Here is a 72,089-nt window from a genome sequence, read left to right on the forward strand (position 1 = left end):
GTATCCAATACGCGTGACGTACTACGCCTACGTAATGATGGCATACACATAAAGACTGCCGCGGCATCCTCCACCGTATTATCCCCCTTCGACGTTCTCAGGAAGGCGTGCATGAAAACTCATTCAGCGGGAGACGCTGATGTAAACACAGAGAAGGTGTGCAATCCATCCGTGTAGCGCATGGTGATTGAGTGCGACGTCTCTGTCTCTGTGTTAACAACCCTACAAAACCTACAAACGCACAAGAAACATGCGTGTATGGTGCAGCGTGGCTCTCTCACATTAAATGACATGACTGACAACTAGTTGTCCAGTACGGTTTCGTTCACACAAAGCAGGTTTGCCGAAAATGCAGTTGTGAGTCCTGAAAATTTGCGGGTGTCAGTTCGGTTATAGAATGCAATGCGGTTGTCATAAGGTTTAATGATAGTGCCATATTAATCTACTATATATAATGCTGAATATGTATAATGATGCTTTGCTTTGTCAAATGCCATGTCTGATTTCATTTCATCAGTACATTTAGAATCAGAATCAGCTTTATTGCCAAGTATGCTTACACATACAAGGAATTTGTCTTGGTGACAGGAGCTTCCAGTGTACAACAATACAAAAACAATACAAAAACAGCAGCAAGACATAGATAATAATAAAAAATAAAAAATAGTTATACACATACGTACATACACACACAGACACACACATACATACACACATACATATACGTAATGCAATCTAATACAAATCTGTTATCTGTTATGTACAGTGCAAATGTATTTTTTTTTTTGTTTGTTTTTTTTTCTCTCAGAGGAATGAAATGGCAGAAGCGGTTGGATGTGTTGGATAAATATAAAAAAGACTAAACTGTGTATTGCACATAGTTATTGCTCAATGGGGCAATTTAACTGTTCATGAGATGGATAGCCTGAGGGAAAAAACACTGTTCCTGTGCCTGACGGTTCTTGTGCTCAGAGCTCTGAAGCGTCGGCCAGAAGGCAACAGTTCAAAAAGGTAGTGGGCAGGGTGAGTGGGGTCCAGAGTGATTTTTCCAGCCTTTTTCCTCACTCTGGAAGTGTATAGTTCTTGAAGAGGGGGCAGGGGGCAACCAATAATCCTCTCAGCAGTCCGAATTGTCCTTTGTAGTCTTCTGATGTCTGATTTCGTAGCTGAACCAAACCAGACAGTTATTGAAGTGCAGAGGACAGACTCAATGACCACTGAGTAGAACTGTATCAGCAGCGCCTGTGGCAGGTTGAACTTCCTCAGCTGACAAAGAAGTACAACGCTGCTGGGCCTTTTTCACAATGGAGTCAATGTGTGTCTCCCACTTCAGGTCCTGTGAGATGGTAGTGCCCAGGAACTTGAATGACTCCACTGCTGCCACAGTGCTGTTTAGAATGATGAGGGGGGTCAGTGTTGGGGTGTTCCTCCTAAAGTCCACAATCATCTCCACTGTTTTGAGTGTGTTCAGCTCAAGGTTGTTTTGACTGCACCAGACAGCCAGCTGTTCAACCTCCCTTCTGTATGCAGACTCATCGTCATCTCGGACGAGGCCGATGACAGTGGTGTCATCTGCAAACTTCAGGAGCATAACAGAGGGGTCCTTGGCGATGCAGTCATTGGTGTAGAGGGAGAAGAGTAGTGGGGAGAGCACACATCCCTGGGGGGCACCAGTGCTGATTGTACAGGTGCTGGAAGTGAGTTTCCCCCGTCTCACAAGCTGCTGCCTGTCCGTCAGAAAGCTGGTAATCCACTGACAGATAGACATGGGAACAGAGAGTTGGTGTAATTTATTCTGGAGTATAGCTGGGATGATGATGTTGAAAGCTGAACTGAAGTCCACAAAAAGGATCCTTGCATATGTCCCTGGTCTGTCCAGATGTTGCAGGATATGATGCAATCCCATGTTGACTGCATCATCCACAGACCTGTTTGCTCGATAAGCAAATTGAAGGGGATCTAGAAAGGGTACAGTGATGTTCTTCAGGTGGGCCAACACCAGTCTCTCAAATGATTTCATGACCACAGACGTAAGGGTGACAGGTCTGTAGTCGTTAAGTCCTGTGATTTTTTGTTTCTTTGGGACAGGAATGATTGAGCGTTTGAAGCAGCATGGGACTTCACACTGCTCCAGCGATCTACTGAAGATCTGTGTGAAGATGGGGGCCAGCTGGTTAGCACAGGATCAAAGACACGCTGGTGAGACGCCATCTGGGCCTGAAGATTTCCTCGTCTTTTCTTTCTGAAAGATGCGGCTCACATCAGCTTCACAGATCTTAAATGCAGGTTGAGTAGCAGGAGGGGGGTTGCAGGAGGTGTTGGTGTTTGTGTGAAGTGAAGGTCAGAGTGGGTGTGGGGTGTGAGATTGGGCCTTTCAAATCTGCAGTAGAACACATTCAGGTCGTCAGCAGTTGTTGGTCCACCACAGTTGTTTCATGCCACTCTACACTGATGCAGGGTCGTTAGCTGAAAACTTATTTTTCAGCTTCTCAGAGTATCTTCTTTTAGCCACTCTGATATTCTTGTTCAGTGTGTTCCTGGTCTGATTGTACAAGACTTTATCCCCACCCCTGTAAGCATCCTTTTTGGCCTGACGAAGCTGCCTGAGCTCTGCTGTAAACCACGGTTTGTAGGAATGCATATATCCTCACAGAAACTGATATATGATGTAACAGTATCTGTGAGCTCGTCCAGGTCTGTGGCTGCAGCCTCAAAAACACTCCAATCTGTGCAATCGAAGCAGGCTTGTAGTTCCAGCTTCATTGGTCCATCTCTTTACAGTCCTCACTACTGGCTTGGTTGATTTTAATTTCTGCCTGTAGGTTGGAAGAAGATGAACCAGACAGTGATCAGAGAGTCCCAAACCTGCTCTAGGGACAAAGCAATATGCATCCTTTATTGTTGTGTAGCAATGATCCAGTATGTTCCTGTCTCTGGTGGGGCATATAATATGCTGTTTGTATTTGGGCAGTTCACGTGTGAGATTTACTTTGTTAAAATCCCCAAGAATAATAGTAACTGAGTCCGGGTATTGTTGTTCCATGTCTGTGATTTGATCAGTCAGCTGTTGCAGTGGCACATTCAAACACGCGTTTGGCGCAATATACACACTCACCAGAATAAACTATGAAAACTCCCGCGGCGAGTATGGCTTACAGTTAATAAAGAACGCTTCCAAATTAGGACAGCATATCCTCTTTAACGTTGTTACATCTGTACACCAACTTTCTTTGATGTAAAAGCATGTTCCACCGCCTCTCGTTTTCCCTGTTAACTCTGCGATGCAATTTAAGTAAGGATTTAAGTAGGGATATTATTTAACTGGACGAGTATGCGCTTCCATTAAATATGTATTTTTGAAAAGAATATTTAGATGTAATCAGAAACAATATTATTTTAGAAAAATACAGCTTTAATTTAAAATATTTTAAATGCATGTAATTAGTGACAGTGTGTAAGCAGCATGTATCTAACATTATTCCATATATTTTCAGCAAAGCTAATTATTAGCTAATTTAGTGTCACCATTGCCCTGTTCTAGGCTGAATTGTATTCCCAGTGTATCTCTGATGGATGATATAGCTTTTAATAAATGTGCTCAATTTTAAATGCTTTGCATATGTCTTTAAAGTAATAATAATAATAATAATAAAACTTTCAATCTTAACCTTTCTTGATTCAGACTTAGTTTAAAGAATTGTAAAATGAGCCGAACCATGAGCTCAGTATCGTGAACTGAACCGAATCGTGAAATGAGTGAACCGTTACACCCCTAGGTCCGAACTGTATCATTTATACCCACTGCTAATGAGAAGAAAAAAAAGTTAACTGAATTAATGCTCAGGATGCCACTGTTGATTGTGTATTGTATGAAAATCTTTCACAAACTTCCAAGTAGAAAAAAAAGTTGTTATATAATCTTCCCCTCCGACGAAGCTCTGAAATCTCTTATGCGATTGCATCTAGACTGAAAAATAGTGTCGACATGCTGTGCCAGATTTGACGTCATTAACACCAAAACACCACAGGTTCCAGTGTTTGTTGTAAATGGCCGCAATGTGCCAGTTTGACAATGCAGGATGGAAAATGAGATTTGAGAGTTGCAGCGGAGGGGAAGATTATCAGTGAATAATAACCTCAATTTTGGTCTGTTCCTCACAGAAAGCTATTATATGGCTTCAGAAGATTTAGAATATAGCACACGTACAGGGACTACTGTTATGGTTCTTTTGTTGTTTTTTGAAGCTTGACAGCCATGGTTATTATGAACTTTTATTGCTTGGAAAAGAGTGGTGTGAAGATTCTTAAAAAAAAAAAAAAAAAAAAAAAATCAGTGGACTTAGATTGACATCAGGGTGAGTAAACAGTACAATTTTCATTTTTTTGGGTGAACTGTTCCTCTATAAAGCTTTGCTTAATCTTTGTGATCCTAGACTGCCCTCTGCAGGAGATTTATAGAAAATCTCTCACTATCCTTGTGCATCCTACTGTATGTACTGTACATTTAAAACCTATTCTCCTCCACCAGTCATACATATACATGTTCACATGGATAAATGCTAATTGTTTTTTGTTTGAATTTGATCAACTTTATTGATCCCCCTAAGGGAAAATTTGCACGTTACAGCAGCACATCCTAAGTGATAAAAATATAAAAAGAACAAAACCAACAAACAATAGTGCACCAACCTAAGCACTATACCATAAAAAACATTGCACAATAGTCAAGCCAATCATGTGTGATATTGATTATAGTCTTATGGAAGACGGAAGAAAATACTTTCTATAACGCTCTTTTGAGCAGCTTGAATGAATAACCCTTTCACTGAACGTGCTGACCAGAGGCTGCACTGTCTCATGGAAGGGGTGCGAGTTATTATTTATGATAGAAGCCAACTTCTTGACCATCCTTTCCTGTCCTATTTCATCTATGAAGGGCAGAGGACACCCCAGGACAGAACTAGACTTCCTGATCAATTATAAGTCTTTTTTTGTCTCTCCCCAAAATCCCTCCACCCCAACACACCACAGCATGCAAAATGACAGATGCTACAACAGTATCATAAAAAGTCTTTAGCAATACCCGACACACACCAAAGGATCTCAATCGTCTCAGGAGGTGGATACGACTTTGATCCTTGTACAAATAATCTGTAATAATAATATCAGACCAGTCCAGTTTATTATTTAAGTAGACACCCATGTATTTGTATGATTTCACCATCTCAATGTCCACCCCCTGGATGTTTACCGGCAGTGTTTGTTGTGTCTTCCTTTGGAAATCAACTACGATTTCTTTAGTCTTACTTGCATTAAGCTGGAGGCAGTTCAGATGACACCAGTCCACAAAGATCTTGATCAGCCCCCTATATTCACCCTCATTATTTTCAGTGATACGCCCCACAACTGCTGTGACGTCAGAAAAGTTTCAAAGTGTAAGAACATGCATTTCTTGCCTAAATGTACAAAATTGCCACAGTACCCCAACAAAATAGATCCTGTAGCTTATCTGATAGAACTTGGCACTAACAATGCCATGGTGGTATGGGTTTGATTCCAATGGGAGCATGCATGCTTATAAAATATATACATTGAAGGCACTAAGAGCTGCTTTGGACAAAAGCATCTGCTAATTGACAATGTAATCTGCAGATAACACATTATAAACTGTTTTTTTTTTTTTTTTTTTTTAACTGACAGAAATATGCTCATACCTTGAAAAAATGGGTTAATAGCTGAGATGTCTTGAATGTACTTGGGGACTAGGGACATTATTTAACTGGACAAGTATGCACTTCCATAAAATATGTATTTTTGAAAATAATATTTAGATGTAATCAGAGATAATATTATTTTAGAAAAATACATCTTTAATTTAAAATATTTTAAATGCATGTAATCAGTGACAGTGTGTAAGCAGCATGTATCTAACATTATTCCATATATTTTCAGCAAAGCTAATTATTTGCTTATTTGGTGTCACCATTGTTCTAGGCTGAATTTTATTCCCAGTGTATCTCTGATGGATCATATAGCACTTTTAATAACAGTGCTAAATGTTTTATATTTTGCATATGTCTTTAAAGTAATAATAATAACAGTGCCAAATGACTAAATGTAATCTGCAGATAACACATTATAAACTTTATGCTAATACCTTGAAAAAAAATGTGTTTATTTGTTTATTTTTTGAGATGTCTTGAATGTAATTGCATCAACAAACACATACACCCTTGAATGTATCTTTCGATTGCTATTGTACTGGACAAATACCCAGCTCTCTGTTCCCACCTCATCTGTCAGTGGATCACCAGCTTTCTGACAGACAGGCAGCAGCTAGTGAGAATGGAGAAATTTACCTCCAGCACATGTACAATCAGCACTGGCGACCCCCAGGGATGTGTACTCTCCCCACTAATCTTCTCCCTCTACACACACGACTGCACTGCCAAGACCCCCCTGTTAAGCTCCTGAAGATTGCAGACGACACTACTGTCATCGGCCTCATCCAAGATAACAATGAGTCTGCATACAGAAGGGAGGTTGAACAGCTGGCCGTCTGGTGCAGTCAAAACAACCTGGAGCTGAACACACTCACAAAACAGTGGAGATGATAGTGGACTTTAGATAGTGGAACACCCCAGCATTAACCCCGCTCACCATTCTAAACAGCATTGTAGTTGAAGTGGAGTCATTCAGGTTCCTGGGCACTACTATCTCACAGGACCTGATGTGGGAGACCCACAGAGACTCAATTTTGAAAAAGGCCCAGCAGAGGTTGTTCCAGCTGACGAAGTTCAATCTGCCACAGGCGCTGCTGATACAGTTCTATTCAGCAGTCATTGAGTCTGTCCTCTGCACTTCTATAACTGTCTGGTTTGGTTCAGCTACTAAATCAGACATCAAAAGACTTCGAAGGATAGTTCGGATTGCTGAGATTATTACTGGTGCTCCCCTACCCACCCTCTTTAACTGTACACATCCAGAGTAATGAATAGGGATGGTAAAAACACTCTTGACCCATTCACCCAGCACACTTTCTTTTCAAACTGTTGTCTTCTGGCTGGCGCAACAGAGCACTGAGCACCAGAACAGCCAGGCACAGGAACAGTTTTTTCCCTCAGGCCATCCACCTCATGAACAGTTAAAAGTGCCCCCAAATATTTTCCTTTTTGTCAACACAACCATTTGCAATATTCAATCCATCCATCCCTACTTATAGTTCATTTATATTTTTTTACACATCCTACCTGTTCTTCAATATATTACATCACCTGCACATAACTGTATATCTGTATATAAAATATTCGAACAACATTATTGGTCTATTGTATATTTCTCTTTTTATTTATCTGTTATATCTTATTTTTTATTTTTATGTCACTATATGTATATATGTTTAAATGTATATTTTGTTTTTATGTATGTTTATGGTTGAATTCTCTTTGCACTGGAAGCTTCTGTCACCATGACACATTCCTTGTGTGTGTAAGAATACTTGGCAATAAAGCTCATTCTGCAGGGAAATTGTGAATGTGCATTCATTAGGATGACACTAGATGCGGCTGTATGCTCTGTAGTAATTGTTAGAGATACACGAAGAAATCTTGCGGTCCCGTGTGTTTCTGGGATACGACTGGCGGACTGACTGTGGTCTGAATGTCATGGCGACCAACGGCGAGCAACTTTCCCGAGGTTTCGTAACTGATTCCAGCCAGGAATCAAGGACACAGGTTAGGAGATGTGAAAACAATATTTATTAAGAACAGTAGAACTTTAATTTAAGAAATAGTTGAGCTGGAGGTTTGTTTGTGTTGAAAGCTGTTGCGAATGGGTTGCTAAGCTAACATAAGCTAACGAGCCTTTGTCCGCGTGATATACGAAACCACTCCGCCAACCGTGTTTTTTCCCCCGATGCATTGCTATTTTACGCACACATCGTCTAATATGACCCAACCGAACAGATTAATTGTATTGTACCTGAAGTACATGTAGTCAGCACAAGTGCTGGGCACGTTTGCAGAGTTAGCCTTTGTTGGATGCGCGTGCTGAGTTAACCGCGCGCGTGGCCCGTCTCCTCTCTTTTTGAATGAAACATCATATAAACAATCACGCAAGAATATTGAGTATATCGCAATTACTTTTGTTAGAAGTCCATTAAAATGTGCTCACAATTATAATGTGTATTATTGAGCTCATTCGGTAACTTTGTGGCCACGCGAGTTGTTTCATGAGCGCTCTTCGTCATGCTAATCGGTTTGGCTATTATTGCTTACTGCAACATGTACACGTTTGTTTCAGGTTATTATAGTATTTTTTGTTTGTTTGTATGTTCGTGCACGTATGTGTCTGGGTAGTCGTTTGTAAAAAAAATATATATATATATTAAATAATAATTAAAAAAACACGATTTTCGTGGTTGTGTAACTACGTTGTTCCTACGTACTTGTTATTATACAGTACTGGCAGATGAATGGCTCAGTGATGGCTCCATTTTTGTTGCCTTTCTGAAATCTGATATAGATAGTTTATATCCAGCTTAGAGTAGTGACACAATTGGTATAAATATTTTGTTGCACACATGTACCACGGTGACGATAGTTTCCGCCAAAATAGCATTGTTGCCACAGTCATTCTTCATTCATAACAGAATCAAGAAGGGCCTAACAAGATCCCACATTTATGATTTCACTGTAGCAATTGCATTTTGGGGCAGACTGTAATTACCATGGTACATTTTTGAAAGAGTTAGTACTTGGCTGTGATACCATAGCCGGTTGGGTGTCTGTAGGTTTCCCGTACATACATTTACCATGGTAACCATAGTTTCAGCTTTTTACACCTTTTAAATGAGATCCTTTATTAATATAGACTAGCTATAGCACTTTGGGGCAAACTAGTTACCATGGTAAACATTTTGTAAGGATTAGTACTTGACAGTGAGTGTTAGGTTTGCCTTAAGGTGTGGGATGTATTGGATTCATTTTGTTGTCACTTGTCTTCAATAATATCATCATATACACTATACCTAAATCAGTAATATATCAGTATGCGGTCAACAATGTGACCAGATTTCCAGTGTAAAGGCCGGTTCACACACCAAACCCGTTTTTTTTCCCTTCCCGGTAGGAATGGTCGTTCTAAACGGTAGCAATGCATTCCTATGGCGCTATGCACATCGGGTCCAACTAATCGTCCGCCCACAATCAAAAAACATTTGTTATTATTTATTTTTTTCGTACTGCGATGAAAACTGACTGACCAATGAAATAAGAGCTTTTTGTCAGTCGCTGCAGCTGCTCTATCCAGCGTGTTGGTGGCGCTGATAAACTGGCAAACACCGGCAGAATGCCTGATACACACTCCTGAAAATTATAAAATAGTTCCAGTTCATGAACCCTTTGTACTGCAAAAGCTTTGTCTGCTTCTGTTTTTTTTTTGTTTTTTTTGTTTTTTTGTTGTCTTAATGTACATTAAGTGTAATATGATGTTTAGAGTATTAGGCTACATTTGTAAAAATGGTCAAAAGGCTATGTGGCTATGTTGTGCCAATACTTTACAGAGTCGAGATTAAGTTTTTTTTTTTTGACAGTGCCTCACCTGAGTGTGTAAACAACTACGTTTCCATCCAAGGATATTTTGCTAAAAAAGTTTTAGCGCATCAAAATAAAGCTGATGGAAATGCAAATTATCGCTAAAATTACACAAGTGTCGACGTAATATTTTTCAGTTTAACTCTAGCGCATTAACTCTATGTCGATACTTCAAATGACACGAAAAACTGGTTTGGAAACACTTTTTGTTGAGAAAATTGGCATTAACGCAAAAATGTAGTGTCACATGACAGAATTTACCCCAATCATTAGCCTGTGTTAATCATGACGACAAGGTATACATCCTTGATAGACAATTTATTGTATGTGATTATGGATTTATCTTAACGGCATATAGATCCGATGCTGCAAACATGACACTTCCGGGAGTGCCAACACAAATATCTCGTATCATGCACATGGAGAACAAATGAATTTAATCATGGTAGATATCCGTTTATTTATTAAAATTGCTTTTCCACACTATTCAAAATAATAGACGGCAGTCACAGAATTAGCCCACAACACAAAAAACATATTTCTGTGCACAAAGATGTTTTAAATGAAAAATAAATACACAATACTAGGAGAAAAGCATCAGTGTGCTTTTTTAGAACATTAACATATTGCCCAATTCTATAAAATTGTTTAGCTTTTGAAAAAATGCCAGCAAACTTCCCTGAATTAAATTAAATTACCAAATGAAAAAGCATTAAAGATCACCTATTATGTTTTTTAAACATGCCTAATTTTGTTTTAAAGGTCTCATACAATAGATTTACATGCATCCAATGTCAACACTTTAATTTGCTCAATTTAAATTGCAGCATAACCTTTTTTACCCAGTGTCAAAAACGACTCGTTCAATGATCTGTTCCAAAGGATTCATTCTAAACTCCTCCTTTCAAAAAGCCTACTCTGCTCTGATTGGTCAGATGTCCCAGTCTGTTTGGTCTACCACTTAGTGTAGTGTTTGAGGGCGGGTCAAAGCTGTTCGCGAGCAGCCAGTGAAGACGGGTTTTTTGTTACCAAATTATGTAGGTTAGTACAGGAAGTAATTCTGGAATTACTAATGACTCGTTTCAGGTGACTCGTTTCTGTTTTTACACAGAAATGAACACTGAGAAATAAAAATACAATAAATAGCTTAAACATCAGTACTGTTTAATATCAGTCAATTGCTGACCATTAAAATAAAGAATAAATAAAAATAAAATAAATAGCTAAATAAACATCAGTACTGTTTAGTATCAGTCAAATGCTGACCATTAAAATAAAGTTTAAATAAAAATAAAATAAATGGCTAAATAAACATCAGTACTACTGTTTAGTATCAGTCAGATGCTGACTATATATATATATATATATATATATATATATATGTGTATATGTATATGTATTTTTTTGATTTTCCCCCTTTTTCACCCAATTTGGAATGCCCAATTCCCAATGCGCTTTTAAGTCCTCATGGTCACATAGTGATTCGCCTCAATCCGGGTGGCGAGGACGAATCCCAGCTGCCTCCGCATCTGAGATTGCCAACCCATGCATCTTATCAAGTAACTTGTTGAGTGCGTTGCCACGGAGACATAGCGTGTGTGGTGGCTTCACACCATCCACCGCGGTATCCAAGCTCAACTCACCACGCGCCCCACTGAGAATGAACCACATTATGGCAACAACGAGGAGGTTACCCCATGTGACTCTACCCTCCCTAGCAACCGGGCCAATTTGGTTGCTTAGGAGACCTGGCTGGAGTCACTCAGCACACCCTGGGATTCGAACTAGCGAACTCCAGGGGTGGTAGCCAGCGTCTTTTACTGCCGAGTCAAGATAAACGGCAGCAGCAGTGTTACACTGTATTCTGCTATGGAAGTTCAGGGGAAACTTTCAACGGTGGAAAACCAGACTTTTAAATATTACATTTTGTAAATGCAACGACTGGAATAGTTCGGTTGAAGGGGGTACCAAACTGTGAATCCTGAACAAAACAGTTTGGTGAATACATGTTTACACATTAGCTGCCACTCAGCTGACAACAATGAAAGTAGCTACTTGATTAGCTAGTTAGCTATAAGCTCGTTGTCATGGAGAGTAAAAGACGGACGTTGTTTATTTAACTTTCCAGCATTGTGTCTCACCAACTAGGTAATATCATAGCGTGAAATCAACACTCAACAGACACAATCCACCACCGCACCGTTGTCTGCTGAACTGTAAAAAGATGCTCTGATGTTTACCTTTCAATCTGCTACATTACTGACTGCACTGACAAACTATAGCTGGCTAACAGCAAACAGATGAGTGACATGGTTGTCAAGGACAGGGTTAACTTTATATTGAAAAGGGAAAATTATGGGGTCATTGTTTATTAAGTTTATAGAATGTATTTCACAAATTAGTTAGCAACTTACCATGAAGAGAGACATCGCTGAACTCCGCTCTGTCTGCAGAGCCACCTTCAGCTCAGTGTCAGCTCTGTAAACGGTGGATTCGGAGTGCGCTCTGCTGGACAAACTACGTTATGACACCAATTCTAAAGCATTGTTTTCTGCATTATATGTTCAGAAATTTTTTTTATATCGGCGCATATCGGTAAAATATACGCCGATACCGATACATTGGTGAAAGGCTAATATCGATATATCGGTCGGGCACTATTTAGAATCGGTTCTTTCTTTTGGGAGTAAATAACTCCATATGTCGTGCACTTTGATTTTTTAAACTTTGCAGACTTCTTTACATTCACAAACAGCTATATAACACACTACATGAAAGGTAATATTTGAAAAATCGTAATAGGTGCTCTTTAAAAAAAAACAAATTACCAAACTAAAATTGTATTTTTAGACATATATATATATATATGCCTTTTCTTTACACAAACTGAAATTAGCCTTACCCTGTTCTGTAGATGAAAAAAGCCGACTGAATGACATTGTTGTTCTACACCTTTTTTCGAGACTATAAACTGTTGGAACTATTTGTCCAATGCTGAGTTCACTTTCAGAAAATGAGCTTTTGAACATTTTAAAACATTTAAATATTTTAAATCAAACCCTCTTTACCTCGGATCGCATTTGTTTAGCTTCAGAAAATGTAGATTGCATTATGACACATTAATTTTAGATGACAATCAAGTTCAGTTGGTCCTTAAAAGTTGCTGGAGAAATATGCGGGACATTATGCAGTTGTGATGGCAATGCTTTAGATGATTGTTCAGAATAGCCTATTGAATATCAGGTATGTATCATATGTAAACCCTGATATTACACCGCATCAATTTTTCTTTAATAGCTGTGCACACAACATATACACATCGATGGATGGTCCTTATACTAAGACCGAAAGTTTCCCCCGCTACTTGGTGCAGGTTGCCAGCTTGAACAGGGCCATTACTATTCAATTTTGGGTCGGAACCAGTGGGAACCTGCGATAGGCACAACATCAGGACCAGTATTACAGTCCTATCAGAAGGGCAACTGTCCTTCTGATTGCTTTTATTTGTGAAATTAAAATGACATTAAGCTGGCTAATTTTAATGAATTGTCTCAATACTCTCCCCATTGTTTTACGCATTTTCACTTTGTTGATAACAAAATAGCGTGAAAAGTGGATGGAAACTAGGCTAATGACATGAAGCAATGGTCTGAGGTTAGTTATGTTTATAATTAACTACTTTTTGTATGACAGTCAACAACTGCACAAGTTAAGCCTGAAATACATTTTTACTCCAAATAACACTTAATTTGTTGTTCTCTGTCTGGATTGCTCGTTTTGGTGGTTTTTACATTGCATATTGAGACCAGAAACAGGCAGTTAGAATCGTCATGGCGCCGCCCAGTGATTGCTCAGGAAAACTTTGGAAATAGTAATCTCTTACAGCTGGAGGTGCGGGCTGGAGACCGGTATAAATGTTTGTATAACAAATATGTGGTCTGTGTGTGATTCAGAACAAACTGGTTACACGCTCATCTGTGTGCACTAGGGATGCACCGATACCACTTTTTCTCTTTCAGTCCGATTCCAATATCTGAAATCTCAGTATCGACTGATACCCATCCGATACCATTGTTGTTTTTTTCATAATCAGTTTTCTAATTTTCTGAAATAGCTGGAAATTATATGGTTATAATGGTCGTAAATACTTTTGCTGCAAAACGAAGATATTTGGTAATTTAATAATTTTTAACCCATTCCAGGGCTTGACATTAAGCATTGTCATGTGCTTGTCCTCTGGACAAATAAATTGGTCATTCACTTGTCCGAGTAAAAAAGTTACTTGTCTGGAGAGAAAAAAGGACATTTAAGTTACATGCTCAAGTAACATGTCAAAAACATGTATATTTTTCTAAAATAACGATGCCCAACCTAATAGTTTACCTATGCAATCAACTCAATTCTCTGTGACAGAAATGTAAACTGCACTGGGTAGGGGAGGAAGCTATTGTCATATGATAATTATTTTATGTTATGTATGGTAGTCAAATAAAGGAAAGCCTCCATCGCTCATCGTTCTATGGAATGAGACGTACTTTACATCATGTTATTGTGGAAATATATACCATATACAATAAAGGCTCTACATTATCACAATACCAATATTTCAGTAGTTGGTAGTGAAATTTGACGATTCTCAATACCAGCTTTAATACCACAACAAATAATGACATATGTTAATTATGGAAGTATGGTTTCAAGTTCTTAAGTAATTATTGAAGACTAGTAAACAGTCAGTAATAAAATAACAATAAACAGCAATGAATAGAAATAGATAAAAAAAAATAAAAAAAGCATTTTTAAAGTTTTTAACAGCAGTATCAAGTATTCAAGTAAACATTCAGAATGAAATGCAACATAAAACTACTACTGGTCTTCGCTGTATGATTTATGATTTATGAATACATTAATACTTTTTAAAGGTGCTAAAGTTAACCAGTCAAGAGCAATGAGTGTTTTCTCATTTTCTTGTTATGGTGGTTTAATTATTGTAATGACACACTAGACAGCAGCAGATCTATTAGCTTACATTTATATTTACAAGTTAAACATTTTAATACAAATCCATTTTTTTCTCAGCTGTTTACGTTCACTTTAGACATTACTCTGTGTTTACATGAATACGTCACCAAGACGGGCATTTTGGCATAATTTTGAAGTGTATTTGACCGTTCAGGTGCGCATTAGCGCAAGCATTTTCAGCACCCGTGCATGCTCGGCACACAAACAAATGCCACCTGTCAATCAAACAGGGTGCAGCTGTACTAGATCACTAGCAAATTATAAAATTATGTGCTCTGGATTACTTTCAACAGCAGAATAGGAATGTTAACTTTCTAATAAGTGACACAGGCCTAGGCTATCACAAATATAGCTGGTTATTTTTTTTAAAAATTTTAACAAGCCGTTTTAATCAGTCTGCTTGTCCGGTTGGACATTCTCTTACACTTGCCCCTTCAAAAATCTACTTGTCCCAGACAAGCGTTAATGTCGAGCCCTGCATTCTCACTGATGCTTCAAAGTCTCTCACAGATTATTCTTGGAATTGTGACAGAACCTCATCTATGTTAGCCAGATAGATAACTTTTTATAACTTTACCTTGGTGACCTATTTAACTAAGCAGCATTCGCAACAACAATGTTTAAAGGATAGTTCACCCAAAAATGAAAATTCTCACATTATTTACTCACCCTCATGTTATCCCAGGTGTGTATGACTTTCTTTCTTCACCACAACACATTCGAAGAAAAATATCTTAGCTCAGGCCCTTAAAATGAAAGTGAATGGATATAATGAACAGTGCAATAATGCAGAATGGGCCCTATAGGGCAAAAAGTACATCAACCTGCCAAAACACTTTATTTGTGTGTGTGTGTGTGTATGTGTGTGGGGGGGGATGTTGCATTTAATTGAACCTTGTTGAAGTTGTACAGACTTCTGAGAGGCTCCCAGTATGTCATTTGCCTTCAGAATATGGGCTGAAGTGTTAGTTAATTTAATAATGCATTGGATTAGTAAAGTTTATTATTTACATTTTTCTTTACAGAGTGAAAACTGAGGGTCAACACATTTTGTGTCTCCCAATTTGCAGAGCAAGGACAGCAGAATTTTATACCTGAAACTAAGTTTGGGAATCGGTTGTACCAGTTTTTGAAATGGAATGTGCCATGAACACCGGTCCTGGTAAGTTACAGTGTAATGTTTTCCCACTTTATGCAATCATGATTAGCAGTGTGCTTTATCAAGAAGTTATGTGGAAGGTTGCTTATGACAAATCACAGTGAAGAAAAGAATGCTAGAGTTTAACATGTCTTCATATTGTTACTTTTCACAATAGATAATAATTGCTGGATCTGCCCTGTAGCTTGTTTGAGTGTTCCAAATTGCTCTCACAGATGAATGTATTGATGTTCCCGCCATGTTATTTCAGACATAGACTAAGTTTAAAACTTTAAGAACAAATGTTCCTGTTTTATTTCCTTTGAGGAGATAAAGAAGTCTTCATTGTAATTACTTTAATGTTAGACCACAGTTGCTTCACACTGTAGATAGTGTTTGTTCATCTAAATGTTTGTAAATAGTGTGTGATTGCTCCACAGATGATGACCCATCTGATACTGCTGTTCCATATGAAGGCATTACTGTTAAGGATGGCAGTGAAACCCCAAGAAAGAAAAACAAGAAACATAAGAAACACAAAAGTAAGAAGAAACGAAAGAAGCGAAAGGGTGAAAAAGAGAGTAGCTCTGAATCTGGAGTAGAGTCAGATGGAAATTCTCGAACAAAAACTAGGTGAGAGTTTGTTTGGTTGCTTAGCAACACAGTGTGTGACTCATGTTTTTCTTGATGCTGTATTTATTTTCATTTAAAATGTATGCTTTTGTATTACAGCATAAAAAAAGATGGCTCATCAAACATTGAGGCAGATGATTGTGCAAATGCTACAAAAAACTGTACAGAAGGTACATGTATTTACTTTCTCAATGTTACAAAGCTTAACAGTCCACAGTGATGCAGGCACATTGCTATTACAAAAGGATGCACAATTATAAAAAAAAAAACATATTTATTTTTATCCCCTTTTCTCCCAATTTTGGAATGCCTAATTCCCACTACTTTCTAGGTCCTCGTGGTGGCGCGGTTACTCACCTCAATCCGGGTGGCGGAGGTCAAGTCTCAGTTACCTCCGCTTCTGAGACCGTCAATCCGCGCATCTTATCACGTGGCTTGCTGTGCATGACACCGCGGAGACTCGCAGCATGTGGAGCTTATGCTACTCTCCGTGATCCACGCACAACTTACCACATGCCCCATTGAGAGCGAGAACCACATAATCGCGACCACGAGGAGGTTACCCCATGTGACTCTACTCTCCCTAGTATACCATTTGTTTGAATGTAAAACAAGTAAAAGTAATGCATAATCTGAAGACTGAATATATTAAAAACCATAAAAAAATTTCTTGCCAGATCTTAGTGATGGGGAAGTTGATACTAAGGTCAAAAAACAGAAACATCGCGTTGGGAAGAAGAAGAAAAAAAGAAGACGGAAAGAGGATGAAAAGCGAGGGAAAAAATCTTCATCTCGCTCAAGATCAGAGAGTACCTCAGTATCAGGGTCAGAATCGGAACCTGAGTTCAAACAATCACAAAAGTTGAAAGTGGAGTCCTTAAAGTTGGACAGGAAATCACCCATCACTGCAGCTAATGACAAATTTAAAGACTGCATACCCCAACTGGAAGATAAAAAGAGAAATGTGTCTCCTGATCACAGTGAAGCAGAAAGTTTGAAACCTGGAGGGAGAAGAAATGTTTCTTCTGAGAGTGCACATGCACCAATTGCAGATAACGAGACGCATAGTGAGAGGGCAGAATCTATTGACAAAAATGAAAATGTTGGTAAAGCTCAAGAGCTTCCTGATATTATCCCTAAGCAAGAGAATGTTCACAAAGAGCAAGCTGGGCAGAAGGATATCTCAAAGGAAGCAAATGGGAACCTTTCCAGGTCAAGGTCACGATCACTCTCGTACACTAAAGGAACAAAACCTAAACAGAGTCGCTCCAGAACTCCAAAGCAGTCATCTGGTAAATCAGGACATCGTAATAACAGATCCTCTTCAAGGGAGAGGTCTGTGTTTGCCTCTGGTGGGAAAGATCGAGCAAAAACAAGAGGCTCAAGATCTCCATCAGGAAGTAAACCATCCAAAGCAATAAGGAAACCTGGGCGCAGATCTAGGTCACTCTCTGGAAAAAGAGGGTATCGCTCTGACTCAAGATCTCGTACAAGAAATAGAAGATCCAGGACTAGGTCCCCACGTCGTGCTCACAGGTCAAGGTCTAGGTCAGCTGGAAGACAAAAGCGTTCATGCTCGAAACCAAAACAGTCCATTTCTATGCAGAAGTATCTGCGCTCAAGATCACGATCCAGATCTGTACGGAGAGGAAGACGCTCAAGGTCTCGCTCCCACAAAAGGACACCTGTATCTCGTACAAGACGGTCCAGGTCCAGATCTCTCAGAAGAGCAAGGCGAACACGCTCAAGATCCATTGTGATACCAAGGCGATCAAAATCACGCTTAAGGAAAAACAAAAGATCTAGATCAAGATCCTTGGGTAGAAATCAATCAAGTTCGAGAAGCCCAAGACGTCGAAGTAAGTCTCGGTCCCCTCAACGCTCCAGACCCTCTCAATCGAGATCTCCTGCTGTCTGTAAAAGGAGGTCTATATCGAGGAGCCCTCATAGCACAAAGTCAGAATCGGTATCTCCACAGCGACACAAAAGATCTAAGTCACGATCGTTTTCACATAATTCAAAGTCTGAATCCCCTAAATTAAGAAAGACTAAAAAGCAAAAAGATACACGGTCAAGATCAGTTTCACAGAGAGACACATCAAGATCCATTTCCAGGGAACGACAGTCATCCGAATGTTTGTCGCCTGCCAAGAAAGCACATTCTAAATCTCCCACTCCTTCTAAAGAAAAACATTCTGTAAGGGATAAGAGTTCAAAGACTAAATCTGAGACTAAATCGCATGTTCTTGATGCTAGTGTGGAAAGTTTAGATGTAAAAGGAAATGCAGGGTCAAGTGGATGGAAACCTATGTCTATTGAATGTGCATCTGTACAAAAGAAATCAAATGAGGATTTAAAATCATCAGAATGTGACACACAAAGTAAAAAAGTTAAGGACGAGTCTGAAGATCCCTCCGAATGTGAAGGAAGACAAAATCGATCCTGGTCCTCCTCCTCAGAACCAGTGCCTCAGAGTGGTACTGTAGGTTCAGATGAAGATGATTGCTCGGAGAGTTCACGATCACCTTCAAGTACAACAAAAAAAGAATCAAAATCCTCCAATAGAATATCTCCTCTTTTAAGAAAACGCTCCAGATCGGCTTCGTCCACCCAGAAGAGGCGATCTAAATCAAAATCTTTGAGCCCAAAGAGGAGGTCAAAGTCTCCCATAAGAAAACGCAAATCCAGGTCTCCCTCACATAGTTGTAAAAGGAGATCAAAATCACGGTCACCTGTTCGGAAAAGGAGATCACGTTCAAGATCAACAAATCGGAGGGCAAAGTCAAGGTCTAAATCTCACATAAGGACCAAACGTTCAAAATCACCTAAGCGGAAACGGTCAAATTCTAGGTCACCAGCCCGGAAAAAGAGATCCAAGTCGCGTTCCCCTGCTAGAAAGAGAAGATCTCGATCATGGTCAAGAACTCGTCAGTCGCGATCCAGAAGATCACGCTCTGTGTCACGTCGGAGGAGACCAGCATTTCAGGGAAGGTCTTTTGATAGACGTGATAGGTGGAAACGTGAACCAAGCCACTCACCAATTCTGATTCTCCGTAAAAGGAGGTCTACCTCGAGATCTCGGCGCAGTTCTAGCAAGACACCACCACGCCTGACTGACCTAGGTAAATTTGCCTTTTACTCATCTACTTCAAGTATACAATCGTTAGAATGAGTTATAGGTCATTTAACTTCAAACTAATAACAAGAAATATCTGTCCGTATCACATCTTTATTTCTTTTCATTTCCTTTCCTCTCAGATAAAGATCAACTGTTGGAGATTGCAAAGGCTAATGCTGCTGCAATGTGTGCAAAAGCTGGAATGCCCATACCTGAAAGTCTCAAGCCGAAGGCAATCCTACAGCTACCCCTGCCAACACCAGCTCCAACCCCCTTATCTCTGCCTCTACCACTGCCTGTGCCCAATTTACCTATGAATCTGCCCATGGGTATACCAGGCATGCCTGCAATGCCAAACATGACAATGAATGCTGCCATGGCAAGTATGACTGCAGCAACCATGACCGCTGCCCTCTCTAATATGGGTGCCCTGTCAGCTATGCCTGCAATGCCTCCCCTTCCCACCATTACCAACAAGCCCCCTCCCGCACCCACACCTAATCTGGCAAACATTGAGGAGGTGAAGAGGAAAGTGGCTCAGCAGGCTAACAGCATGAGCATCAAAGAGTTCACAGAGGTGAAATTTGGTTGTGAACTTGTACATATATATACATCCAAGATTTAAGATCCAAGTTGCTTAGATTATGCTAGATTTTCATTTCCTGAAGGACATTCCTGTGCTTGCAAGACAGCACAAAAATAGTGATGTTGTATAATGGTAAGCTTAGGTTTTAGGCTTTGGTTCTGTATAAATGTAATCCATCACCATAGCCGCTTTGTCGTTGTCATGACACTCAGCACATGTCTTGTTTATTGCAACTGTGCTTAAGAGTCAACACTTAATCAGACACTGCCTTTCAGTGTAAATGCTGCTGTATGGTTAAACGGATGCTAGACCAATCACAATTCATTATGCAAATTAATAGAAGCTGACAATAATACAATATAAAATATTACAATGATGTTGATTCAATTTTGAATGATGAATATCTGTATGTTACACGGTTTGTACTGAATTCATTGCAGAAAATTGTGGCGAATCAAAAGTTTGAGGAATATCAATACAGTGCTGCCTTACATGCACTGTAATAATCTGTTTCTAAATGTTTAAACTGCACATCTCTTATTGTCAGTTCTCATTTTTGCTAATCATTTGTTTTTTTAGAAGTGTAAACAGATTGCAGAGAGTAAAGAGGAGATGAGTATTGCACGACCACATGTTTCTGATGATGAAGATGATGAGAATCGGGTGAGTGGTTATCCAAGTATTTCTTTGATTTTTGTAAAAAATATGTGCATATCACATTTCAGGTCAAGCTTACTGCACGGTTTATGTTCTAAAACATGTTGGAATGGTAAAACCTTTTTTTGTCAGATTTTAATACCATCTTCCTTGTATTTACCTCTTTGTTTATGTTATGTTTTATTAATTGTGTTGCAGTAACCCTCTGTCCTCCTGTATTCTGTACACAGTCCTTATAATGGACACCGGTGGCTCACATTTGGGAGAAAGGATGAACTATGCCAGAGGCTTTTTGTCATATAAATGAAGCTTTCGTTTGCTAAGAGGATTGGACACTTGAGCATCTCGAAACATTGATTTCAAAGGTTTATTTCAACTATTATCTTTAAATTGTCAGTTGTTGCAACAACTACAAGCTACAGGACCTTTTCTACCATAGGACTTAACTACCAGATTAGACCGTTCAGTATGTCAAAAGGTGGAACAAAGGGGTTAAAGTCTAAAACAGACATGCTACCTTCCGATGCTAACAGTGAAATATTTAGTTTTCAGAATTGTTCTCACCTTCACTACATATGGTGCCTCTTCATGTCATGAAGAATGATCTCTGGTAGATTTAACTCCAAATTATAGATCTGTCTTTAAAGGGAAATACAGATGTTGTGGTGCATCTGAGATCACAGGTCAGAGCTGTTGGTTCAACCACACTTTAAGATTTACGTTAATGTGCAGTGATGAGTTTTAGGAGTATTTTTTGCCTCTGTCTTTTAAAAATCATTAAGTGTTAATCACTTGTTTAATTACATTGATGATAAGTAGAATTCTGTTATTTGTTCCTTAACATGTTTGTGAACTTTTGCAATTAAATGTTGAGGTTCAGAATTGTACTTAAGTGCTAGACTTAATGGATGATGTTTGCTTTGTGTTGTAAGGTTTCAGACCACAGATTTTCTTTGAAATATATTTGGTTGAACCTTGCCATGCTGCTTGCTGGTGACTGACATTGTGGTCTGGCTTTATCTATAAATCACAGAAGATACCATTCACTGATGACATTGAGGGATTTTTATTTTATTTTCAGTTGATGAGAATCATAAAAATACACCCTTCCACTCTACAGACCATAATGCAGTTATGTGGTATACAAAGCTATTCTATCCTGCAAAATGAAATGACCGTTTTTTTTGTTTGTTTTTTTTTTTTTTTGACCCACCACTGCAGGGTGGATTGCTGTATTGTGAGTAGTGAGAAAATTCTGCCACAGGGGTGATTACAATGCATAAGATTTACATTACATAGGTTATTGTTTAGACACATTTACTGTAAGGTGTACTGTATAATGTGTATGTGTGCATTTTGTCATTCCTTTTTGCTTCCTCTGTTGTGGTACTGTGTGGAGATTATTTTTGTAATTTATCTAAGAAGAAATGTGACAAAAGCATGGCTCCTGCAAATCTTTTTAGAAGTGTTTTCACTCTGAGGTAGACACAGTTTAAGAGAACATTTCAATGTGAAGGGGTGTGCCACACTATATTTGCCTTAGGTTTGGTAATGTAACATTGTAACATCCACGCTTTATGAAATCCAGAATTAAACATAGATTATACATAAGCACTCTTTGGTATTAGATCAATATTTTCAACAGGTTTCCAAATGGGAATGTGGCGCTGATGTGTATTACTAAAACCATATTATCAAGACTCATTTTGTTCAATTTTTGTTCCCTTAATTAGACAACTGATGTTATAGTGGGAATGAGTATTGCCATTTAGGTTACTTTGAGGTTGTTACGGAAGAAGTTATTTTGCATTTAAAAACAAGCCTAGCACCACATTCCTTGCATTTTTTTATTTATTTATTTTTAATCCTTTCCATCACATTGTGAAATAGAATGGCACACGCTTTGTATAAAATGCAACATTAAAAAAAAAAATAAAGGGGAGAATTTAAATTATTTTATTATTATTATTATTATTCAATGTCTGCTAAAATTTTTCTAAATATCATTCTGGTGTTATTGTCCAGACTCGTATTTTAGGTCGCTGTTACGGAAGGGTGGAGACAGTATTGTCACATGGTATCCGTTACTTTTCTCAGCGCTGGTCGGCAAAACCCAATCACAGTGATGTGCAATTATTGGATAAGCCATTTTGTTTAATAATTTTAGATATTTCTGGGGTGGAATTTAACGTGTATGTTAATTGACAATTATCACATTTGTAGGCTTAAAAGATTACACTTTTTTAGCATACTAACTTAGCCAATAAGGCACAAGAACGTCCTTTGATTGGAATGCAGCTCAACCAGTTCATAAAAAAAATATTATTTATCTTGCACAATTTATCATTTTCTGCTTTGCTGGTACAATTGAGAGACGTAATAAACTGGTAGCTAACTAATAATAGACAGGTATTGGCTTAAGGTCAATGTAAATCAAACTGGAAAATGTTGTAGCACCCCCTGCTGTAATCACTGAATATGTTCTAAAAGGAAACGGGAAGTTATCGGATACGTCGATGCAGCTTAGCTGCTGACTTCATTTTCCGCAAAGGCAGGGTTGAGTCGAGCTTATTTATTTTTGTAACAACCGGCTGAAAACCCCAACATAAACTATCATGACTATCATGTCAATGCTGACACGTGTATTCGTTCACTAATTGAGTGGGATTCGTTCAATGGTGGCTAAATTCTCATACATATTAGATCAGTTTATCACACACTACATGATCTAGACCCTTACAATAATTCAGTTGGAATTAAACGTATTTTACTCGACTCAGCATTACGTTTTGCGGACTGGATAGTGGTTTCCTACACTTTCTTCATATTTACATCATGCAACAGTCGGACAATGTGGACAGTGAGGCCACCGTGAACGTGCACGTCAGCGACCTGCCTGAATCCCTGGTGGCCTGCAAAGTTCCTGTGGATATTTTTACTTCTGAAAACCTGTTACGAGTGAGTAATATTAAACTTCCATGATCGTATACCACGCATTATTCTTATTTAATTATCCATTGGCTTGAGATGCATATAATCCGTGTATATAAATATATATAAACCAAAGTTGCATTTATAGACCATATATGGTTATCCATACTCCGTGTATTGTATTCTTATTTAGTGAACCACAAGTCTGAAATGCAGATCATAGATATATAAACCATAATAGATACAGTGGGCCCAAAACTATTACAGACACAAATGTGTGAATGTTAGTGCATTAGTATGGCGTCATTTTTATATCACCAGAATTTGAATTTGGAAAAAGCCTCCTAATTCATAATCTTGAAAAAAAAAAAAGAAAAAAAAAAATGTGTGTAATTTGATGTTATCGAAAATGTTTGCTGTTTTAATATTTTAAAATATTTTGTGTGAATTCAGGTTGTGAAATTCAGGTCTCAATATTCAGGTTGTTGAATACGAGTTGAAAAAAATGCTGGAAACAGCTCAGAAAAGTAATTTTAAACAACTGTGACAACAACACTGTGAAAACACAAAAAGTTATACTTTAGGAATACTTATTATAATGTTTCATTAATGTTTTTTTTTTAAGAAAAGATCAACTTAACCTGTAAATTGGATCCTTCACCTAACAGCAAGTTTCACCAAGAACCTTATTTCGTAATGATATGGCCAAGGACATTTACCAGTGGAAACAAATAATCAAACTACCTGTTTTTAACTGCAAGTCTGCAAAATAAATAAATAAATAAATACATTTGTAGTCGAGAAGTATTAAATAATAAATCTAAAAATAAAAATATATATTTCTATACATCTGTTAAACGGTTGTGAGATCAAATATGGTTGAACATATATATAACTATATACATTTGTGCTCAAAAGTTTGCATACCCTGGCAGAAATTGTGAAATTTTGGCATTGATTTTGAAAATATGATTGATCATGCAAAAAAAACAAAAGGATAAGGATAGTGATCATATGAAGCCATTTATTATCACATAGTTGTTTGGTTCCTTTTTAAATCATAATGATACAGAAATCACCCAAATGGCCCTGATCAAAAGTTTACATACCCTTGAATGTTTGGCCTTGTTACAGACACACAAGGTGACACACACAGGTTTAAGAAAGTTCTAGAAGTTACTCCAAGTGTACTCAGCACTGAATCTATCTGGAATGTTCTGGAAAATAGGTAAATTTCCAAATATCACTGTCCTGGTCACAAAAGCAAAGTTTGTGGGGAATAATAGCCATTTTCTATACTTCTGAGGCATAAGCAATTAGGAAATAACACTTATTACCCAGGAACAAAAATTGTGTTACATAGTGTTATTAATCAGGTATTATTATATACATTTTCCTATACACGCAATTCTTGCATATACCAAAAAAAAAAAAATTGTAATAATAATTCACGCTAATGCATGAGCATATTGACCTGTTACATGTGACATCACTGTATGATCACGCTGCCTTTGTGACCAAAATTCTATTTACTTTCAGACAGTGTGCTGCACTGTGGGATGCGACAATAGCCAGCAAATTTTTTGTTTCTATTTATAAATCTTGAAAGTGTTACTGCTGTTTACTTACCAGAGCCAACATTTTTTATATATATATTTTTTTATTAAAGTTTTATTTTTCAGGTGGCACGGCTTAATTTCATCCAAGTCAAGCAGTTCATAACACCCAGACAATGGTATGTCATGATTGTAACACATTATATTAATAATAAAAAAGCACTATAATGTCAATTTATAGTATATTTTTAATGTGTATATACTAATGTTGGTCAATAAACAACACATACGATTATGAAGAACAGACTTTATTCACACTGCCAGACTACAATGTAAACATTAGTCATAAACACTGCCTCGGTTGCTTTTGCTTTCTGTGTGTTCTTCATGAGTTAAAAGCAGCTCTTACATTCATACAAATGTGATCATCACAGACGTTTTGTATTTTAATCAGACCACAAAACAACACAAAAACATTTGAAACTTCTGAATGAGAGATGTTTACTGTGATGTACTGCTGAGATTGGCCGGTGTTATCGATCAACTGGGGATCGTGTTATCTGGTCATGTCTGCATGCATGTGAATAATTTTAATTGCATTTTCAGCAGATTCGTTCAATATGAATTGCCAAGGAGCAAAGAAAAGATGTTTTGCACATTATTAAAAATGTAGGCTATATATATTTACTGCTATATATGTATAATATACTGTATATATTCATTAATTCATTTAAAATTACTTTTTTGAGCTTTGTCCAAGAGAGAGATGAATTACATCGACGGTCGTTTGCTCTTCCTTGCATTCCCGGATGTCATCCTCGGATTTAGCTACCTGAATTTCTCAACTCATATTCAACAACCTGAATATTGAGACCTGAATTTCACGACCTGAGATCCACCACTTGAATAATAAAAACTTGAATTTCACAACCTGAATTTTTTTTAGGTGAATTCACACAAAATATTTTAAAATATTAAAAATTAATAGCAACATTTTTCGATAACATCAAATTACACCCAGTCTTTTTTCAAGATCATGAATTTGGAGGCTTTTTCAAATTCAAGTTCTGGTGATATAAAAATGACACCATACATTAGACGACAAAATGTTAAACCAAGTGGAATATATACACTACTGGTCAAAGGTTTTAAAACACTTGACTGAAATGTTTCTCATGATCTTAAAAATATTTTGATCTGAAGGCATATGCTTAAATGTTTGAAATTAGTTTTGTAGACAAAAATATAATTGTGCCACCATATTAATATAATTATAAAACTAAAATGTTATAAAAAAAATAAAAATGACTTGGACCAAATAATAAAGAAAAGCAGCCAATAAGTGCCCAGCACAGATGGAAACAACTTCAATACTGTTTAAAAAGCATCCCAAGGTGATACCTCAAGAAATTGGTTGAGAAAATGTCAAGAGTACATTTCTGCAAATTCTAGGCAAAGGGTGACTACTTTGAAGATGCTAAAATATAACACAGTTTTGATCTATTTTGGATTTTGTTTAGTCACAACATAATTCCCATAGTTCCATTTATGTTATTCCATAGTTTTGATGACTTTATTATTATTCTAAAATGTGAAAGTGTTTCAAAACTTTTGACTGGTAGCGTGTGTGTGTGTGTGTGTGTATATATATATATATATATATATACACACACACACACACTCACACACACACAGTGCTGTGAAAAAGTATTTGCCCTTCCTGATTTCTTCTATTTTTTTGTATTTGTCATACTAAATTGTTTTAGACCTTCAAAAGAGATATAGCAGTTCCCTTACGACTCAGTACACTAGACATTGCATAGTAACGCATATGGGGAGTGCCTCCATACACAACCTAGTTGAAACCTCTCTACAATAACGGCAATATTCTAATATTGGCTATAGTGTTTGAGCCCCACCTGTTTTGGCGCGAAACTGTCCGCTATAAAAACAGGTGCTCAAACACCATTTCCTCAGAATTTCTTCCTTCAAGACAGTGATCATCTCTTGTCTAGAAGCCCTCTACCTTACATTTACATTTATTCATTTGGCAGATGCTTTTATCCAAAGCGACTTACAAAAGAGGAAAACATAAGCGAATCATCTTAAGGAGACAGTGGTATGAAAAGTGCTGTATTACAAAGTTTCACTTTTAATGACTGGTTAAGTGCTCATGGAAAAGATATGTTTTTAGTCGTTTTTTGAAGACAGAGAGTGAGTCAGCTTCATGGATGGAGTTGGGAAGGTCATTCCACCAACGTGGTATGATGAAGCTGAAAGTCCGGGAAAGTGTTTTGGTGCCTCTTTGTGTTGGTACAACAAGGCGACGTTCCTTAGCCGACCGCAGGATTCTAGTGGGCGCGTAGCTCTGCATAAATGGTTTTAGGTATGCTGGAGCAGACCCAGTGACTGTTCTGTATGCCAGCATCAGAGCCTTGAATTTGATACGCGCATCAACTGGCAGCCAGTGGAGAGAGACAAGGAGTGGTGTAACAGACCCTTCGCCGTTGATATGCATGAGTCAGCTGGCAAAATCTTCGCGGGAAGACTTTCCGCTCCCATGCAGTGCTCCGGCAAACATCACACCGCCTCACCGTTTGACGCTTCGCTGGTGAACGGGCCTCAGCATCCTGATTCCCCGCAGCGCTTTGGCAGGGTTTGTGTATCCTTACAAAACAGTTGTATATTGTGTATGGTATATTTTGTGATATAAATATATATTAATTTATATATCTAAAAGAGTCACTTACGTGTTCGCATCTTTTTAAAGATGTCATTCCGTAAGTGTTCCTTGTGCGAGAGGCATGAGAGCTGCGTTTACTGTCTGGGCTGTGCCTACGCAGAGACAGCTCTCATGGAGACAGACTGTCCTCACTGTGAGGGCATGAGTCTCAAGATGCTTCGCTCGCGAATCGCCCTTGTTCTAATGGACGATTCAGCCTCACGCGCCCTCCCATCCACCTCTTCTGTGATACCCGAGGATTCACACGAGGAGGCACGGCGGGGCTGCGAGGTCGAGTAGGATGACTTTGAGGCGGTCCTCGTGGCGGCACACGCGCCACGAGCCCCTCAATCTCTCCGAAGTGCATGTTTTCAAATTCGCTATGTGCGATATGAGCTCCGACCTTCTGAAAAGCGGGCGGCCTCGTCTCGTGCAGCGGTTCTGACGCTGGGGATGATAATGACAAAGTCATGTCTCTCGCTGCGTCAGGCGAGTGGTCAGTGGATGATGCTGCCGCCCCTCCCCCCAGCAAGGGAGAGGAACGTGCACGCGCCACCTTACAAGGGCAGTCGAAGAGCTTCACCTTGAGTGATCTCCCCCAGAGGAACCTGAACAGTCTCGCTGAATGGTTCTGGCAGTCTGGATGCCGTCAAACGGCAGCTTCCCAGAAATCTGCCCTATTCTACCCCGAAGTTTATAACGAACTATCTAAGTCCTGGTGCGCGCCGAGAAGGGTGCAGTGATGCTATCCTCTTTAATGTGGATTACGAGGAAGAAAATGGTTATGCCCAATTACCCCTGTGGAGGAGTCGGTAGTGGCACACCTCTGCCCAGTGAGTAGCAGGGCATGGAAATCATGCCCCATACATCCTTCCAAACCGTCCCGACAAATGTCCACACTGGCGGGAAAAGCTTACTCAGCGGCAGGACAAGCTGGATCAGCACTCCACGCAATGGTGGTGCTCCAGGTGTTTCAAGCCAAGCTCCTCAGGCAAATGGATGAGCATAGCTTCGCTCCAGAGACATTCAAAGAGCTCCGCACCGCTACAGACTTAGCGCTGCATACCACAAAAGTCACTGCGCAAGCCATCGGCAAGTCCATGCACAACCTGGCAGTTCTGGATCAACATATATGGCTGACACTCACAGAAATGAGTGATAAGGAAAAAGCCATTCTTTTGGATGCGCCAGTGTCTCCAGCCAGCCTCTTTGAATAAGTTTAAGTTTTGTAGGGCTTTACTGGTTGTTTAGATCAGTGTTACTATCAGAAATAATTAATCATTATTTCTGTATTTATTAATTAATATTTAGATTAATCAATTGAATCTAACTCATTAAAACCTCATATGGGGCTCCAGTAAATGTAGTGTGCTACGTTTAGGAGCAAGTTTGGTTATTAGCAATAATTAATAATTATCAAAGATAATTATTAATTATTAAAATCAATAGAACATTGATGAGAATCAATGTTAGCTTTTTTTAATCCTTTAAATCAACAGTTATCAAAGATAATCATTAATTGTTAACATCGATGAAACATTAAAATTAACACTAGCTTATTGATCATTCAAATTCAACAATCAAAGATAATTATCAATTATCAAAAATCAATAGAATATTAATAAGGATTAACATTGACGGGGCACCACCCTGGAATTAGGGACTAATAACCAGATAGTAAAACAGTCTCAATATTAGATTGTTTTCTTAGGAAAATCGACATCCGAAGAATATCGATTTTCGGGAAAAAAAAGCAATGAATGAAGGTTTGAATCCGAGCACTGACATCCCGTCAGCATGACACAGGCGTATGCAAAACAAACCAAAATGCTTCTCTTTGTAATATAAACAAAGTTTATTTATGCAGTAATATCAATTAATAATTAATATAATGCAGTCAGTAAACTTCTGACTTACAACTACAACTAAACAGTGATATGATTAGATATGGAAATAAAATAATCCTATAACACATAAGGTGTGTGTGACAGTGTGTGTGTGTGTGTGTCTGTGTGGTTAGTGAGAGAGAGAGAGAGAGAGAGAGAAGTGACAGCCCTAAAGCCGATTTCGCGATAGTGGGAGAGAAAGCTGCTCTCAGTTTATCACTCAGAGACGCGGTTTTACGAGCGGGGCTCGTAAAAGTCCCGCGTTATTTGACTCTTTAATGGATGAACTCAGTTGCTGTCTCACCCGCGATGGCGAAATTGCACAACAATCCAATTTGGTTGGACCACAATACAGCAAATCAAATTTGTGATAATTAATACCCTGAGTATTAATAGTGAGCGGACACGGCGGTCCGTAAACTGTACAAGCAAAAACCTTGAAACACAAGAATAACACACTATAATATTCTATCTCTGCCCAGACGTAAACCTCTTACTTGAATCGCATGAGGACACAGGTAGAATGTGTTTTCCTCCGTCCTTTAACTCTGACCCGGTTCCTTGAGGCTCGTGTGATGACGGGAGGCCATTTCCTCGCTCTGTCGGCGGGCACGGCTGTTGATTCTCAGCGGGCTGGTGGAGAACTCAGAAATGTCGACTTGATTGAAGATGGAAGAGAAATTTTTAATCTCTTCACTTCTGTATGCAAACGGATGAAGATGCGAACTGCTCAGCGGTCTCCTTCGGATCCGTTAGAGTGTTCGGTTGAACACAGAGTAATCTCAACTCGTCCAGAGAGATGGAGATTGTATGGCCACAGTTTCAAGTCGGATGTTACTTCCTTGTGCCACGAGGTTGCACCTGAGAGCAGCAAAGAGCTACGTCTATATTCGGTGAACAAAGTCGCTGGAAGTAAATCCCGGAAGCATTTCAGAGGTATTTCAACTCCTGATGATGTCATGCTTGAGGGACGTTCTGTTGTGTGCCTCGTCCAATAGGAGTTGAGAGTTCGATCCTTTAGTGAGCAAGGCTTCATGGATTTGTAGTCTGTTTTGGACTCCCTTTGTTTGATTTTGGCGCGATTTTTATCAGTAAGATTTACGACTTGGAAGGTGGGGGCTTGAGTTAGGTTTTTACGACTGTATTAGGCCTGCCTTTGTCTTCTGTCTGAATACATGAGGCCCAACAGTTTGCTGAGTGTTACGTCGCGACTCAGCAGCAGTCACAGGCTATGAGACACTTTATGCCCAAACGGAGTAAATCACAGTCTCTTTTGTGAGAGAGTTCTATGACGTTGATTCTCGCAGAGTTCTTTGACTTTTACCAGAAATGGTGCCTTTTGGTTGTAGACATCCTGGTGCCAGCCTTACAACGGCAAAACGCAAGTATGCATTTCCCCCGGTATGCCTGATTCACTCTGTCATGTGCAAAGTCTGAGAGGATAAGGAAATGGTTCTATTTGTTGCGCCGAAATGGCCCAATCAGCCATGGTTTCCGGAAATGATGGAGATGCTGTACAGCTCGCCATGGGAAATACCACTGAGGAGGGATCTCCTCTCTCAGGCGCAAGGCACAATCTGGTATCCCCAGCCCCAGCTGTGGAAACTGCATGTGTGGCCCCTGAACGGGGCGCACTACATGCGCCAGGACCCACCTCGGCCGGCTACAGTCCCGACTAGGGACTTTAATCCTAAAAGCTCTCGCAGGGCACCCCTTCGAGCCTTTGGACTCTGCATGCAATATCAGTCGACAATTCATGTTTGGAGTTTGGCCCTTTCAAGAGCCACTGTCAAACCAAGGAAATGCTATGTACCCAAGGTCCTAACCACGCCCTTTAAAGCGCAGGTGGTTCACCTTCAGGCCTTCTTCCCTCCTTTTGTGCACCTGTTTTTATAGTGGACAGTTTCGTGCCAAAACAGGCGGGGCTCAAACACCATAGCCAATATTAGAGCATTGCCGTTATTGTAGAGAGGTTTCAACTAGGTCATTTAAGAAGGCACTCCCCATGTGCGTTACTACGCAATGTCTCGTTCCCTTCGTCTCAGGGAACCGAGGTTACGTACATAACCGAGACATTTTCGAATATATATATATATATATATATATATATATATATATATATATATATATATATATATACAGTTGTGCTCAAAAGTTTGCATACCCTGGCAGAAATTTTGGCATTGATTTTGAAAATATGACTTATATTATGACCCTTTAATTAAGGGTAGTGATCATATGAAGCCATTTATCATCACATAGTTGTTTGGCTCCTTTTTAAATCATAATGATAACAGAAATCACCCAAATGGACCTGATCAAAAGTTTACATACCCTTGAATGTTTGGCCTTGTTACAGACACACAAGGTGACACACACAGGTTTAAATGGCAATTAAAGGTTAATTTCCCACACCTGTGGCATTTTAAATTGCAATTAGTGTCTGTGTATAAACAGTCAATGAGTTTGTTAGCTCTCAAGTGGATGTACTGAGCAGGTTAGATACTGAGCCATGGGTAGCAGAAATTAACTGTCAAAAGACCTGCGTAACAAGGTAATGGAACTTTATAAAGATGGAAAAGGATATAAAAAGATATCCAAAGCCTTGAAAATGCCAGTCAGCACTGTTCAATCACTTATTAAGAAGTGGAAAATTCGGGGATCTTTTGATACCAAGCCAAGGTCAGGTAGACCAAGAAGGATTTCAGCCACAACTGCCAGAAGAATTGTTTGGGATACAAAGAAAAACCCACAGGTAACCTCAGGAGAAATACAGGCTGCTCTGGAAAAAGACAGTGTGGTTGTTTCAAGGAGCAAAATACGACGATACTTAAACAAAAATGAGCTGCATGGTCGAGTTGCCAATGCCACAAAAAAAGCCCGGTTGCAATATGCCCGACAACACCTTGACACGCCTCAAAGCTTCTGGCACACTGTTATTTGGAGTGACGAGACCAAAATAGAGCTTTATGGTCACAACCATAAGCGCTATGTTTGGAGAGGGGTCAACAAGGCCTATAGTGAAAAGAATACCATCCCCACTGTGAAGCATGGTGGTGGCTCACTGATGTTTTGGGGGTGTGTGAGCTCTAAAGGCATGGGGAATCTTGTGAAAATTGATGGCACGATGAATGCAGCATGCTATCAGAAAATACTGGCAGACAATTTGCATTTTTCTGCACGAAAGCTGCGCATGGGACGCAATTGGACTTTCCAGCACGACAATGACCCTAAGCACAATGCCAAGTTGACCCTCCAGTGGTTTCAGCAGAAAAAGGTGAAGGTTCTGGAGTGGCCATCACAGTCTCCTGACCTTAATATCATCGAGCCACTCTGGGGAGATCACAGACGTGCAGTTCATGCAAGACGACCAAAGACTTTGCATGACCTGGAGGCATTTTGCCAAGACGAATGGGCAGCTATACCACCTGCAAGAATTTGGGGCCTCATAGACAACTATTACAAAAGACTGCACACTGTCATTGATGCTAAAAGGGAGCAATACACAGTATTAAGAACTAAGGGTAAGCAGACTTTTGAACAGGGGTCATTTCATTTTTTTCATTGTTGCCATGTTTTGTTTTTTGATTGTGCCATTCTGTTATAACCTACAGTTGAATATGAATCCTATAAGAAATTCAAGAAATGTGTTTTGCCTGCTCACTCATACTTTCTTTAAAAATGGTACATATATCACCAATTCTCCAAGGGTATACAAACTTTTGAGCACAATATATATATATATATTTTTTATTATTATTTATTTATTTATTTTTTAAGCAAAAAAAGTTATCCAACACCTATATCACCCATGTGAAAAACTAACTGCCCCCTTAAACTTAACTGGTTGTGCCACCTTTAGCAGCAACAACTGCAACCAAACACTTCCGATAACTGGAGATCAGTCTTTCACAACGCTGTGGTGGAATTTTGGCCCACTCTTCTTTGCTGAACTGCTTTAGCCATATTGGAGGGTTTTCGAGCATGAACTGCCCATTTAAGGTCTTGCCACAGCATCTCAATCGGGTTCAAGTCAGGACTTTGACTTGGCAACTCCAAGACTTTAACTTTGCTCTCACTGTGGTTCTTTGGAGTCCCAGAACCTTTGAATTAGCTTTGTAACCCTTCCCAAATTGATGTGTTTCAATCACCTTTTCCTCATCCTTTCTGGAATTTCTTTCGACCTTGGCGTAGTGTACTACTGGGTGAGACATTTTAGCCAAATTCATGCTGCTGAAAAAGTTCTATTTAGGTGTTGATTTGATTGAACAGGGCTGGCAGTAATCAAGCCTGGGTGTGTCTAGTCCAGCTGAACCCCATTATGAATGCAGTTTCATAGATTTGGGGATTTAGTTACTATGGGGGGAAATACTTTTTCACACAGGCCCAGTTGGTATTGGATTACTTTTCTGCTTCAATAAATAACATTATCGTTTAAAAACTGTATTTTGTGTTTACTCAGATTGCCTTAGATTTATGTTAGATTTTGTTTGAATTTTTGAAATAATTTAATATGAGATATACACAAAAACAGAAAAAATCAGGATATATATATATATATATATATATATATATATATATATATATATATATATATATACAGTTTCTGGTTGTTATTAAAATCTAATGAAACATGTCAACAAATGTGAAAACTACTCAGGTGGTTACTCTGCTAGGACACCTGTGTGTACTTGAGGTGAACTGAGTTCATACATCCCCAAAAAATTACCTGGGACCAAGGTAATGGTTAAAAGAAGATTCAAAATTGGCTAGTCAAATTTAAGTTAGTTCTGTAAAACAGTGTGGCTTTTATTATTATTATTAATAATAATTTATTTATAATCTTTGCAAATTATGTTTAGTTTGATATTTTGTATCCAGTGCAGTGCAATGCAGTGTGACTGTCCAAATACTCATTGGCCACTTTTTTTTTTGGTACACCTTTCTAATACTGGGTAGAACTCCTCATTGCCCCCAGAACAACCTGAATTCTTAGTGACATGGATTCAACCAAGAGCTTGAAACATTCCTTAAAGATTCTGTTCATGTTGTCACGATAGCCTCGTGCAGTTGCTGCAAATTATTTGGCCGCACATTCATGCAATCTGCCATTCCACTACATTCAAAAGGTACTCTATTGCAGTGTTTCCCAATCCTGTTCCTGTGGCATTTCAACTATGCTTAATTGGGCCTAGCATGTGCCAAGAAAACATTCCCCACACCATAACACCACCACCCCCTGAACCATTGACACAAGGCAGAATGGATCCATTGATTCATTTTGTTTATGGTAAATTCTGCCTCTGCCATCTGCATTTAGCTTCAGAAACCAAGATTTATCAGAACACGCACCGTTTTTCCAATATTTTACTGTACAGTTTTGGTGAGCCTGTGCCCATTCTAGTCTCAGTTTCCTGTTCTTAGCTAAAAGAAATTGAATTTTTGTGGTCTGCTGCTGTAATAGCTCATCCATGTCAAGGTTTGGCATTCAAAATGCTCTTCTGCACAGCACTGTTGTAATTCAGAGTCATTTTAGTTACCGTCACTTTCCTGTCATGTTGAACCAGTCTGGCTATTCACCTCTGATCAATAAAAATACACACAGTCATTATATATTGATATGAAGACCACACGCATGTAAACCTATTTATACACTATATGCATATGTTTAAAATATACATGTATATATTCTTTGTATGGGATACATAGACTGTATACTGTATATGCATATAAAGACCATATTTAGATAGATATTTGTGACAAGGAGGAGGGCGGAGCCGGGCCGTGACTACGCAAGCCCGGCTCCCAATTGGGCTAATCAGCTGAGGAGAGGGATAAGTGCAGCGTAACGCGGCAGTTCAGGAGAGAGAGAGCCACATGCAGCTGCCATGTGTGTTTGTGTGTCTTTTTGTTTAAATTAAATATTATTTTGACTGTTCAGCCAGTTCCCGCCTCCTCATTTCCCATCCTTAACCTTTGTTACATTGGTGCCGAAGCCCAGGAAGGCGGAAGTATGCACTGTTGTGGAGTCCTCGCCACTGCCATCCACCCAAAGGGGCAGCCGCGGCCATCTGCCGGGGGACGGAGGAGTTGCTGCCAGTCACCTGGACGTGGAGGAACGGCCGCCGTCTGCGAGGGGAGGAGGGACTTGCTGCCGGCCGCCTGGAGCGGTGGAGCCACTGGCAAGGGTGGAGGAGTTCCCTACCGGCTGCCAAAACGCAGCGGGGCATTCCATCTGACAGGGGTTGGAGGAGCGGCTGTTGTCTGCCAGAGGGTGGAGGAGTGATCGAGGACCAGGTGACGGCATGTCTGGGAAACTGACAAGCAAGTTTTTTCCTCTCTGTCCTCTCTCTCTCTCTCACTGTCGCTCCACCTTGCCCTTTCCCTCTCCTCTTTTTCCCCCCCTCCCCTTGTCCCCCTCCCCAGCCCTAGAGAGGTGGGGAAAAGCCTGCCGGCAGGCGGGGCCACACTGGCCCCAAGAAAGGAGGATGGGGGGGATGTACGTCATGATTTCCCGGCCTGAGGCAAAGGAGGGAGGAGTGGGACGAGGAGGAGGGCTAAGTGCAGCAGAACACAGCAGTTCAGGAGAGAGAGAACCACATGCAGCTGCCATGTGTGTTTGTGTTGTGTGTCTTTTTGTTTAAATTAAATATTATTTTGACTCTTCAGCCGGTTCCCGCCTCCTCCTTTCCCATCCTTAACCTTGTTACAATATTGTTCAGAGATGCATAATTAGGCTAAATCTACTTCATGGGTTAATGGTTCATTAGATAAGTTTACAGAATAATCTTCACAGTAATCGTATTTAAAGAGCCATTAGCCTGAAACGCAGATAACTTCCTTTGCCAAATTATATGATGCAAACGCTCATTTTTATGATTATGCAATCGAGAATTGGCAAGCTGTGACTGGTAAGACTTTGATATTCATTAGAGATCACATGGGCTGGTCAATATCTTAAAAAATGTTGATGGACATGAATGTCTGTAACCTGTATAATTCGTTTAATCACAGTGTGTGTGTGTGTGTGTGTGTGTGTGTGTGTGTGTGTGTGTGTGTGTGTGTGTGTGTATGTGTGTGTTTATCACAGGCTGTTTTATCTGTTTAAGTTCTGGTTCAAATCTTTAAAGTGTCACAACTAATAAACTTTTTGACTAATGGAGTTTTTTGGAACTTTAATGGAAATTTGGTCATCAGTGGTTTCACTTGAATTTCCCTGTCAGCTTATTTAATTCTTTCTTTCTTTCTTCTTTTTTTTTTTTTTTTTTTAGCAAGGAAACAGGAACTTGGAAAGAATGTTCTTATTGTAAAAGTATCTGAGTCAATCCAGGGTTTATGTTTAGTTTTGTTCTGTAAAGTTTAAACAAACCTTTAGACAAAATAGAACATTTAACCTTTTAGCATTAGGAAGTTCTTTGGTCACAGAATAAAAGTAGTAATAAGTTCTTTCAGGAAATGGAAACTTATTTATATACTTGCTATGTCTTTTAAGTTTAGTTCAAAGTATTGGAAGGCTGTAGAAGTGAAGCAATCGAGTGAACAAACAAAGCAATAAAGAACAAAGCATATTGCACTCATTTGTTTGTACCATTTTCCTACAAGTTGATCATGATATTGCAGACTGGTGAATGGGAGTGTTTGTCATCGCTGAAGAAATTTTCCACTTGACGTCACATTTGTTGAGCTGTTAAACAAATCCTCTCCATCAGACAACCTTAAGTCAAGTTGTAGACATTGTTATTACAGTGTAGAGCAATGTCCTGTTGTTTCAACTGCACTTTTTTTTATACATGATGGACAATTCAGGTTTTGTTAGTGACAGTGTCTGCATGCTAAAACTACTTTTATCTGTATATAAATGAGTATGTGTTAGCAATACATGAGATGAGATGTATGAGATGGCATCATGCACAATTAAGCATTGATACCCAAATATAAGAAGTTTGCATTAGCCCAAATTAGTTACATTTGAGGTCGGACAATAAGTTGTCAAAGTAGGGCAGAAACCTCGGGTTAGCTGAAAATGGGATGAGAGCAAAAAAGGGATAGGAAAATAGTCAGCTGTTGAGAATGGAGAAAAGGAAAATCTGTTCCATTGTTTTGCAATGTGGAAACAGGAAGCAAGTCCTAGGACACATATTAAAATGCATATAGTTCCGGCTGTAACCACCATAGACATTCAGTACATTTACATTCACAGTTATAATCAAGCTATAGCCAGTTTTAGCATAGTTAAGAGACAGTTTTCAGTACAGTAGTTTTGTGCCATGATGGAGCATGGCCTGCACTGAATCAGCTGATCAGTGGGAGAGCGAGATAAAGGGGCGGCCGGAGACGCCAGTTCGAGAGAGTTTGTCCAAACAAGTCCCACTTGAATACAGTTTTGTGTATTGCATTTTCAGCTTTTTTTTTTTTTTTTTTTTTGCTTGTATTTTGAAGTTGCGTTAGATTAAATTAATCAGTATTATTGTAGTGCCGTCTTCCACCCTCAGTTCTTTGTACTGACCTATTTACAGTGGCACAGCCATAAACAAGATAGGGCAATTCATGCAGTTTTGTGCTTGAACCATACTGCTTTTCATGTGTTTGGCATGTTTTTAATCCAATGACTATTAGGTAATGAACAATACTACTTCAATGTCTTAAAGGGATAATTCTCCCAAAAATTAAAATTCTGCCCCTAGCACTTCTGGCATGTTCACCATAAGATTATGATGTCATACAATTCAGGCAAATACAAAGTGAAATGGACTTTTAAATTATTTAAATCAGAATTGTGTAATTTCTGCACCAATAGCATAACCGAATAGAATTGCAAAATGTCACATATAGTCCCACCTCAAACTCATGCCATTGGTTGATCCAATGTTGCAGTCAGGCTGGTCAGAATTCACTAAAAAACAGAGCAATGTTTTGACAGTGTTTACAATTGTGGGGAAATCTACATATAAATTAGTTCCTCCAGGATTTTTGCGATCGCAAGAATTAATGAAAATTCAACCACTCTTTTTCTGCCATTATTTATGGTAGCATGCAGTTTTGTGTAATTTCAGCAATTTTGTGCATAACCATAAATCTGAGGTAATCTGATTGCTTTTTTCCATTTTTGACAATGGTAAAACAAATGCTTGAAAAGCTTGACACAATCGAGCCATATCCAATTGCACAGCCGCCATTCTCCGCTGTAACAGAGGATGTGGCTTATCTCCTCAATAGCCGCATTTCCACTGTCGGTCAAAATGAAGGCGTGCTAGTGCGTACCAAGGCCAGTTGCGGTCCCACTATCACTTCCGGGACTTAATCGTGCCTCCTCAGGGCTTTTTCGGGGCCAATGGCCTTTGGCCCACCGATTACCCTTGGGCCAAAGAAGGCCAACTGTGGATTGAGGCGCAGTCAAAGGCAGAGTATAGTGAGACACTTGTGCTGCATTTCATTCAAGTTAGATGTGGGATGTTCCTACTTGAATTCTCTGAACTCCGACAATAAAGGAATTCCATTGCCAGATACTTGGAAAGTGACGTTTAAACAACCAAAACTGCAACACTCCCACCATTAGCAAGGGTTTGACTGTTTCCTAGCAACCCAAATAATAAACAATACAGCTTTGCTAGATCATCAAAAGAAAGTTTAATTTACCATGTAAATTGTCTCTGCAAACGTTTGTTAAACAAGCTTTGATATCTTGTAATGTAGGAACTTTGACTCATTGATCAATGTCATTTAATAAAAGTTATCACTAACTTTGTATATCTCTGGGTGCCGAGATATTTGTGTGATGTCACTCACCGGCATCTCAGGGAAAAAAAGTGCAGACACATTACAAATCCGTTAAGATGCACAATGGACAAAGCGGTGCTCTAAGGAAGAACTTTCCATGGTTCGAGATCATGGACGGTGTGCTGGGAAATTGTCCTGCTGTTTGTGGAGAAACCATTTGGGACACCATGGCAGTTAAAGTTGGTGAGTTGTCAATGTCAAATTATCTTGCTTGCTATCTAACGTTTCCATACAAGAAAGCTAACTAGATAACATGCATGTTTGTTTTGGCTTGTGAAATGGGCGGGGTGTGTGACGTTTGCACCAGGGCGACATATTATCATATCATATCACATTATTATATTATCGCGGCTCGTGGTCCAACTATTGACCCCGGCTGACCAGTTTATGGCCCTGGCTCGCACTGGCCCGATAGTGGAAAAACGGCTAATGTCACTGCATGTCATTAATTCTGTGTATGAATCCACAATGACCAAGGACATTTGCCATTACACAAATTTTAAATTTAAGTGAAATGGAGCACTTTGTGGTTACTATCAAAATCCTTATCTAAACAGTCCGTGGTGTGAAACGGTGATGTCTGAGTTCATTTGGAGTGCTCACATAATGCACTATTTCACCATAAAAAGAGACACATAAATGTGGCATTCATGGCATTTCTATATTTGCTTAAAGGTGCACTCGGTAAGTTTTTCTTTATGTCGTCTTGGACTTAACATTGACACCTAGGGCATGGATGAAGCATCATTCAAACGCAATAGTTTACGGTTAAAGATGCCATTGTAGAAAATCACTATTCACAATCAGCCATGATTATTTTAATCCAAGAGATAAAGTGTCTGTTACTGAGATAAAGTGAGTAGTATTTGGCTGGTCACGTGATCCTAACATGGTAGCCCCCATGAGGGGACCCTCTCCATGTAGAATAAAACAGCTTTTATAAGATTACTGATATGACTGGATGCTTCTTCTCATGTGAGTCATCATGATTGTATACATGTTTCAAAATTACTATTCTTTTCTTTAGGAGTAAAACTTTTTTAATGAGGAAGAAAATACTTGGTGCATCTTTAAAATCCTTTTATTTGGATAATAAAATGTGATTTGATGTTAAAGTGTGGTTTGATCAAATGATCGCAATCAGGTGACATAATATTGTGACAGGACTACATTATTTGTGTTTTTAGTTTAGTTTTATTGTAGGTCTGCTATTTTAACCTTACAAATGTTTACTTGCATTGTCTGAGTTAGATAATAATAATAATAATAATAATAATAATAATAATTAAAGTTCTATTAAACTCATATTAGCCAAATCACAGGTCTCACCTCTTAAATTAATTGTTTTGGTAATTGCACGTATACCACCATTGACACAAATAACACAAGTATAGACCATTTCAAGGATTAGTCCTCGGTTTAAGGAAGTGGCATCTCTGTTCCTTGAACATTTCCTACTAGTTTTTATACTCGTTCAAAACAACAGCGGGATGCACTTTATTCATATTGACTTTAACACAATTAACATTACTAATATTAACACAATTGTCATAAAATGTCATTATTAAAATGTAGACCAGGTTGTTCGGTTACTGGATGCTCCATGGATGCCTGGAACTAACGGAAATTAAAGTGTTTAGATCTCTGAAAAAGCCACAACAAATGGACGCATGAACCGCAGCAGTGAAGCGAGAAGGCTGGATATGTACAGTACTAACAACTGTAGCACACCTCTTATCTCTAGGAACAGGTGAACAAAATGTATGCCAACTAATAGGTAGGTAGAGCTCTAAAAGTGACTATAGGTCGCACTCATTATAATGAATGAAGTAATTTGCGATTACATTTAGTCATTTAGCAGACACTTTTATCCAAAACGAATTACAAATTAGGAACACAAAAAAGAAATCCTTACCTTGTCTGCAGGTCACGCAGACAGCTTCTTTGATTATAATCTAATATTCCGATCTCTCTGCTGAGGAAATAATTGTGAGCATCTAAACTATGAATCACTTTCATCGCCTCCCTCACGTAGATGCTCAGCATCAACAACACGTCTGGATAAGTCACTTCAGGTAAATGTTTGATGTTCTTTGAGAAAATATGCCAATTTTGAAAAAGTGTCAATAATCAAATAAAAGTGCTGCAAAATCCTTTTGAGACTGACAAATGGTTTACTTGTAGTTGTCTCCATCTTTTTGGCTGGGTTAAGAGTAAGTAGTTTAACACCAGAAAAGACACACTTCAGCTTTAAAATCTAAGCTAAGCCTAATACCCAATGCTTTATTCAACTTTGCATACAGCCTAATGTCTAATCTTTTTAGATGTGAGACATTAAATGTTTCAGAGAGCTTTTTTTTTTTTCTTTTTTTCTTTCTTTTAAAGCTTAATTCAGTCAGCTGATTGTCTCATGATAAAATAATCCACTGGTTGCTGCTTTTTTGTGGAAAGTCTGGAAGGTGTTTTGACACTTGCACTTTGCGACACGGCTCCTCAAGCTGTCATAAACTCAGCTTGGTGTCTAGTCAGTGGAAAATTTAAGTTGTTCTCTTAAATGAGTCCAATGAATCATTTCCCTGTTCAAGTCCATTCTGATATCACAACTGCAGCCAGGGTCTTAAAAACAAAACACTTGTGCTCATTTAGAAACTTTCTTGGAACCCACTTTCTCAATTGGTGCTTTAGAACATGAAGTTAAGTGTGCCGCTTGCACTCAATGTACAAGTGGGTGATATCAGCCTAGGGGTGGGCGGTATGACCAAAATCTTACATTATGAGTAATTTTATATCACTGTAACTGTATCACAATATAGTTATTTTAGCTGGAAATCAACCCAAAAATGTTGTGTTTTACATAACCATGGAGCAGTGCCTATTTTTATTAAATTCTTTAGAAATTAAAGGTACTTAATGTCATTTGATTATTTTTTTTTCATGTGTAACTTCCAAAAACAAAAGATCAGATTATTTGTAAAAATGAAAAAATAGCTGCTTCACATTATGCAACTCTTGAATAAAAATCTAAGACTCAAAATAGTAATACGTTATAAATATGATTGTCTGAGCCACATTTTAAGCTGTCGTAGAATAGCCAATATACAAACCTGTGACCGCATATCAGTTGATTTTTATTTGAATGTGCCAAGTTGCCTGCTAATATAAAATTTACCATAAACAACCTGTATTAACTGTGTTCACACTTAGTGGCCTGGTGTGATGTGTCAGAACTAAAATGGATTAATTCATTTATCATTACTTTGATAGTCAACATTCTGTGACCTATATTTTCGGGTCCTCGGCGAGCTGTTTAATGTAGCTGAACTCAACTGAATTGAATGTTTATGTTGTACACTACTTACTGAACTGAGTAACTGAGTGTTTATGTTATATGTATAATAATACTGTCAGACGCTTTCCACCCGTATAGTACCACAACACAACATAATGCTGCTCTGCTCACCATTTTCCACTGTGGATTCCTTCCATGTTTCTTTCTTTTCCATTCCCTCATGGTTCCACTGGAACATTGTACCCAGCTTATTGACTAAAACATTTGCACACATGAGTGACAGGTGCTTATGGCTAGAGTACACATCTCTTTGCTTATCTCAGACATGAAAGCTTTTACCACATAAAGAGGGGAAAAGTTTGAGTGAATGATATGGGAAGAATTACTAGCATGTACTGTATATTCACTTCAAAGTGTGTTACTTTGATTTGAGTAAATCATTTGTCAATTAATATATATACTGTAAATGCAGAGGTGTATAGTAACAATGTGCAAATACTTCATTAGTGTACTTAAGTACAGTTTTTTATTATTTGTACTTTATTGAGTATAAATATTTCTTTGGACTTTTACTTTCACTTTACTACATTTTGAAGGGAAAATTGATACTTTTACTCCGATAAATTTCTCCAGAACCTAATGTTACTTTTGCAACTGAACACCTATAAAAATGTATAAATAAATAACAGCAGTAAGTGCAAAAATGCATGCAGATCAGCGATAGTGATGTGTGATTTGAATTTTTTTAATTTGATTCCTTTGAACTGAACAACAAGATTCAAAAAGCGGTCTGGATGATTCGTTTTGCGAATCACGAATCTGAATCAAAATCACAAGCAAAGTGTGTGCCAGATTACGTGTTTCGTCATCTGTCTCCTCTGGGGAAGACAAGAAACTGCTCATGTGAGTTAACTTATTTTTTTCTTTTTTCGACTAATTAAATTTATAAGTTTAGGCTTAAACATTATGAAAGCTGTGAAGTAATGTGCGATCAGTCTCCTGCCTTTCCAGGAGACCTGTTCATATAAAAGTCAATCACATGAATTTACATTTTACATTTAAACAAGATGTGTATGAATAATTACCAGCACTCATGAAAATGTCCAACAATATTTATTTTTATATTTTATGAAGATGTGCCGAAGCAAAGTTTTCTGGTGGTTGCTAAAGTGTTATATTTGCTTTGTAGCAAAATTATGCTACAGTATGTGGTAACTAGAGTTTTCTGGATGGTCGCTAGGGCATGCTATGCAGTTATCAAGGTGATCTCTGCTGTGTGTTTTGGCGCATTGCTACAGTATGTGGTTGCCAGGTTGTTACTATGTTGTTGCTAAGTTGTTTTCTGTGTTTTTTGCACATTGCTTTGCAGTTGACTGGGTGTTCTATGTGGTTGTCAGGTTGTTGCTATGCTGTTAAGTTGTTTTAACTGTGTTTCAGCACATTGCTATGCAATTGTCAGGGTGTTCTGGGTGGTTGCTGGGTGGTTGCTAATTGGCCCCATAATCCCATAAATATGATCATTCTGATGTGACTTGAATGCGCCATTAAAGGGATAGTTTGTTAAAAAATGAAAATTCTCTCATAATGTTCTCACCCTCGTTCGATCCAAGATGTGTATGACTTTAATTTTTTTTTTTTCTGCAGAACACAAACAAAAAAAGATTTTCAGAAAAATATTGCTGTTATGTAGGTCAATTCAATGTAAGTGAATGGTGGCTAGACCTTTAAAGCTCCAAAAGCACATAAATGCAGCATAAGAGTAATCCGTAAGACTCCAGTGGTTTCATTAATGTCTTCTGAATGGATGAAATTGTTTTTTGGGTGAGGACAGACCAAAATATAACTCCTTTTTCGACTACAAATTTTGACATTAGTAGTCTTCTTAGCGATCAGGATTTCAAGTTTGATTACACTTCCTATAGCGCTACCTAGGGCTCTGCGCATGCATCAAGCACTAGAAAGTGAAATCAAGCTTGAAATCATTATCGTGCCTAGAGATTGCAATGGCAAGATATACAGTGAAAATGAGTTACAGTTTGGTTTGTTTTCACCCAAAACCAACTGAATCGCTTCAGAAGACATGGATTTAACCATTGTAGTAGTATGGATAACTTTATGCTCCCTTAATGTGCTTTTTGTAGCTTGAAATGTCTGGCCACCATTCGCTTGCATTGAATTAACTTACAGAGCTGAAATATTCTTCTAAAATCTTTGTACGTGTTCTGCAGATGAAAGAAGGTCATACACATCTGGGATGGCATGAGGGGGAGTAAATGATGAGCACCACCAATCAAATAAGTTTCCATGGTTTTAATGAACTGCTCCGTAATTTATGCAATTTACCTGTACTTTTTGATACTTAAGTAAATGTAATATTAGTTACTTTAATACTTTTACTTAAGTCGTTTTCTCATGAGCTAATTTAACTTTTACTTGAGTCAATTTCCATGAAGGTATCTGTACTTTTACTCAAGTATGACAAATGGATACTTTACTGAATAAATGTGACTGTGACTAGAGAATGCCCAGAGTTGGTCAATTCTGTCCTGTTCTGTGTGTTAAAAATCCATTTGAAGCTGTGGCCTAGCGGGTAACGCACTTGAGCCAATATGTTGAGCTCTACTGCTTTTTTTGGCGATGCAAGTTCGAATCTGCCTCGCAACATTTTACAATCTTGTTTTTCCCTCTTCTCCCCATCTCCCCATTTCTGCACCCTCTACTCTCCACTAAAGTGGCAAAAGGCCAAAAAAGTAAAAAAAAATTTAAAATCCCAGAAATTTTGAAATCATGTTTAATGCAGCAATCTGCAAAATTATTAACAAATCCTGGTCTCATGGAATCATATTACTATTCCTACATTTTTGCAAAATTATTTTTATGTAGCTTTTTTTATGTATCGTGGCAATTTCTGGTTGAAATAAACACTAGAGACGCTACAACATCATTAACTTACACACAAATCAGTTTCGAGTAAAACAGTAGATTATCAGTGACACTTTAACTATAAATTAGGTTTTACCCTAGAGGCAATTCTTCTAGCATCCCTCCACCTCCCCATCTCCATCCTCACTCTTTTAAGAGATCCTTCACTATACGGTAGCTATCTTAATCCATGAAGTAGAGCTGCACGATTCTGGATATATTGAGAATCAGGTTTTTTATTTATTTTTATTTTTTTTTTTGCTTTTGCTTTTGCTTCACGATTCTGAAGAAAAATGCTTATTTCAGTGATTTACAAAACCTGGACATAAGGGTATTAAACAAAGTAACATATAATTTACTAGAGGTTTTGACAAAATGTTCTCTGCTTCATTCTATGCAAAAAATGCAATAAAGTTGTTAATCAAATACATTTAAAATGTCTTAAGTCCACAAGGGGGTGCAACGAATACATTATAAACCATACGGCACCTGGGGATTATTGCAAAAAAAAAATAAAAAAATAAATCCTGTTAAAAAATGGCATAATAAAAAAAAAAAGAAAGAAATTATTTAACCTGTTTCTTACGTGCTAAGTAAAAAGCAAAATGAGCAGAAAAAAAGCTTCATTAACAGTTCTATGTTAACTTGGTATTGCACTTGTAAGCAAATATGCAATAAAACTCTGTTATTTTTTTTTTTAATATAAATATTAACAATTTAAATTAAAACAATGAAGCCTTCAGTGTTTCTCTTGTAGAAATTGTTTCAAGCTTCAATAAAGAATAGTTCAAATAGAGAACAGAGTAAACAGTGCTTTAATTTTTTAGTAACAGTAGCAATTAAACATTAAAAACATTAAATGAAAGAAAGTACTTACATATTTGACACTCTTTACTGTGATTATTAGACCTACATTAATACTGATTTGATGCAGTAAGAATGCCTGAATGCCTCTTACAGACAGCATGCAGCTTATATACATTTAGACATCGCACAGATCTAACATTTTGAAGAATTTGTCCCATCTGCTTATACATTAACAGCTGTGTTTGCTTTAATATCTCATCAAGACAGTGCAGATTTAATCCCATCTGTTTACACTGGTAATTCATTAACAGCTGTGTTTACATTAATATCTTTTAAAGAGGGGTATTTTGATTAAAAACAGTGCAGAGTCTCATGCAGGGCGCTGCATTCATCAAAAGACACAAGCGCATGGGCAGACACATGCATGTTAGCATTGGAAAGCAGCCGGCTGTAATCAATCAGCGCACAGGTAGCGAATTTAGTCAGATCTTGGTAATGCCGCTATTTTTGTAGCATCGGTGGCTATTAAAATATTTAACTGAACAGAGATTCAGTTCAGTAATCGTGGCTGCACCCTGCAGTTTGTAAAGCACTGTGCTGGACAAACGTCTTTGGCTGTTGCATTTTAGTTTTTTCAGCGTCTTGTGCATGAGCATTGTGTTTTGTAGATGCCATGTAAAGTTTATCAACATTTAAAAATGCGTCTTGAAGTGAATTTCTAATTTAAATTTGACTGCCTTACAACTGCATGCCACTGGAATGTTAATATACATTGCAGAAACGTTGTCATTTAGAAATGAGATTGCATGGGTGTCTGAATCGAGATTGCGATCTTTTAATGATTAATCGTGCAGCTATAACATGAAGTATTTCCAAAAGGAGAGTAAATTAGAAATGCTTGAGTCAAGCCTCATCCTCGAGCCTCTCCTTTTCAGACAGCAAGCCACATGTTTACCATTTTCCACTCGAAGTTTATATGGGCACGCGAACATGTAACACTTGCTTTTAGCAACACTCCATGGACATTTCAACTTGGAACTACACGACAGGTGTAGTGAACCATGAGATGTTATTTTGCAAAACTGTTGCCACAGTCAGAGGTGGGTAGAGTAGCAAAAAACTTTACTCAAGTAAAAGTACAATTACTCAAGTAGAAGTAAAAGTAATAATGTTAAAAATTACTCGAATAAGAGTAAGTATCCAATAAAAAGAATACTTAAGTAGTGAGTAACTAGTTACTTTCACATATAATGTAATGGATGTTTACTCTCCTATATTCCAGTACATGATACACATTTAACTTGCATTACAGAATGATTAATAATAATAATGATGCTATTAATATTATTGTAAATAATGGAAATTGTCATCATTCACCACCATGTTGTTCCATACCCATATGACTTCTTCCATGCATCAAATTAAAGCAAAGTTCACAATTTTTTTTTTTAAATGCTCTAATTTACTCACCCTCATGCCATCCCAGATGTGTATGACTTTCTTTCTTCTGCAGAACACAAATTAAGATTTTTAGAAGAATATCTCAGCTCTGTTGGTCCATACAATGCAAGTGAATGGTGACCAGAACTTTGAAGCTCCAAAAAACACATAGAGGCAGCATTAAAGTAATTCATACGATCCCAGTTATTTTCAGAAGCAATATGATATATGTGGGTGAGAAACAGATATATATCTATAACTTTATAATATATAAAGTCCATTTTTACTATTAATTCTCCTCCCTGCCCAGTTGGTGGCGATATGCACAAATAATTGAATCACCAAAAACACAAGGAGAAGAATTTGAAAGTGGAGATTTATTAGTAAAAAAGGATTTAAATATTGATCTGTTTCTCACCCACACTTCTCATATCCCTTCTGAAGACAGATTGAACCAGTGTCATTTGAATTCCTTTAATGCTGCCTTATGTGCTTTCTAAGTTTTTGTACCCATTCACTGCATTCTAGTATAAACTAAAAGAGCTGAGATATTCTTCTAAAAATCTTTGTGTTCAGCAGAAGAAGAAAAAAAAACACACATATGGGATGGCATTAGGGTAAGTAATAGGGATGCACCGATACCACTTTTTATTTTCCGATCCGATTCCGATATCTGAAATCTCAGTATCGGCTGATACCGATCCGATACCGGTGTTGTTTTTTTCATAATCAGTTTAGAATATCTATACCTCATTGAGTGATGCTAATTATATGTAAAGAAACAGAAACCTTTAACTACACATTATTTCAATACAAATGTACAAACTATTAAGAAAAACTTTATTGTTAACTAGTCTACTGGATAATGCTGCTGCAAAATTAACAGTAATTGCAGTATAAGTGTTCAGTAGAAAAGAAGGCAGTTTTTTTTTTTTTTTTTTTTTTTTTTTTTTTTTGTAAAAAACATTCAACTTGTATCTGGAATTTAAAGGATTCAGATCTCTTTTTTTGTTCAATTTAGTTGTAAGATATCAGTTCACTTTTCATTCACAGTTATTTTTTGGAACCCATTAAACTTAAATATTGTTATAATTTGTAAAAAAAACAAAAAACAAAAAAAAAAACATAAATAATAATAATAATAATAATACATTATAACAGAATTTTAAATACAACAGTTACATATTTCAATCGTGCACCTTTAACTTTAAAACCCTCAGGCTTTTATTTTGACATTCTGAACTCTCCAGGAAGTCCTGTATGTGTCTGTTTGTAGGCAAGTTCACAGTAGTTTAATTAGCTTTTATTCAAATTCTGGTAAAATGCACCTCTGGCACCGTTCTAAATGCATATTATAAGTGAACCGAACTATTGAGCATCTACATCTGAGATGTTGTTTGTGAGTAGCGCTCAAATGTTGCGCAACGCATGAAGGCTAAAAATAGCCGCGAGTGTGTATGTAAACAGAGCAGCGCCATTCAATAATGTGCTGGCACTGCACGTGCATATTATATATTTACTTATTAAACACAACCTTTTGTGATTCACAGAGCTTTCACACGTCTTCAAGTGGCTTTGAATAAAATGCAAGAGTCATATGAACTACTTCATTGGTGTTTTTATGGTTCTTTTATGTCATTTTTGGAGCTTGACAGGAACGAACATGACTAACACACAGTATCGGATTTGGATCGGGCTCGTCAGACCGATACCCGATCCATCTAAAAACCAATACCGATCCAGGTATCAGATGGGTGCATCCCTAGTGAGTAAATAATGCGAGAATTTTCAATTTTGGAAAAATTTGTCCTATAAGGAGATGTTAGACAGAATGCTAACCTTAATCAGAATTTATTTTCACTGCATGTTTTTCCCCCTCCATATTTTGAAAGGAAATGGTGACTGAGACTGTCAGTCCCTAACATTCTGTCTAACATTTTTTGGGTTCCATAGAATACAGAAAGTTTCACGGGTTGGAAGAACATGAGGGTGGGGAAATGATGATATAATATTAATTAAAGGCTGAACTATCACTTTAAGGATGCTTCTCAGATTTGGACAATTCTATCAATTAGAAGAGAAGATTGGAAATGTTTTTCTAGTAATTATTACAGTGAAAAATGTGAACAGTGTCACACAGTCCCAAGTTATATATAATGTTTAATTATACATTGCAGCAAAATCATGCTTTATTCATTCCCTCTGTCGTTATTTCACAGCTTTTTATGTCCTGCGTGAATTTAGTTCAGTGACGGTCCAGCATTTTCAATGTAGAATTAAATAATTAGTTCCGTGCACGAAGGGTAAATTGCACCTTATCTCTGTGTTTGGAAGCTTGTTTTCTAGCTGCCTGCATCTGTCAAACGCTGTGCATGCGCCAGCCTTGCATGTGCAGAAATGCTCACAATCGTGACAGGCAGGGCAAAACATTTGCACTTAACGCAGATGTTTACAAGGATTTATACAGTAAGCACTGATATGTTGCAGCGCTGATATAAAAATCTAAACTAAGAAACTGAGGTCATAAGAGCCCACAGTTACAGATTCATGCTGAAAATGAATGAGTATCACCATGATACAGACAAGCCCACATTGTCACAATCTCTAAAACTTACCTCACCATGTTTTCTTTAGTTGGAGCTGCAATCTTAATCTTGAAATATGTCCTTGTCTTGGTGTAAAATGAAGGCATTGTGTGGAGTGAAGAAATGTTTGTTTTGCACGCTTCTGTAGTGTTGAACACGACTCGAGTGACAGCGTGCAGCTGTGAAGTTCCGCTGTCGTAAGAGTTCTATTCAAAAATCTCAATAAATTACACATTTATTAACACTTATTAAATCAAAACCAGTAATGTAATGACAGGAATGCTACCAATTGTAATGAAGTAAAAGTAAAAAAAAATTTCATCCGAAATTTACTTAAGAGAGAAAATTACCCACCAAAAAACATACTCATAAAAGTACATTTTTACCAAAAAGTTACTCAAGTAAATGTAACGGAGTATATGTAGCGCGTTACTACCCACTTCTGGCCACAGTCACTTAATTTTCATGAGATCAGGGTTTATTAACCAGACAAAGACTGCATAAGTAGGCTAAATTGACAATTTTGTAAAAATCTAACCACATAGCATATTAATAGGAAATTTGTTGATGTGGTTTCATTTTGCTCAAAATGTTTGCACTTTTGTATATTTATTTTATCACTTGCATTTAGCATTGTTTTTTTTGTTTTTTTGTTGTTGTTGTTTTTTTTTTCTGTATCCAACGACCCTATTAGAATAAATCATTGACCCATTTTTGGGTTCCAACTCAGTAGCCTAAAGCCACTGTTTTTTTGTGTTATCAACTCTATACATTTTACAATTTTGAAAGGGCACAGAGCAGATATATTTATCTTAATGGAGGATTACAATGCATCTCTGTTCATCAGGAGTACAGCTGTCAGCTTCTGCATCTGGTAATAGCATAATTGTGCATGTCTTTGTGAATATAGATAGTGTTTGTAATACTTGCCAGGCTTGGAGAGAATTATGTCATCCAGACTGGAGTATAAATAAGCCTGACGTGATCACTGAATGCCACTTAAACAGATAGCAAAAGAAAAGCTGCTCTTTAATAATGAAGGTACAAATCCACTGACCCTGGAGTCAGAAAGGAGAAAACTGACAGGGTGAAAGAGGGAGAGATGACTGGGAATTAACACCCATGGAAAGTATGCTGCATGGAGCTTTTGATAACACAGCTGCCCTTCTGCCCAGCTCAGCTGATTTAGATTTTCCATCAAGATGGGAGGGGCAGCATGAAAGAGAACATACCATGAGATGAATGATACAGATCATTGTTTAACCACTCCACATGTCCTGAAATGGTGTGACAGGATTTACCAGAGATTGGCAGAACTGGATCTGAGCTGCATGGAAAGCAGTGGCACATATTTTCCAGGCACTTGCACTCTCAGGGTATGTGTGTGTGTGAGTGTGTGATTAGTCAGCAGAGGCAGCCGTTTCAGTCCAGAATGGGGAAAGTGGAGCGGAGTCTGCTAGCTGAGTCTCCCCCCCTCCCCCAAAGTGGGCGGAGCCTACTGTGCTATTGAGAGAGGCTTTTATATAAAAAGGCTATGGGTGAGTGAGCTGCAGTCTTACCAAGCCTTGAGGACGTTTGATCAGTGCTGTAGGAGGGCAGTCGCTTCCAGATTATTCTCTCTCAACCAAACAGCATCACGTAACCACAATAGGAGGACACTTTACCTTCATCAGCAGTCGTTTGCATTGCTCAGTTTGGCTTTGATCCATTTCCTGCCTGAAAACGCTCAAGGCTCTTTGCTGGCACAGTCTTGCGTCAACTACAGTCTTGGCTTAGACTGAGACCATCTGAAAAGGACAGGGAGACGGGGAGAAAATTAGCAGTCAGGAAGGGGAATTCCAAGCATTTGTTTCCTGAAGCAGGCTACATTTGTGTCCTCACGCTGGGGAAGGCAAAACGGACGCGTCTCAGCCCCTCCTGCCCTTTACATTCTCTAACCTCTCAAGTCCTCCAGAGGATCCGTCAACGGGCATCAATCATGCATCTGAAAACCATGAAGTGCAACCCTTTCTGCCTTATCGCTTCCTTAGAGGATCCAGTTATGTTTAACAGCCCTGTGGAGAGGGTAAGTCTTCATGGATGCAGTGCTCTGCTTCCAGTGTTTAAATCTATGATTTGGTGCCTCACAAGCTCTAATTAGTTTTAGCTTTAAAAAATATATATTGCATGCTTGGAACAACTCCTAGTATGCACATTATTGCAGTCATTGGTCAAGCACAAATGATGAACAGATGATAGAAAGACATTAGACAGCTACTGTGGACGTGTGGCAATGTGATTGATAGCCTCATATGACCTCTGATAACTGCAATTTGATTTGTGTTTTCTGTTTGATTTGTCATTGAATAAATGACCTACTTAGGTATTTGTATATTATTACTTTATTGCAGTGTTCGTGTTGCACATAATACATGTTTCTATAGTTCCCATAACAGTGAGCAAATATAAGCAATTCCCACCAAATTATTACACAGCATGGCGCATGCACATGTAGTTCATTAGTATTAACTTCTTATGTAGATACATATTAAGAGGAATATAAAATAAAGTGTGACCTATTTATCTAATGAGCTAGCTTGTTTGGTTATAGTAGAGGTTAGAGAATGGAAGAGGAGGCTGTGGAAACATTGACTGAGCTTTCGGGTGGGCTAAATAAGTTATGTGATTTTGAATCTGATGCAAGCTCTTACGCACAATTGCATGTACTTACGTAAAAATAGACACAGCAAGAATAACTCTGTATCTGTGGTCCATAGTCTACTGTACTAGTCTTTGTAGCCTGAAATGGTCCATCAGGACTCCTTTTGTCATATCTGTCTGTGTGTTCACATTTTGAAGTAAGTCTCTCTGTTACCTTGGAAACCAATATCTTGCAAAGCACTGACAGACGTGGTCATTTCAGGATGTGTATTAGATTAGTACAGTGTGCGTCAGTACGGTTTAATATAGAAACATTTACTGAATATCAATCTATCAGTATCCTGAAAAACAAGCTAAATTAATTCAGCATAATAATGCCTGATTGGCCTAGTTATTTAGACTTAAAATGGATGCCAGTCTGAGAATGCTCCTTGGTGTACTCTTGTTCCTTTGAGTCACCTGCAAAATATATCTGCATTTCCACTTCCATGAAGACATACAGTACTTAGCCAAATGTATTAAATTGAGATGGTTTCTTCTCATCCACAGGCCAGTTTTGAGGAGCTGTTTCGTGCCTTTGACAGCAATGTCACCTTCCAGTTTTTTAAGAGTTTCCGTCGGGTGAGGATTAATTTTACTGATGCTCTGGCAGCTGCGGAGGCAAGAGCAAAACTCCACAAAAGTGACTTCAACGGCAGGGAGGTGCGACTCTATTTTGCCCAGGTATGTCACCTAGCAAATTAGTCTGTGTGTGTGTGTGTGTGTGTGTGTGTGTGTGTGTGTGTGTGTGTGTGTGTGCGCACGTTCAAATGTATTCCTAAATAGCTGAGCTAGGTTTTATGTCTTGTTTTATCACTCTACATTGTAACTTCCTTATAATTAATTATGATTAACAATAATTTCAACTGAAATTAATATTTGTCTGCTTTGTGTCCGGGTCCAGATCATCCTATAATTTGTGATAATGAACTTCTGACTGTACATTAGCTCTTACTTAGTCATCTGTAATACAACACCATATCTTAAGCAGATGTGACGCAACATACTTAACTTGTCAAGTCTTCACTGAAAGTGAATCAGAAACCAATCAAAACAAAGTTGATGTTCAATATACAGTTGTGTGGAGCACGCTGGTAGACCAATTAGAGTGCCCTGTGGGAAAGGTTACCTAACGTGACAAACCGGAAATATCAACCATTATTTATTTATTTCAACCATTTATCATGTCACACCTGGTTAGGAGAAGGAGTGCAGCATAAAATTCCTAATTGTATTAGACAGCCTTTAAGCGTACTGATTATTCATATCAAGCACATAAACTTGTCTTTCTTTTCCCAACTTGCTTTTTTTCTAGTCTGTGCACATTGGCAGTCCACACCTGGAACCTCCTAAACCAGATAAGCAGTTCCTCCTCTCCCCTCCTCCATCACCTCCTGTGGGTTGGGAGCAGTCCAAGGACGCCACACCTGTCATTAACTATGACCTTCTGTGTGCCATCGCAAGACTTGGGCCAGGTACTTCACAACTAGCGTCTCACATTCCCTCTGACTGTTAATCAGTTCTTAGTTTTCTGCGGTCAAGTAAGATCATTAAAAAAAACTGTGAAGCACACATAAGTAGAGCTGTCTTTTCTTGATGTCAATTTGTTGTGAATGGCCTCGGCGCATGAATGGCACATACTTTTAAAACGAAGAAAATTATGGTAATTTTTGACTGCATTGCTTTGACAAGAATGAAGGGTTGACTTTATTTTAGTATTAAGTTCTATCTCTTCTGCAGGTGAAAAGTATGAACTCCAACCAGGTACCCCCACCACTCCCAGTGTGGTAGTACATGTTTGCGAGAGTGACCAAGACAGCTCAGGAAATGAGGAGGATATGGAGGGAGGCCAACATCCCCGTCGGAAAATCATCCAGACCCGTCGACCAGAATACACTTCCTCTGTCATGCAGTGAGCCTTTGGAACAACTCATTGTGGTATAATTCTTTTACTATAACAGGGCCCTCTGGGGGATCTGCCATGGCATGCTGTTGGTCCTCCACACCACTAGAGGATGCCTTAAGACAGAACCTAGCCCTGTGGAGAGAGACATTGTGTATGTCCAGCACCATCTCACATGACTATGGGGTTCATTGCATGCATTCGCTGGTAGAGTGACTCATTTCTCTGTAGTAAAATGTCTGTTTTTTTTTAAGTTTTTTTTTCAAAGTTTTTTTTAAAGAGTGCTTTCATTGGTATCTGTGGCCAAGGTGAACATGAGTCTCCTATTGTGTAGAGTGTTTTATATCTTGGGAAGCATGCTGTGTCCCAGTCAGTGGATGTGTTTTTAATATGATTTTGTATTTCTTTATATTTACTTGACACTTTCAGACTCGTGTTAATTCAACCCTCTTAGGTACTCATGAGCAATCCAAGATTATTTAATTGAGAATGAGAGTAAATGTTGAGGGGGAATATCTTTTTGTCATGAAATTTGCCCATTCATTCGACACTGTAAGTCTTGTTCCACCAACACGTTCCTATATCACAGATCATAATTAAGTGCTACAATAAGACAGACAATTATCTATTTTCTTTGTCAAAATGCTTGTGATATTCAATTTTTCTGGGGGAAGGTTTTCTTAGGGTAATGCGTGTTCAATGTTGCAATGTTTTTAACAAAATTAACTATATTTTAAAAAGCCTTAAACATCAATTGGACATCTTGGCCCTTGAAGTAATTCCTACATTTTTAACTGGATGGCATGGCCTCCAAATTCATCAACTTCAGTTGTTTTCATCATGTAGGACCATAACACTGTAATAAACCTGTCAGTCTTGATGAAGAACTATTACACTCTGTACCAGGACGAGCACCAATTAATTTTGTTACATGCAGCTTAATAATGTATTTCTGATGCCTTTTATTGTTTGTCTTTATATATGATATATTCTTTTATTTTTATTTTTTTTTTACTTGGTTTCGAAAATGTCACTGACATGGTAATGGCTTGGGTGTTTACCCTGTTGTAAATAAATCATAGATAACCACCATAACTTGACATTAAAACTGGAGGTTTTCCTCTCAAAGTTGTGCTGTGTCCTTTTTTCACACATTTTTCCCCCATTGAAACAACTGTATTTTTGTCTGTGACCTTGTGAGTGTTCTGACTTCTAGCCCACATGCCTCTTGAGTTTTATGCTTTTAGCCATTTTCAAAAGATGACTCAGCATTCATCCAGCACACTGGTATTGCAATTATGACGCAAGTCGCAGACTTTTCAAGGTGATGTCTCTTTTTTTTTTACTTTAAAATAGAATCTGTGAGTTTCAAATGCCTGCCTCAATGTACTCCATTGTTCCCTCATTAGAGTGGAGTTATTCACCATCAAGGTTAAGTTGACAGAGGTGATAGAAATATCTACAGTCCGCTGATACTCTTGACTCATGCTCACCTCCACCAACATAACATCTTTAAACTAGCTCATTGAAGTCAAAAAGATACAACTGAAAACATTCCATCCAACGTGACGATGTAAATAAAATGTTAATAAAAGCATTCTGTCCGGTTCTTAAAGCAATATTAAACATGGAAGGTCTTTTCTTTCAAATTATTTTGTGACACAGACATTTTGTGGCTGATTGGAACAGTATCTGACCAAACATATGACTGCCTGGCTGCTAGACATTTCACCCTGTAGAAGCTGATGACCTTGACTTGTTTAAGATTCATTAAAGCTGTTGACATCTTGAGAGGGTTGGATCCTTGTTAATAAGTATGTCTCTGTGGTCATAATGGGGTGGAACTACGAGAGGGACTGTCCTCAGTGTATTTTGTTGGTAAGCTTCAGGGGTACCAGCAGGAACAAATCACAACATTTCTTTCTAGTAAGTCATAAGAAAGTTTCCATTACCACCAAAGACTTTGAGGTACGTCCATTTTATGTTATATATCACTTACTCTTAAATATATAAATTTGTATAGCAGCTGGACTTAGATGCATAGATATACTACTGTCCTACCCTTCAATTGTTTGCTTGCACCCACTCATTCTTTATTATTATTATTACATATTTTAAAATAAAAGTCATCAAAACTATGAAGTAGCACAAATGGGGGCTTGTTGGATAACACTGTTGTTTAAAAAAACTAATTATAAAAATAAAAATTATAAAGGTTCCGGTTGCTGCCAATGGACTGTATTTTCCAATATATGCAATTATATGGATACAGTTTTCAAGAATTTTAAAAAAACACCGCTAAAATTCATCAAGATGTAATTTTTACATTACAAAGGTTTTAGCAGGCTACCAGTAATGCGAATGACCAACTCACATTGTTTTGTTGATGTTTTTTAATAACTGAATATGGTATACTGTATGTATTCTACATTTTGGGAAAATCTCACCCAAAGTAAGTCAGCATATCTAATAGCAGCCTTCTAAAAAATAATATATTTGTAAAATTTCAGGATTTTGTTCTTCTAAAATAATTGAAAACTGTACTCATAAATGAACATGCTGGCTTCAAGTGTAGAAAGTGAACCATCATGCTGGCAGTCTACTGCAACCTTTAGAATGTGAAAATGCTTTTCTTTTTTTTTTTTTAAATAATACGTTTTTGTTATGTTTGTACATAAAAGTCAATTGAATGAACGCTTGGACACCGGCATTTTATTGCAGTTTCTGGAATTTTTAGATGTAATTTTTAGACCGTAAATGAACATAATACCAAAAACTATATTTTCCCACTCTATGTTTTTGTTCTCTGTTTTATATAGCATCCAATTACTGTTTTACTGAGTGACAAATCACTCACAATGAGCATTTGGAGTGAATTTTGAATTAATCGCGCAAATGGGCAGAGTACCAGTCCTGAGCAAAGGACAAGGTATTCTCCACACAGCCAATCAGGTGTGAAGCCATGGTACCTACCCTTTCTGTTTCGACTGAACTGCTGTTGTTTTCGGATTTGCCGTTGTGTTTTATTATTTGTTGTTGTGCTTTTAAATTGTTATTTTGTCTTTGGATTTGCCGTTGTGTTTTTAGATTTGTTATTTTGTTTTGCACTTCATGGCCACCGAAGTATTTGGTGGTACAAATGAAGTACTCTTCATGTAGACTAAATAAGCTATGTAAAACACGATGAATCACGTATCTGTATTTATATACTGAGTTCAATTTCTTTGTCAACAGTGGGAAGAATGCTAGACCAGAACTACACAGATGTGCATGCACTGTTGGTGTCCTGGTTGCAGCACTACTTCAACGAAACATGGCGGTCAGAGCAGCACCGTATACATCACTGCACCAGCTACCTGTGCATCTGAGTGGATCTCCGGTCCAAGATAAAGGTTATGGTATGATCTACATATGTCTGATGGTAGGACTGTTTAGTTTCTTCACCTTTGGCATCATGTTCAGCTACATTCCCTCAAAGAAGGTGGAGAACTCGCAGGATCCATATCATCAGTATATATCTAAACACTGGGCCAGTGTGTAGCATATCCTGTAGTCATCAGCAATCAATTTGCTCTTGGACACCTTCCAGGGTACAGTGGAAAAGACCAGGAGTGGGCCTAAATTTTACTGTCAGTGACCTCTACATAGTGCATTAATTTCACTTTCAAATATTTTACGTTTTTTAATGATTTCTGTATAACATTAAACCGTTAGATGAATATTAAAATGTCACTGTCAGTCATATAATGCAATTAGCATTTCTTGTTCAAAATAAATGATACATTATTGAACTACTATACAGTCTGTTTTGTAAATGCTACAGTTTTGTCTCAATTGCACTGAGTTTTCTGGATCAGAGTGTTAACTCTTTGTATTCTCTGACTGAACATGTCCAATTGAAATTTGTATGGCTTGAGCTTGAGAAGTTTGGTATAATTTTCAACAAACCAAGGCATAATCTGATTTATGACTCATAAACTGTTGCCATTTCAATTAAGGATGCATCCCAGCATTCCCTAGAAAATGAAAGTGTGTGGTCAATTGTGGCATAAGTTTAAAAAAAATAAATAAAAAAAATAAAAATAAAGAGTTTGTGAACTTTCATTTCAGTAAAATTATTTTTATTCACAGGGATTTAAGGCATATTAGGTATACAATTATACAGTGTCAGAAAGGCCAAGCCTCCATTATACTACATCAGTGATAAACAGACAAATCATTAGGAAGTGAACAAGCCAGGGTGAATCTCATGAAGTCTGTCAAGAACATGTCTGGGTCATATTTCTCCTCATAGTCAAAAGAAAAAGAAAACCCATTAAGAAAATGAAACATATTTTTAGAACTATTAAAGGAATAGTTCACCCAAAAATGAAAATTCTCTCATCATTAACTTGCCATCATGCCATCCCAGATGCGTATGACTTTCTTTCTTCTGCTGAACACAAATTAAGTTCCCTATCTGTCACTCACTAGACGTTGTGTCGATGCAGTGACACTAGGGGTCACTCTTGGGAGACACCTCTGGTCTTTGATAAAAGGCCAATGAAAATTGGCGAGTGGTATTTGCATGCCACTCCCTCGGACATACGGGTATAAAAGGAGCTGGTATGCAACCACTCATTCAGATTTTCTCTTTGGAGCAGAATGGTCATGCTCACTGTGCTGAATTGTACTGTTCATTCACCTCTGCTGGATCTGCCGGTGCATTTCAGCAGCTTCTCCCTCCTCTGCACTGGTGCACTGCAGAGAACGCCCCTGGGTGCTTCGGCAGAAAGCAAAGAGAGTATATTTTCTGATAGAGCCTTTTCCTCTAAAAGAGTATATTTCTCTAAAAGAGCGGCACACACGGAACGTCTTTTTAAAGACGCGTCTTTTTAAAGATGCCTTTCCGATTGTGTTATTCCTGGTTGCAGTCGTTATCTCTCAACTTCGGATAGTCATGATTTCTGTCTTTCGTGTCTGGGCGCGACCCACACGGAGGCAGGGTTTGTGGATGGTTCATGTTCTCATTGCGAGAACATGACCATGGCAATGTTGCGGTTGCGGCTTGCTTTTGTAAGTCCTTCCTTCCACCTACAGGTATGAGGCCAGCGCGGCTAGCACTGGGGGCGATTTGGGGACCCCAATGGGATCGCCTCCACCGGGTATGCCCCCGCGGACCTCCCATTCCCCAGCACGCTCGTCTGCCCCAGTCGGGCTTCTGAATGAGTCCGCCGGCTCATCTCACGGCTCGTCTGGCCTCTTGTTCGGAGCCTGTGAAAATGATGAGCTCTCGAGCGCAGCATCGGAGAGCGGGCTTGTCCAGTTGGATGCAGAAGCCTCAGCTGGGCTCCCCCCCTCGAGGACGATTGCCCAGTCACAGGCTGATGCCGAAATGATGGACATGCTTTCCCGGGTGGCCACGAGTGGAACCCTCTGCTCTCCCCTGAACACTTGCAGCTTGATGATTGGTTCCTGGGCTCACGGCGCCGCTCAAAGCAGCCTCGCCCCGCTCCAGTGCCTTTCTTCCTGGAAGTGCACGAGGAGCTGACGAAATCATGGGAGGCACCTTTTACTGCCCGGCCCCGATTCCGCAGATCCCCCGCCCTCACTACCCTCGATGGCGGGGTGGTCAGGGGCCATACGGCGATTCCCCCAGTGGATAAGGCGCTCGCGGTGCACCTATGCTCGCAGAGCGCCGCCACCTGGTGTGGATGCCCTAAGCTCCCGTCCAAGCCCTGTAGGTTCACGTCGCCCTGGCGGCTAAAGCCTACAGCGCTGCTGGACAAGCCGCCTCTGCCCTGCACGCCATGACTCTCCTGCAGGTCCACCAAGCCAAGGTGTTGAAAGAACTGCACGAGGGTAGTTCCGCCCAAGATTTGATGCAGGAACTGTGCTCGGCGACCGACCTCGCTCTCCGAGGGAGCAGACGCCACCCATCTCAGCTGCTAAGAACCCATGGAGATCGTAAAAGCAGCCCTGAGACGGGCGATCCAGGGACGAAGAAATCCACTCACCTGGAGCTGGAAAGAAGACCACTCCATCCCCCAGTGGAGGGCTGGGTGGAAAATCTTTTGTTGCCTTTTTGTTTGATTTCGCCGCAGGCCCAATTGGCTGCGGTACCCAACAGTTCAGCAAAAGAGCGGTTTCCTTCTTCCCTGGGTCACATACCCGGTGTGCACGGTCGTCATCACGACTACCGTCCACGGGTTTTTACTTGCAGGATTGGTGGTCCAGCGGTGGCCTTTCCACCCCCGAGTGCCCAGCTGTGGCACACAGCAGCCCCCGATGCGGCAGTCTCCACGGGTCATGAGGACAGGCCTCTTCCTCCCCGTCCCAGGCTGGTGGAAGGTAAGGAGCTAGGTAAGTGCTTTGATGTCCCTAGATTCAGCACGGCCATGATGTGGTGTTGCACCTCGAGCTCCGCCCCGCCGCGAGGTACATCTGACGACGTTGTCCCCTTCGTCCCCCTTGCGTGGAACTTGGATGCGTGGCTTGCTCTTTCCAATCCGTCGCGATGGCTGATCCGGACCGTCCGACTCAGCTATGCAATTCAGTTCACCAGGCGCCTGCCCAGGTTCAGCGGTATCCACTTCACCTTGGTCAAGGACGAAAACGCTGCTACCTTGCGTGCGGAGATCGCTACCCTCCTAAGGAAGGGCGCGATAGAACCTGTCCCTCCAGCCGAGATGAAGAAGGGGTTTTACAGCCCCTACTTCATCGTACCGAAAAAAGGCGGTGGGTTGCGGCCAATCTTGGACCTGCAAGTACTGAACCGAGCCTTACACAGACTCCTGTTCAAAATTCTGGCGAGCGTCCGGCATCAAGATTGGTTTGCAGCGGTAGACCTGAAGGACACGTACTTCCATGTCTTGATCCTTCCTCGACACAGACCCTTCCTGCGGTTTACATTCGAGGGTCAGGCATATCAGTACAAAGTCCTCCCTTTCGGCCTGTCCCTGTCTCCTTGTGTCTTCACAAAGGTCGCAGAGGCAGTCCTTGCCCCGTTAAGGGAGGTGGGCATTCGCATTCTCATCTCGATGACTGGCTAATTCTAGCTCACTCTCGGGACATGTTGTGCGCACACAGGGACTTGGTGCTCTCACACCTCAGCCGACTAGGGCTTCGGGTCAACTAGGAAAAGAGCAAGCTCCTCCCGGTTCAGAGCATCTCTTTTCTCGGTTTGGAGCTGGACTCAGTCTCTTTGACAGCACGCCTTACGAACGAGCACACCCAGTCGGTGCTGGCCTGTTTGAAGGCGTTCAAACAGAAAACAACGGTTCCACTGAAACTTTTCAGAGGCTCCTGGGGCATATGGCATCCTCAGCGGTAGCCACCCTGCTCGGGTTGATGCATATGAGACCGCTTCAGCACTGGCTTCAGACTCGAGTCCCGAGATGGGCATGGTGCCACGGGACACATCGCGTGGTCATCATGCCGGTCTGTCACCATCTTTTCAGCCCTTGGACCGACCTCTCGTTTCTACGGGCAGGTGTTCCCCTAGAACTGGTCTCCAGACGTGTCATGGTCATGACGGACGCCTCCAAAATGGGCTGAGGCACTGTTTGCAACAGGCATGCAGCCGCCGGCCTGTGGGCAGGCCCGCGACTGCATTGGCACATCAACTGCTTCGAGTTGTTGGCAATTCTGCTCACCCTGCGGAGGTTTTAGCCGTTGATCCAAGGCAAGCACGTGTTAGTTCGGACAGACAACACGGCAGTGGTAGCATATGTCAACCGCCAAGGCGGTCTGCGCTCTCATTGTATGTCACAACTCACCCGCTGTCTCCTCCTCTGGAGTCAGCAGCACTTCAAGTTGCTGCGAGCCACTCACATCCCGGGCAACCTCAACACTACAGCGGACACACTGTCAGGGCAGGTTACCCTCAGGGGAGAGTGGAGACTCCACCCTCAGGTGGTCCAGCTGATTTGGAGTCGATTCGGACGGGCACAGGTGGACCTGTTCGCCTCCCAAGAATCCTCCCACTGCCCGCTCTGGTACGCCCTCACTGAGGCCCCCCTCGGCATAGACGCGCTGGCATACAGCTGGCCCCCTGGCCTGCGTAAATATGCATTTATACATAATATACATTTCCCCCAGTGAGCCTACTTGTACAGACCCTGTGCAAGGTCAGGGAGGACGAGGAGCAGGTCATCCTGGTAGCACCATGCTGGCCCACCCAGATGTGGTTCTCGGACCTCACACTCCTCGTGACAGCCCCCTGGTGAATTCCCCTGAGGAAGGACCTTCTTTCTCAGGGATGGGGCACCATCTGGCACCCGTGACCAGACCACTGGAATCTCCATGTCTGGCCCCTGGACGGGACACGGAAGACCCAAGCGGTCTATGGTAGACACGATCACTCAGGCTAGGGCCCCCTCTACGAGGCGCCTGTATGCCTTTAAGTGGCGTCTGTTCGCTAAGTGGTGTTCTTCCCGACGGGAAGACCCCCAGAGATCGGATCAGTGCTTTCCTTCCTGCAGGAGAGGTTGGAAGGGAGCTGTCCCCTTCCACCTTGAAGGTGTACGTTGCCGCCATAGCAGCACACCACAACGCAGTCGGCGGTAAGTCCTTAGGGAAGCACGACCTGATCATCAGTTTCCTAAGAGGCACCAGGAGGCTGAATCCCTCCAGACCGCGCCTCGTTCCCTAATGGGACCTCTCTGTAGTTCTTCAGGGTCTACAGAGAGCCCCCTTTGAGCCTTTGCAGTCAGCCGAGCTTAAGGCACTCTCCTTGAAGACTGCCCTCCTGACTGCACTCACTTCCATCAAGAGGGTAGGAGACCTGCAAGCATTCTCTGTCAGCGAAACATGCCTGGAGTTCAGTCCGGGCTACTATCATGTGATCCTGAGACCCCGACTAGGCTATGTGCCCAAGGTTCCCATGACCCCTTTAAGGGATCAGGTGGTGAACTTGCAAGCACTTCCCCAGGAGGAGGCAGACCCAGCCCTGTTGTTGCTGTGTCCGGTGCGTGCTTTACGCATCTATTTGGATCGCACGCAGAGCTTTAGGATCTCTGATCAGCTCTTTGTCTGCTTTGGTGCACAGTGGAAAGGAAGTGCTGTCTCCAAGCAGAGGATCGTCCACTGGCTCATTGACGCCATAACTATGGCATATCACACCCAGGACATGCCACCCCCGGTAGGGCTACGAGCCCATTCTACCAGGGGTGTAGCGGCTTCCTGGGCCCTGGCCAGGGGTGCCTCTCTAACAGACATTTGCAGAGCAGCAGGCTGGGCAACACCCAACACCTTTGCAAGGTTCTACAACCTCCGGGTGGAACCAGATTCATCCTAGGTAGTGGCACGCAATACAAGCGGATAAGCCCGGGATAGCTGGCTGGGTGTATCACTTGCACATAGCACCTTCCACCTCCTTTTGAGCTGAAGACATGCGCCATTAATTCCCAGTAGTGTTCACAAGCTTTTTTCCCTGGTTGACTTCCTCCAAGCCCTGTGGCAGTCGAGTTTTCGGAGAGACTCGCTGCTGGCCCAGTACACATGCTAACTAAGAGTCCTGTTCTAGGGTAGGTGCTCCGCATGTGGTGGTTCCCTGTAAGGCTAACCCCATGCGATATATATCTTCCGCTAATTTGTTTCCCTGTTGGCAAACTGCGTCTTCCTTGGGCAGAGCACCTCTGCCTCAGTCTCCATGTTTGTAGTAACTCCTCCCCCGTTGGGTAGGATCTACCTTGAAGAGTCTCCACGTGGTCGGAAAGACCATGTGACGTACTCTTCCACTTAAATATCCCCCCCCTCTTTGGGCGAGGTGTGGTCTCCACGGTGTCTTCCCCTTGGGTGGGACACCCCCCGACTAGACCTGGTGGCTCAGTCAGATAATCCCCCTTCTTTTTTAGGGAGTGGAAAAAGAGAAGGGGAAAATAGGCCATGACTGGGTTAGCCTGTCTCTATCTTTTGGGTAGTTGACTTGTCTCCAAAGGGCTGTTCGACACTCATAACATGTTGGGGGAGGTTACGTGTCGACCTGGTGTGCTGGCTATGAGGCACACAGTAGTCTGCCCATCACACACCGCCAGTTCACGTAACACAGTTCAGCCAGTTGTTTCGTTTCGTATAGGGACCTCTAGTGTCACTACATCGACACAACGTCGAGTGAGTGACAGATAGGGAACATCATGTTTACTTGTGTAACCTCCGTTCCCTGATGGAAGGAATGAGACATTGTGTCCTTCCTGCCACAATGCTGAACTACCCGCTGAAATGGCCGGATCTTGTCTCGGCTCCTCAGGATAAAACCTGAATGAGTGGTTGCATACCAGCTCCTTTTATACCCGTATGTCCAGGGGAGTGGTATGCAAATACCACTCGCCAATTTTCATTGGCCTTTTATCAAAGACCAGAGGTGTCTTGGGCTCCCAAGAGTGACCCCTAGTGTCACTACATCGAAACAACGTCTCGTTCCCTCCATCAGGGAACGGAGGTTACACAAGTAACCATGACGATTTTTGGAAGAATATTTCAGCTCTGTAGGTCCATACAATGAAAGTGCATGGGTGCCAAAATATTTAAGCCCCAAAAAGAACATATAGCCATCATAAAAGTAATCCATACAACTTCAGTTTATTAATTAACATCTTCTAAAGCGAAACGCTAGGTGTGAGAAATAGATCAATATTACATTTTTTTTTACTAAAATCTTTTCACTTCCAGTCAGCTGAGGGTCGAGGTCACGCAGCCTCACGCATGACGTAAGCCCGTTGGCAAGTTCACATGACAACTGATGCATGAAATATGAAAAATATGGAGGCGCAGTGTTGTTTACAACAGAGGAGGAGGAATGTTATACAGAAGCTGAATGGTTTCGCTATAGATTTGAATTTGTATCTGTTTCTTTTTCAAAATTGTGCTTGTGTGTGAATATCTTTCCAGCTGGCCGGAAGCAAAAATTTTTAGTAAAAATAAAGTTTTAAATATTGATCTATTTCTTACACCTAGCGTTTCGCTTCAAAAGGCATTAATTAATCCACTGGATTCGTATGGATTACTTAAGAGATGTGGAAGGCAAGATGTACAACTAAACAAGAGGATATGTATATCAGAGTCTCTAGTTTGAGAAATAGATGCCTCACATGTCCTCAGCTGACAGTTTCATTGAATTCTACCCCCTCAACACCAGTTTCATCTACAGCAGTAAAGAGAAGACTCAGGGGTGCAGGCCTTATGGGAAGAATTGCAAAGAAAAACATTTTATACTTCTCTTAATAACACACTGGCAACTATCAACCGACAGCTGAATCAACTGACAACGCTTCATATTTATTCATATTTTTATTTGTATTTTATTTTATTGTGTACAGTCTTCTTATTTTGTGTATACTGTATTTTGTATATTATTAGGTGCATTGTGTTGTGTAACAAGATGTGTAAATTGTGTTATGTTTATTGTAAGTGTCATACTGCTATGTTGCTTGGAACTGCACCCAAGACTTTCACCCACTGTTGCACTTGTGTATATGGTTGAGTGACAATAAAGAGATTTGATCTGATTTTGATTTGATAGTATTGTGAGATAATTTTCATGATTATTAATACACACACACACACACACACACACACACACACATATATATATATACATACTACTGGTCAAAAGTTTTGAAACACTTGACCGAAATGTTTCTCATGATCTTAAAAATCTTTTGATCTGAAGGCGTATGCTTAAATGTTTGAAATTAGTTTTGTAGACAAAAATATAATTGTGCCACCATGTTAATTTATTTCATTATAAAACAAAAATTTAATTTAAAAAAAAAGTTTTTGAAATTGATGACTTGGACCAAATAATAAAGAAAAGCAGCCAATAAGTGCCCAACATAGATGGGAACTCCTTCAGTACTGTTTAAAAAGCACCTCAGGGTGATACCTCAAGAAGTTGGTTGAGAAAATGTCAAGAGTACATTTCTGCAAATTTTAGGCAAAGGGTGACTACTTTGAAGATGTTAAAATATAACACATTTTTTATTTATTTTGGATTTTGTTTAGTCACAACATAATTCCCATAGTTCCATTTATGTTATTCCATAGTTTTGATGACTTTACTATTCTAAAATGTGAAAAAAAAAAAAAAAAATTATAATAAAGAATGAGTAAGTGTTTCAAAACTTTTGACCGGTAGTGTATAATATATATATATATATATATATATATATATACACACACACACACACACACACACACACACTGGTGGCCAAAAGTTTGGAATAATGTACAGATTTTGCTGTTTCGGAAGGAAATTGGTACTTTAATTCACCAAAGTGGCATTCAACTGATGACAAAGTATAGTTAGGACATTACTGATGTAAAAAACAGCACCATCACTATTTGAAAAAAAAAATATTTTTTTATCAAATCTAAACAGACCCCATTTCCAGCAGCCATCACTCCAAAACCTTATCCTTGAGTAATCATGCTAAATTGCTAATTTGGTACTAGAAAATCACTTGCCATTATATCAAACACAGTTTAAAGCTATTTGGTTCATTAAATGAAGCTTAACATTGTCTTTGTGTTTGTGTTTGTTTTTGAGTTGCCACAGTATGCAACTGGCATGTCTTAAGGTTAATATTAGTTCAAAAAAATCAGCTTTCTCTAGAAACTTGTCAGTCAATCATTGTTTTGAGGAATGAAGTCTATACGATACTTGAAATTGCCAAAAAACTGAAGATTTCATACAAAGGTGTACACTACAGTCTTCAAAGACAAAGGACTACTGGCATTAACAAGGACAGAAAGAGATTTGGAAGGCCAGATGTATAACTAAACAAGAGGATAAGTACATCAGAGTCTCTAGTTTGAGAAAAAGATGCCTCACATGTCCACAGCTGACAGCTTAATTGGATCTTAACCCCACTGAGCTTTTGTGGGATCAGCTAGACAGTAAGGTGCACGAGAAGTGTCCGACAAGACAGCCACATCTATGGCAAGTGCTACAGGAAGCGTGGGGTGAAATGTCACCTGAGTATCTGTACAAACTGACGGCTAGAATGCCAAGGATCTGCAAAGCTGTCATTGCTGCACGTGGAGGACTTTTTGATGAGAACTCTTTGAAGTAGTTTAAGAAGTTCTGAAAATTGTTTTCAAATTATAATAGTAATTTTTCACGTTATTAATGTCCTGACTATACATTGTGATCAGTTGAATGCCACTTTGGTGAATAAAAGTACCAATTTCTTTCCATAAGAGCAAAATCTGTACATTATTCCAAACTTTTGGCCGCATACACACAGTTTACATACACATACATAGCCAAATACAATTAAACTCAGTTTTTCACAATTCATGACATTTAATCGTAGAAAACATTCCCTGCCTTAGGTCAGTCAGGATCACTACTTTATTTTAAGTATCTTTAATGACAGAATAATAGTAGAGAGAACAATATATTTCAGCTTTTATTTCTTTCATCACATTCCCAGTGGGTCAGAAGTTTACATACACTTTGTTGGTATTTGGTAGCATTGCCTTTAAATTATTCAACTTGGGTCAAACTTTTTGGGTAGCCTTCCACAAGCTTCTCACAATAAGGCCTCAGAGCCTCCATGACATCCGCTCTGTTTCTATCTTTAAATCTCAGCTTAAAACACATCTTTTCTCAGCGCATTATTTGTCTATTACTGATTGATGTTTTATTTCCCCCTTTGTAATTGAGATTGTAACTTCTGTTGAAATGTATGTTAATGTACTTTGTCCTGTTAAATGTATATGGAGTGTAAAGTGTCCTTGAGCTTGTGGAAAGGTGCTATATAAATAAAACGTATTATTATTATTAATAAGTTGCTGGAATTTTGGCCCATTCCTCTAGACAGAACTGGTGTAACTGAGTTAGACTTGTAGACCTCCTTGCTCACACATGCTTTTGCAGTTCTGCCCACAAATTTTCTATCGGATTGAGGTTAGGTCTTTGTGATGGCCACTCCAATACCTTGACTTTGTTGTCCTTAAGCCACTTTGGAGATATGCTTGGGGTCATTAGTCCATTTGGAAGACCCATTTGTGACCAAGCTTTAACTTCTTGGCTGATGTCTTGAGATGTTGCTTTAATATATCCATATAATTTTCCTTCCTCATGATGCCATCTATTTTGTGAAATGCACCAGTCCCTCCTGCAGCTAAGCACCCCCACGACATGATGATGCCAACCCCATGGTTCACAGTTGAGATGGAGTTCTTCGGCTTGCAAGGCTCACCCTTTTTCCTCCAAACATAATGATGGTCATTATGGCCAAACAGTTAAATTTTTGTTTCATTAGACTACAGGATATTTCTCCAAAAAGTAAGATCTTTGTCCCCATCTGCACTTGCAAACTGTAGTCTGGCTTTTTTTATGACGGTTTTGGAGCAGTGGCTTCTTCCTTGCTGAGCAGCCTTTCAGTTTATGTCGATATAGGACTCATTTTACTGTGGATATAGATACTTGTCAACCAGTTTCCTCCAGCATCTTCACAAGGTCCTTTGCTGTTGTTCTGGGATTGCTTTGCACTTTTCAACCAAACTACGTCCATCTCTAGGAGACAGAATGCATCTCCTTCATGAGTGGTATGATGGTGGTCACATGGTGTTTATACTTGCGTACTATTATTTGTACAGATGAACGTAGTACCTTCAGGTGTTTGGAAATTGCTCCCAAGGATGAACTAGACTTGTGGAGGTCCACAATTGTTTACTGATTTCTTTTGATTTTCCCATAATGTCAAGCAAAGTGGCAATGAATTTGAAGGTAGGCCTTAAAATAAATCCACAGGTACACCTCCAATTCAGTACATCTCCTATCAGAAGCTTATTGGCTAACTGCAGGCTTGACATATTTTCTGGAATTTTCCAAGCTGCTTAAAGGCACAGTTATCTTAGTGTATGTAAACTTCTGACCCACTGGAATTGTGATGTAGTCACTTAAAAGTGAAACAATCTGTCTGTAAACAAATGTTGAAAAAATTACTTGTGACATGCACAAAGTAGATGTCCTAAACGACTTGCCAAAACTATAGTTTGCTAATATTAAATCTGTGGAGTGGTTAAAAAATTAGTTTTAATGACTTCAATCTAAGTGGATGTAAACTTCTTACTTCAACTGTATGTATGCTATATATATATATATATATATATATATATATATATATATATATATATATATATATATATATATATATATATATACACACACACACACACAGACAGACAGACAGACAGACAGATAGATAGATAGATAGATAGATAGATAGATAGATAGATAGATTTTAACTGTAAAGTACATCATGGTAGTGCATTTAATTTAGGCTGATTAAAAAAAAAAGTATAACAAAAATTAACTGTATGTGCTTAATTGTCATGAAAAGAATGTCACAATACCTAAAGAAAAAAGAACAGGGTTTAAGTTATATCTAATTTAATGTATTGTTTTCTTTTGATTTTGATGTGCATATGACTTGTGCATTTTTCATAAGATTCAACTACTAACACATTTTTTTAGATCAATACCATCTCATTTGAGAAGATTCTGCATCCATGTGATAAAACCGTGTCTGGTGTGCTGAGATGTTCTTGATGTCTCCATCTCCTCCTTTTGCTTTCTTTGTTTCTCTCTTTCTTTCTCCTGCCTGATGAGCTTATCAGTTTTTAGTATTTTCTCCACTTCACTTTTCAGGCTACAATGCTCCATCTGCCTGCTCATCAGAGGCACAATCAGGTTTAAATTGTCCACTTTCTTTTTGAGTTTTCCCAGTTCATCTGCAAACACAGTGCAATGCACCCTCTATTGGACGGCTTCTGAGTTCCTCATGGGTTCCCCCAACTTGGCCCTGATCTTTCCTTCATTTTTCCGATAATTTCCCTGATCTCCTTCTGTACCACAATCCACTCAGGCTGGAAACCTTTGTCATTAACTACGTTTCCATCCAAGGATTTTTTGCGGAAAAAATTTTAGCGCATCAAAATAAGACTGTTGGAAACTATTGCTAAAATTTCACAAATGTCAACACAATATTTTTCCATTTAACTCTAGTGTATGAACTCTATTTCAATACTTCAAATGTCGTGAAAAACTGGTTTGTTAACACTTTTTTGTCGAGAAAATTGTCATTAACGCAAAAATATATTGTCACATGACAGAATTTACCACAATCATTAGCCTGTGTTAATCATGACAACGGTATACATCCTTGAAAGCCAATTTATTGTACGTGATTATGGATTGATCTTAACGGCATATAGATCTGATGCTGCAAACATGACACTTCCAGGAGTGCCAACACAAATATCTCATATCATACACATCGACAAGTGCACGGAGAACAAATTAATGGCCACTGTTTGTGATTAATAAATAAACGGATGGATTAAATTAAAGTTACTTTTCCACACCATTCAAAATAATAGATAGCAGTCATGGAATTAGCCCATAATAAAAAATAAAAAAAATAAATGTAAAAAAAAAAAAAAAAAAAAAAGTCATTTCTATGCAAAAAGATGTTTTAAATTAAAAATAAATACACAATACTGGGAGAAAAGCTTCAGTCTGCTTTTTTGGAACACTAACATATAGTCCAATTCTATAAAATTATTGTTTAGCTTACTTTTGAAAAAATACCGGCAAAATTCCCTGTAATAAATTAAATAAATTAGCCTATCAAATGAATAAAGCATTAAATAGAATAATTAATTACCAAACGAAAAAAAAATTATAATATTGTTAGGCCTATATACTGTACTTGCCTTTTCTTTACACAAACTTAAATTAGCATTACCCTGTTCTTTAGACGAATCAAGTCGGCTGAATGACATTCTCAGAATGTTCTACACTTTTTTTCAAGACTATAAACTATCAGAACTATTTGTCCAATGCTGAGTTCA

General features: G+C 39.2%; 2 protein-coding genes and 1 pseudogene across 7 annotated transcripts; 2 read left to right on the forward strand and 1 right to left on the reverse strand.

Moving 5' to 3' along the window:
• Positions 1 to 7,617: 7,617 nt before the first annotated feature.
• On the forward strand, positions 7,618 to 22,701 carry LOC127448484 (serine/arginine repetitive matrix protein 2-like). Of its 3 annotated transcripts, none has more exons than XM_051711061.1 (8): positions 7,618 to 7,733; positions 15,641 to 15,777; positions 16,194 to 16,386; positions 16,486 to 16,556; positions 17,064 to 19,508; positions 19,645 to 20,081; positions 20,670 to 20,753; positions 20,946 to 22,701. In XM_051711061.1, exons 2-8 carry the CDS (start codon positions 15,750 to 15,752, stop codon positions 20,946 to 20,948), a joined length of 3,261 nt encoding a protein of 1,086 aa, XP_051567021.1. In that variant the 5' UTR covers positions 7,618 to 7,733; positions 15,641 to 15,749; the 3' UTR covers positions 20,949 to 22,701. The 3 variants fall into 3 exon arrangements, with proteins under 3 accessions (XP_051567021.1, XP_051567019.1, XP_051567020.1); XM_051711059.1 differs by having other exon boundaries at positions 20,978 to 22,701; XM_051711060.1 differs by having other exon boundaries at positions 7,631 to 7,733; positions 15,686 to 15,777; positions 20,978 to 22,701.
• Positions 22,702 to 23,239: 538 nt separating this feature from the next.
• LOC127448515 (calcipressin-1-like) lies at positions 23,240 to 56,372 on the forward strand. 4 transcript variants are annotated; one of them, XM_051711128.1, is made up of 6 exons: positions 23,240 to 23,705; positions 25,361 to 25,413; positions 35,839 to 36,139; positions 53,852 to 54,025; positions 54,657 to 54,816; positions 55,082 to 56,372. In XM_051711128.1, the coding sequence occupies exons 1-6, from the start codon at positions 23,583 to 23,585 to the stop codon at positions 55,255 to 55,257; spliced, it is 987 nt and encodes a 328-aa protein (XP_051567088.1). In that variant the 5' UTR covers positions 23,240 to 23,582; the 3' UTR covers positions 55,258 to 56,372. The 4 variants fall into 4 exon arrangements, with proteins under 4 accessions (XP_051567088.1, XP_051567089.1, XP_051567091.1 ...); XM_051711129.1 differs by lacking the exons at positions 25,361 to 25,413; positions 35,839 to 36,139 and having other exon boundaries at positions 23,247 to 23,705; XM_051711131.1 differs by lacking the exons at positions 23,240 to 23,705; positions 35,839 to 36,139 and having other exon boundaries at positions 25,389 to 25,413.
• Positions 56,373 to 70,661: 14,289 nt separating this feature from the next.
• Positions 70,662 to 72,089, reverse strand: part of LOC127448024 (dnaJ homolog subfamily C member 28-like) — a 2,979-nt pseudogene continuing 1,551 nt past the window's right edge.

The sequence above is a fragment of the Myxocyprinus asiaticus genome, chromosome 11, assembly GCF_019703515.2.
Source record: "Myxocyprinus asiaticus isolate MX2 ecotype Aquarium Trade chromosome 11, UBuf_Myxa_2, whole genome shotgun sequence".
NCBI classification, from domain to species: Eukaryota; Metazoa; Chordata; class Actinopteri; order Cypriniformes; family Catostomidae; genus Myxocyprinus; species Myxocyprinus asiaticus.

Bases quoted from the DNA above. Each gene is read 5' to 3' on its own strand.
- LOC127448484 (XM_051711059.1), top strand. From the start codon at position 15,750: ATGGAATGTGCCATGAACACCGGTCCTG. The intron at 16,387-16,485 runs GTGAGAGTTTGT...TTTGTATTACAG, and splicing joins AATTCTCGAACAAAAACTAG to CATAAAAAAAGATGGCTCAT. The intron at 16,557-17,063 runs GTACATGTATTT...ATTTCTTGCCAG, and splicing joins TACAAAAAACTGTACAGAAG to ATCTTAGTGATGGGGAAGTT.
- LOC127448515 (XM_051711128.1), top strand. From the start codon at position 23,583: ATGCAACAGTCGGACAATGTGGACAGTGAGGCCACCGTGAACGTGCAC. The intron at 25,414-35,838 runs GTATGTCATGAT...TTGGTGCCGAAG, and splicing joins TTCATAACACCCAGACAATG to CCCAGGAAGGCGGAAGTATG. The intron at 36,140-53,851 runs GTGACGGCATGT...TCTCATCCACAG, and splicing joins GAGGAGTGATCGAGGACCAG to GCCAGTTTTGAGGAGCTGTT.